This window comes from Manacus candei, unplaced genomic scaffold, assembly GCF_025592945.1.
Source record: "Manacus candei isolate 608988 ecotype Guabito, Panama unplaced genomic scaffold, ASM2559294v1 h1tg000057l, whole genome shotgun sequence".
Classification (NCBI taxonomy): Eukaryota; Metazoa; Chordata; class Aves; order Passeriformes; family Pipridae; genus Manacus; species Manacus candei.
This window is the reverse complement of record NW_026138105.1, coordinates 6,864,919-6,936,771: the sequence shown is the minus strand read 5'-3', so window position 1 is coordinate 6,936,771 and position 71,853 is coordinate 6,864,919. Positions and strand designations below refer to the sequence as shown.

Sequence of the window (71,853 nt, the reverse complement as noted above, 5' to 3'; positions counted from 1 at the left end):
GCTTTCTGAATTGTAAGTAGAAAGGACGAGCAGATTTCCCTGAATTTAGGAGCGTGGTCTGGAATTTCATAGGTGGAGAGAAAAGGCTGCCTGGCTTTGAAGTTTTCTGCTTTATATGCTAAACAGTGCTGTTGACTGATTTACTGCGATTTCACATTCAGGGGGTGGGGAAAAAGGAAAGCCATGACTTTTTGTTGAGTGCGATGAGGAATTATTGACAGATAGGGATACAAGTTCCACTTGCTTGCAAATTTGCTTTCAAACACAACAAGTTAACACAAGCAAGGGCTTGTAACAGTGCAATGCAACTTTTAGTAAAGACCTGCCACATCTGGCAAGCTGAAAACATTACCTGGTTTTCCATAGGGCTTAAGAGTGCCTGTGCCATTGAGGCAAATGCAGAGTTTGCAGGCAGCATAAACATATTTTTTATTTTGCTGCAAATGCTTAGTGTACCACAATCTTTCCCTGGTATTAGAAAAGCCCTTTTTACCCTGTCTTTCTCCTGAATGTTTCAGATTCCTGGAATATTTTGTCTCCACTAGAACATTTAACCAGCCTGATTATGCGTCAGTGGCAGGGACCCATCCTCAGCAATAAATTCATATTCATGGGGTGAAATGAACTGGAGCATATGTGGAGCTCCAAGACCAGAAAACCTTTGTAACAAAGAAATTCCTGCTAAGAAGTGACCTACTGAGTTGTGTTCTGAACACTTTGGTTAGAAATTATATCTTCCCATGATTCAGGAACAAATGCCAGTGAATGTGGCAATACCAAGGCACGTTGTACAGTCTCATGTCAGCATGTGCAGTTTTAAGAGTGGATTAAAAAAAAAAAAAGAAAAAGAAAAAAGCAGTGATATGGAGCCATGAGCAAAAAAAAATTCAATAGAGGTTTTGTTTTAGTGCCTCTGAAAGGAAACTGTCTCCTCTAGGAGAACACTTCTTCCTCGATAGCATATCATTAGTTACTTCTTTACATGCTCTGGAAAGATGTTTCTTTGAATCTTTATGTGTGGAAAGAGGCAGAAAAGGGTGGAGGATAAAAGAGGCTGCTAAATATAGCAGGAGCATCTGAATGCACAAACGCAGCACGTACTTGTCTGCAAAATGGGTAACAAAGGGAAACATGCCTTAGCACATCAAAATATTACTTTTTCGTTAGAGTGTATTTATGTTCTGTAATGACATTTCTATTGGGAAGGAAATTCTTCTCCTCTGGCAACAACCAATAGCACAAATTTCACTCACTTAATTCCCCAAAGTGGAATTTGCTCCCGTTCAGTCCCGTTTAACCCAACCCTTCTGTGCCTTCGTTTCCTGTCTGTCAATTATCCTCCTTGAATTCTCAGGCATATTATTAAGTCATTTATGTGTTTTTTAAAGCACTTGGATATCTCATAAAAATGATTGCATAAAAGTGCATTTATATTAGTACACCTTCATAAACCCAAATCATGCCAGGCACAATTAAACTCTTTTTTATGTCCCACCATGCAAATCTTCCTGTAGAGCTTGAAGTTTAACTTTCAAAGCTCAGCTGAGTTTATTCAACTGATTACTATCTAATCCACCCACCCATCATCCCACACTCTCTCAAAAAAATGTTAAAATCCTGCCCAGAGTGATATTTTTATTTTTAAACTTGAATGTCTAAGCATTCCTCACAGATGTGAGAAAACTTGAGGCTTAATCATTACAGCAAACCCATGCTGGCATTAGACAGGACACTGTCCTTCACAAAAAAAATCTAGATTTTCATGAATAATTGGCTGGTATCTCCCAGTACAAAGGCACATTTGAATACCTGGCAGTCCTACAGCAAATAGTGCACATTTTACTTGTTTATTACACCGGGAAACAGGAGTCACCATCCTCTCTTCCTGCTCCAGCTGCTGCAGCACGTTGGGTCATTTCCCAACTTCCCAAAATTGTTGCACCCGAAGGAGAGTTTGTTTGTCCATCAGCCTTTGCTTGGACAGTTGTTTGTGGATTAAAATAAATGGCAAAAGGGGGCTCTGTGATCTGGCCTGTGCTGAAGGAGGGGGCAGAGGCACAGGGGAGAGGTTGAGGGGGTACAAGGTGTTTGTGCCGTGTCTTGTTGGTTCTCCCTGACCCTCCTGGCACCTGCTCTTCCCTTCACTGCCTTCACCAGCTTCTGCCTCTCAGGGCAGCAACATTTGGCTCTCATTTGACTCATAATTGTCCAAACCCATGTCCAGTGCCTTTTGCTCGCTCACTGCTTAAAAGAGGATTCCTGACACAGAATAAATTTCTGGTTGGAACACCAGTCTTACCAAAAACCAGACTTTCTTGGCAGTGAGGGAAGGGCTGGCATATTCCTGCTAGAGGTCACACTAGAATCTGTTGGAGGCTTTGCTGTACAGTAGCAAAGCTGTTCTGTAGGAAATATTTTATTGCATTGAACTGTTTAATTCCCTGGGCTGGTGTAAACAAGTATAACTTGTTGGTACTCAGTGAGGCCATGAATATTTATTTCTGCAGAGTATCTCCTCCATTATTTTTTTAATCTAACTACATTAATAATTTTAATTAACCATCAGTACTTGATGCTCTATAGGAAATCTGACTGATTTTGCAAAGATACAGACTCAGTGTCTGTCAGACTGAGGTGCTGCACTGATATAAAGGCTGGTACTGATGTGGGAGGTTTTAGTAATCCCTGTGACATTTTGGGGAAAAACCAGAACCATGTTTGTTGCATTATCATGACAAGCCATGGGAGCTGATCAGGTCTGGCCAGAAGGAATCAGCAATTTGGTTTGTCTAGAAGATTTTAGAGCCTGCAAGGTGAACACAGAGAACTCTGGAGGCAGCTCAGGGCTCCCGAGCACCCCGACAGACACCTCTGGAGCTTTGTGGTGTGTGAGATCCAAAGAATCCTGTGGGGTTTTAGCACGAGGAAAGAATGATTCCCAAGCAAATCAGCCCAGGAGGAATTCTTTAGGGCAGTTTAGTGGAGAATCCTCCTGACAAAGCCCCTCCTGAGACAAAACACCCATTTTTATGCGTTGAGGCAGCTGTTGGGTCAGACTATCCATCTCTGGGTCCATAAAAGTCTGATCTATTTATATGAAAAGGGCTAACTTGCACAGGCTGGGGAGAGGGAAACCTCTTCCCAATGATCAATACTCTGTTATTTGTACCAGCATTGACTGGGTTATCATTAGGCTTCAGATACTGCATACATGGGTGTATCAGGAGATTAATCACATCTGATTATGGACAATTTTAGGATCAGTTCCAATAAACCCAATTACAGTGTTTCCTAACTAATAAGACCTCCTTGAACTCTCAGGATGCAGACTCACGTGGTGCTGAGCACCTCTGCCGAGAGAGGGAAGAGCCCCTGTTAAATCCTGAAATCTGGGAAAATCAGGCCTGCCAGGAGTTAATTATGGGGGATTAATGGCCCTATATGAAAAATAACAGATGTGACTGAACAGTAAGTTTGCAAGCAGCACTATGACCAATCAATATAAAGCTGTTTTTCAGAGAGATATTATGCACCAAACATGGCAGGAAGATTAAAAAAAGCAAAACTCTTCCTACTTGAAAACATGTTTGAAATGCTGGCAATATGCAAAACATGCAATTATGAACACAGCATGCTACAACTGCTGGGGGAACTTCTCACTCCACAAGGTGATTTTGTAAAAGGTTGGCTTATTTTCATAGTTTATTTTCGCTCCAGCTAGACCAAAGTGAAGCACAGGTAATAGAACTGCCTTAAATAGTTACTTAGTTGGCAAAGCATATTTTAAAGTCCATTTTAAATCTATATACTGGGGTGATTAATCTAAGCTGGAAAGGATGGGAAAAAATAAACATTATGATAAGCAGATATGATATCAGGAGCTGGCTGTGCTTGAAGTTTCTCTTGATTATTGCAGCTAATGCTCAAGACAGACAGGAACTGCAAATAAATAAATACGTTCTGTTAATATTTGCTGAAATTTTTGAACACATTCCCTTTGGCTCTGCCTGTATCCCTTCTCCCTTTTGCTTTCTGGGAACATATGTGTGACTGAGTTAGAGAACAAATGTTTGGAGAAGAAGTTCAAAGTTTCTAAAACTGGCACACATTAGTATTTGTGTCAGAGATTTGTGCACTTTAACCCCAGCTCTGAATTCCTGCTCAGGACAGCACTGGCACACCAGGTAAAACCCTGCCTGCACCATAGCCAAGGGGGAATTGGATGGGGACAAAACTTCTCCCATTGTCCTGATTTTTTGTGCATATTTGGTTTTAATCCTTTCCCAAAATCTAGAAAAAATCAGTGAAATCAGTCCCTTTGGATTTTAAAGGACTTTGGATGAAACTCCCAGTCAGCAAACAGCTTTTATGTGACTTTGTCCCAGTGCTGCAAACTCAGGGATTCAAAATTTTTGAGTCAGACCCTGCAGAATTGTATTTAAAATTACATTTAATTTATTATTAATTTATTTAAAATGGTATTTTAAATTATATTAGTTGTATTTAAAATTATATTTAAAATTACAAATTTTGAGTCTTTCAAGTTGCCTTTTTGTATCTTGAGCCTACACTGTTCATATTTTCCAGCTGCTCCGGTGATTTAGTGGCATAACTGCCAACTGTATTTCAAATATCAGATGCTGCAGATTATGATCATTTGGCAAAAATCTTAATTTTCTGATGCGAGTTTTCCAAAACACTTTAGTAAATCCTGACGAACCAGCAAATGAAAACACTGCAGGAAAACTTGACTCCAGATGGACATTTTGCCAACAAACAGGGAGTTTCATATGAATTTATGTTTATACTTGAGGATATTCTCTGTGCTGCAGCTGGGAGGTGTGATGTGAAACCTCCTAAAGAAGTGTCAATAAATACATGTAGCCTGGTAAATGCTCTGGATTTTATGCCACCTTAGCTCTGTTATTTACTTGAGGTACCTAATATATATATATATTTATATTTATATATATATATATATGCTACAGTCTCTGAGTTCTTATGGTGCCAGATCATAACACATTCTATTGTTGCAGGTTTGTTTCTAGAGTAGAATCATGGAATGTTTTGGGTTGGAAAGGACCTTAAAGACCATCCAGTTCCACCCTCTGCCATGGGCAGGGACACTTCCACTATCCCAGGCTGCTCCAAGCCCCGTCCAACCTGGCCTTGGACACTTCCAGGGATGGGGCAGCCACAGCTTCAAGTTCAGGCTGCCTGGAGTGTTTATCTGCTCCTGTGTTAGGGAATGACCACGGAAAGGCTGGAAAGCCTTGTGGTAGGGACTGGATTAGTGCAGCCCATCCCCAGGGGAAACCGGAGCAGATCCAGTGGGGATAGTTGGAATTTTGCATAGCCTTGAGCAGATCTTTGCTGATTCAGGAGAATCAATTACAAAACCCTTTCAGCCGAGTAGATGCCTCTTGCAGTCATTCAGAAGGTCATAAAGCTCCTGATTAAGCTGATTGCTGCTTATGATAAACCAGACACAGGTTTTAGGTGTGTTCCAAAAGGCCAAATTCTGGCTTGTGAGAATAAACCCTGTTGCTGCAAGGAGCTCCAATTCTGTGACTGAAAAACAACAGATCAGCCATTAAATCGCTCAGCTATTTGTTAAAAACATTAATTAAATGTTTTCCTCAGGAGCAGGAAAAAACAAAGCAAGCAAACAAAAACCACACCACAATTTCCCTGAGTTTCAGAGCTATTATGGCCTTTGATTCATGAGTTTTAGCAGGTTCTGGAACAATGTCAGAAGAAAAAGCTTGCTGTTACAATGTAAGAATACTAAAGTATCCTGAAGTTCTGTTTCAGAGGATTTGATATTTTATTTTGTGGCTTTACGACACCAATGGGCTGCATTATTTGCAATTCACAAACTCACAACACTGTAAAATATAGTGTGCTTACATTTTGGAATTAAAAACCATTTTCACAAATAAATCCGAGCAGATTGGAAATAATACAAAAATCTGTTCGTTTGACTGGAAGAATCTGAACAGAAACTGGGCAGGGTTTCAAAGCCAAAACAATGCAGAATATATTTGGGGTTGCAGTGCTGCAAAGATGGAACCAGTTGTCATTTGCTCACTGGTCATTAAATCAGAGCAGGTTGGTATTACTGAGGTGGCAGGATGGAATCAGCATTCCTCCTTTTTCTGTTTATTGTTCTTATCTTCTCTCCAAGTGGATAAGGGGAAAAATTAGAGCCAGAACATAAGTAATTACAAGGTCCAAGTGATCTCGTTTGCCAGTGTTAAACCAGGTCTGTTCTGCAAGGAAGGGGACACTGAATGAGAGAAAACTGAAATTTCTTCATCTGAATCATCCTGTCTAATTCCAGCAAAATTCCCATGGAAACTTCAGGACAATCCAGCACATCCCACAGTATTTACTGAAGGGAAATGTTGTGGTTTCAGATGTACCTTGGGTTCCTGTTCATGCATCCATGCTCTTTAGCAGGACAGTGACATTAACACAGTAAATCCTGTGGTCCACTACCTCAGGTGTGGAAAACAATCCAAAATATAGCATTTCTCCATGGAATGGCAGCTGGTTCCCTCCTGAAGGACAGCAGGGACAGTAGATAAAGAAGTTAAAGAGCTGCTAATAAAAGTATTGTGTGTAAAAACCCTGCTATGGTCAAACATTACTTCCTGGGTTCCCAGAACCCTGAAGAACCTGTAATTATTTTTTTAATTAGCAGCTATATATTGATTTGCATTTTTTCCCATTAAGTTTTAGCAAGATAAACGAGACATTTCACTGGTAGCCCTTTGCCAAGTAGGGCTGGCTTTCCTGCCACAGAGTTTGTTGGTTGGGTCAAGCATTTTGACTGATTTATATATAGTAGGGGAAAAAAAACAAAAGGGAAAAATAAAGAAAAAGAGAATGAAAAGGAAAAAAAAAAGATAAAATTAAAAAAAAAAAAAAAAGAAGAAGAAGAAAAAGAAGAAGAAGAGGAAAGTAAATAGGAAAAAAAGGCCTCCCAGACATTTTCTGACTAATTTTGTTTCTGTATCAGGGCGGTAATAAAAATGCAATTGAACTCTGAGCTACATGGAGATTAATACCAGTCACCAAGCAACTAACTTAGGAAAAAAGGATGAGTGTTAGTAGGAAAACAAGGATATTAGGAAAGCACAAGCTGAGTTCTGGTTGTTCCAAAAAAAAAAAAAAAATCAGTTCAAAACAAATTCCAAAACAAACAACACTTTTCACTTAAAAAATCCAAAACAACACATCAGCATTCTAGTAATTCCTGCCATTGACTGTTTACCTCTTAAACAGCACATATTTTAGGAGGAAATATCTGAGCAGTACAAAGAAAAACCATCCAAGAATCTTTGTTTTCCTCTGAAATGCAAGGCCAATAACTTATCTCTTATTAACAAGTTCATCTTTTGTTTCCCCAAGGTGCTTGTGTTTTTTTGCTTCTTCTTTTTTCTTTTTCTTTTTTTTTTATTTTGTTTTTTGTTTTGTTTTCCTCTGTGTGTGCTCTTGGCAAAATTGTTTGGAACACAAAGAAAGCAGCTTCCCCCTCCCGTTGTTTTGCTGTCTTTGCAAGCATTTATTTTCGTGGAGACAAAGCTGGGTTTCCTCTGTGGCGGGTGTTGTGCTGAGTGAAACGGCCCAACATTCCTATGAATGGAGGCTCTAAAGACGGGCTGGGCTGTTTTGAACTTGTTAGGACCAAAATAGCCAAAAAAAAAAAAAAAAAAGAAAAAATAAAAAAGGAGCCAGTTTGTCAAATTAGGAATTACATGAGGTCAGCAAATTTAAGAACAACCACAACTGGAGGAGAGAGAAAGAGAGAGACCTAATTACGACTTGGGGGAGGGAGAAAGGGTGGACCTTGCTGGAAACCCGGAGCTGCTTTTGATCTCCGAGCTCAGTGGGGCACTTGGGATGAGGCTCCACTAATTTTGGTGGCAAACGATCGCCCTTAATATGCCTAAAAATAGCATTCCTGCTGGCCAGCATTCCAGCCCTGCACACCACAGGTTATTTCTGCCAGATGCAGAAACCATTTGAACTGGGTTTAGCCCTAAAAATCCTGTGCCCTCTCCTGACTCACTTGGGTTTTTTGTCTAGTACCTGTCACCGTGACATCAAAAGTCAACTTCTGCAAAAGGACAGCTCTGAGACATCTCTGGAAAGGGAACTCAGCCCTTTTTGGAGAAGTCTGGCATCCCAGCACAATAATTTTACCACTTGGACCATTGTCTGGCCTCAGAGATCCTCGGGCACAGGATATTCCTTGGGCTCGGTGCAGGAATAACTGTAACACTCCCATCCAGAACTGAGGAATAAGTCCAGCAGCACTTGATTTGTGCCAGAGTCTGATATTTGTAGATGTAATTATAGAAAGCAGCGGTCTGGGACACTGCAGAGGGAGCAGGAAGCCCAAACTCCTGCATTCTGATCTTCACTCAGTGACTCACTTTGCTTATCTTGTACAGCCCAGATAACAATCGTGCTGACCAGCAGCAGCGCTGGCAGCGTCAGCAGCACCAGCTCCATCCTGGCAGGGCTGGGGAAGCTCAGGAGATGCTCTCCCTCCACCTGTCCACTTTGTAATGCTTGACAAATTCCTGCATTATCATTTTTTTTTTCAAGCCCTGTCCATCACAGTCCCGTAATTTACTGTAAAATGTTATGTTCCAAAAAAACCCCAAAATAAAATTCTCCATTTGTTATTTCATAGGCAAGTTGAATTCAAAATTAACATTTTCATGCAGCCAGAGAGCTTAAAAACAAAAGAATAATTGTATTTTCCAACAACATCATGATTCCTAGGCCAGCTGGGGTTGTGAGGGTGAAGGGTGTCCTGACTCCTGAACACTTGGGAATGGCATTCCCAGTTGTTTAGACTAATACAGCTCGAGCACAATAAACCATAAGGCAGGGGGTTGTTGAGCCCTCTGCCAGGGCTGCAGCACAGAGCAGTGCTGTTCTTGCTGCTTGCCTTTGCTCACATGCAGACACAGAGTCCAAATCACCAGCTAGAAGTTAACTATTTATTCAAATCGGATTCAACCAACTAATTGTTCCCAAGCTTTTCCCTCCACTCTCCATTATTTGGGACGTACAATCGGTCCCACAGGACCCAGGTCAGATGACACGGCTTTTTTGGGGGGGGGAAGAGGCTGGATAATTAGAGTGTAAAAGTATAATAAACAGTAAATAGCAAATTTACTTGGAAACAGCCACTTATAGACACAACCCCCCTCTCCCACCCTGATATCTCTGCTAATAAAACCTCATTCATGCCAGTGCTCACAAAGAGCAGATGAAATGGGGCACAACGCTGAGTGTAAAAAGCAAATGTGCTTTGCAAATGTTTGCAAATCCAACCCTGCATTATTCTGTGAGCAATAGCCAGGGACAGGGAGGTGATAGATCTCTCACCCTGTTTGCAGCAGGACGTAAGTCAGCTCTAATAAATGTGGCATCTTTGAAGTATTACGCCTGGAAGTGGCATATTTTCACCTAAATTTTCAACCCTGTGGTTAAAATCTATTCCAGCCTTTACACTGTCTGACTGAGGAGTTAAAAGTCCAACATTCTGATTTGTTAATTTTTAACCTGGGTATGTAAAAATGTTCTGGTTTTTTTTTTAAATAAAGATGTAAAATTAGCAAATCCACCCCTTCCCCATTTCTACACTTGAAAGTAAAAACACACAGTTAAGCACCACTTGAACAATCCATTAATAACTAAACTAGATAACCTATTTGGGTTTAATCCAGCCTGAATAAAGGCAGCAGTTCAAGTTGAAACTGAAAGCCAATATTTAATATACGAGCTGGTAAAAACAGCATTCGGTGTAACTTTAACAGAATCACCAAAGTTTAATAATTGTTGTGGGGAGGGTTGTGAATTTTAACCTTCTGTTTATTGCAACCAGAAAGGAAACATTTTCAAACAGCAGCTGAGGAAGCTTACAAATTAAATTACATGAATGTGCCTCATCTGGGAAGAAGGAAGTCCTGCCTCACATACATATGTTTTATGCAACAGAGCTGTTTACTTTATTTGTAAACCCTTCAAAACACTGTCCAAAGTTCAGTCTTTGTTCAAGGTAAGAATGTAATTGCACTGCCCTGAGATGCAATGTAAGTAATAAAGTTAGGATTCACTAGAGGAAGACAATCTGGAATTAAGAAAAAGCAACTTAAACAGTCTTAGTGCCTCTCCTCCCTCTCCTCCTTCTTAATGACTCTAGTCCCCTTAAGAAATCTTTGAAGAAGCCAAAAAGCACAAGCAAGTCTGTTTAAAGGTCATGTGTTTCACTGCTCTGCTTCCCTCAATGTGCCTTTGATAATCCCAGGAGAACACACTGTTGTTTTACATTTTCATCCAAGTTCCATTTTTAGGAAGACACAGCAATGTCCAAGCTTTATACACAACCTCTGAGATGTGTTTAATATTGTTAATTAGACTCTCGTTGGGACTTTCAAAAGCAAAGCCTCTCAGTGGAAGTTCAATGGAGATTTATTTGCAAGCACAGAGTGTACTTACAGAGAAATAAAATTAGGGAAATAGGAAGGCATATTGAATATAGGCACTTCTTCTGCAAAGATAAATGATTTAGTAATGAATAGATTCTTCAGGCCATAAAAAATCCATTTATTTTCTTTTGAATTTCAACTAGAGGTCTTGCACTTTCCCACTCAGTTATAATCAGCTAAAATTAGAATACAGAGCATGAAACCAGTGTACAGGCAGAGCAGGCAACAACCACAATGTATAATAATAAATAGAAGTTAAATTAGCAAACATTTTCAGAGAGGCAGCATTTCCACGGAAAGGTGCAGGTTTATTCAAGGTGGAAGGAAGATGTGATCTCAAACACACCCGCTTGTACAAATCATCTGCCTCGTAACAACAGGCTGCCAGACTTTAGTCAACTCATTAAAACCAAGGATCCACTTGACCTCTTCTGTAATTGTGGAAATGAACCAGAAATATGATTAGTCCAAGAACTCCAAGGGTTGCTCCATGTTAAGTTTGCCTTATCAAGGAACCTGATCCTGCAGGACCTGAACAAGCGCTGGTTCTGCTTCACTCGTGTCTCCCTGTGCTCTGTGTGCATGAGAAGGGCCAAGATGGCACAGTCCTGGCTGGGGAGCACCACAGCCTCCCTCATCCCTCTTTTCCAGAGGGGATGGGCACATCAGAGGGGCCTGCACAGCAGCCTGACCAGGCTGGAGCTGCAGGACGGGGATGTCTTGCCCCAGGAGCAGTGATGGCCACGTGGCCACTCAAAGCACAGTCCCAGTGCAGCTCCTTTGGGACAGTTCTGTGGCTCAAAAGCCAAACTCAGCCTGGGCAAGGCAAATAGCCTTGTTAGGGCTGAAACAGCACTGACCTGGTGGCTGGACTGAAAATCTGCTAAGCAGTGATCAGCTGCTGCTGTGGCACCATTTCCCCTTTCATTTCTGTGGTTCCCAGGGTCTGGCTGAACGAGACAACTGTATTTTCTTCTATTTAAATATGAACTGGAAGTAGGCTCAGTATTGCTACTCTTGGGTCCATGGGGACTTGTGCTATTGAAAAGGTCCCACTGAGGTCAATAGAGCCATTTGCATGATTAGGGGTTTAGTGAAACAAGAGAGATTGGAGTAATGTTTAATTTTTGTGTTACCCGTAGCCTTTGTATTATTTGGTGTATATTAATGTGTCAGGAGCTGGGTACACGTGTTGAAATCAGCTGGATGATTATATGAGATGGGAGCCAGTTCTGCAACAGCTCCATTCCCAACACTGCTGCTGTTTCCCCTTGACATGAACAGGTAAAAACACAATTGCCTCCAGGTTCAGTCAGACCCCAACACCCCCTGTCTGCTCCAATTGCTGGATTTGCACTGTTTTCATTAGAAAATAAGATTTTTCCTTAAAACCCTTTTCCAAACACCAGGTCTTTAAGGTCCCTTCCAACCCAAACCAGTCTGCAACTTCATTAATTCAGGAAAAAAGAGCTGGCATTTGATCACCAAAGTATATTCTGTCTTAATGCCTATAAAAGTTATGAACTGTACTGTGATGTTTTGAAATCATGCAGGTTTTAGCATTTTTGCCTGTGCAGGTTTATAACCGGGAAAGTCTGTTTCATCTTCCCTGAGACACTGAAATATCTGGATCCCATTTTTGTAATGATAATCTATATAATTTAGAAATTAGAAAAGAAACAGAAGGGAATAGAAATTATGTTGAATACGCATGAAGTAAAAACTTTTTTTTTAGTCCTGATTTTATCCCACTGTTGTTCTCTCTTTCCCTGTGCTGCTCCTCAGAGCTGCATCCCCACACAGACACGTTGGGCACATCTGGGAGCTGAGGCAGGAGCCATCCTGCCTGTTTATTCCATCTGTGCTTGGAAAACACGTTCGAGCCAAAAACATGGCTCAGGGTTTGATCCTTCCTTATTATCTATAATTTGAGCGGTGGAATTTCTGTGTATCCTGAAGCCCAGGAATTTTAATCTAACAGTTTACATGTTTAAAGACAGGAGCTTTTGGTTCCACACTGTAGCTGCTCAGTCCACGACTATAAATCTGAGTAAATTGCTAAAGACTGAAACTCCAGAAGGCAGGAGGAATGATGCAAACAGAAGGTCCTGTTCTGACTCAGTCACTTACCAACTTGTGCTACATTTTTATTGCAGGTCAAAAGTCGACAGAGTATGCAAATTATTAAAAAAAAAAGGATTCTTGTTTTGGAAAAATACACCATTTTAGTATTTATAATTACACACTAAGGGGCTTTTATGCTCAGCCTCATTTATCTTGGATTTTTGCATAATTTGAACTGTAAGTGGCAATATATGTAGAGCTCATTTATTCAAATTATACAGGGTTAGTGTTTTCCCTCTCTTGAACATGGTGTGCATTTTGGGATTAGTGCCAGATTCAAGGAAGGAGGAGGAGTATAAAAAGAAGAGACTGGAAAAAGACTGCAGAGATACTTGTTCCACTCTTAAAATGGCTTCCAAACCTCTCATGAAAAATTAGATGTGCAAGTTAAATCCTCTTCCCTTTCTAAGACAAATATATTCTCTGCAGATCCCAATAAATGCACCTGACATTTGCAGTATTACTCATGCCACTGAAGGTGTACAGAAAATTGCTGTTCTCACCTGTGTAATTTAATAGGAGGAGGATTTTCTGCGTCCTCAGACACCAAATCTTCCCTTTTCACTTGCCATTCTGCAAAATGACATATGTCAAATCTATTAACTTCAGAACTGACTTACCCTGGCTGTGTGCAGGGTGTTACAGGTTTTGCTGTGAGGATTACTCACTGGGCATCCTGTTGTAAATAATGCTGTGAATAGATATTATCAACCAGCCCAATCCAGGCAAAACATGTTTACAGTGTGGTTATCCAGTAAATGAAGTGTTTTGTATTCAGTTTTGCACTACACTAATGAACACTCAACATGTTGCAAATTAAAGGTATGAAATTCCTGCTGAACTGAAAATCCCCAGTGCAGAACAGGATAGTGTCAGTCCCTAAAGGGAAATGGCTTTAAGAGAATTAATTATTCCCCAGTGTAACAACTGGAGCTGGTGTTGAAGTTGTTCTGTCCCCTCATGTTCAAAATGGGACCTTCCCAACCTTCCTCCAGGTACCTGAGGGGGGCTTTTGCACAGGTGTGTCTGTGGAGCAAACTGAGATGAGAACTCATGATTTCCAGGAGTGCTCTGGGAGCTCCCAGCTCAGCCTGGAGCAGGTTCCTCACTCCCAAATGCAAACTGAATGCAGAACAACTTAATATTTACTTGGAGACCTTAATGATCTATCCTTAAAAGATTAATTTGCTGTATTCTCCACTGGTGTAAATCAACATTCACCCATTGGGTGAAGCACAATTTTATGCCAACATGGCAATCTCCTTTGAAAAAGGAGATCTCCACACACAAAAACTCATCCTGCCAGCTGAGGAAAGGACTTGTGCTTGTGGGATATAACACAGGTTTTATAAATGGAGTTGTTTTTGTGGGCCTGAACTTCCAAACTGTGCTTCTGTGAGCAGGGGCAGATGCAGCCCAGATGTGAGCTGGGCATTTGAGCATCATCCCTCCCTTCCTTGCCCCAAGTCACTGTGACTCCTGGTTGTTCTGGCCTGGACCAGCAGTGCCTGTGGGGGCAAAGGGTCTGCACTGGACCCTCTCCCAGCTGTCCCACCACCTTCCAGGCTTCTCTGGGAGCTCCTGACTCCCACTCCTTCCCAGAGACCCGGCCCTATTCCCAGTCCCGCTCCCATTCCCTGCTCGGAGCAGGTGACTGAATTCTCCTTGAAATACAAAGTGTAATTGTCACTACTGTGGTTTTTTTTATGCAAAGCAGTAGTTTCAAAGCTTTCAGCTCGTGATTCCTGTTCCTGGCTCTCCTGTGGCCATTTCCATCTGCACTTCCAGGTCGTGAACCCAGCGGGGTCACAAGCTCATCTTTGGGAACTGCTGATTTAACGTGTCCATGTAACTCCATTGCCAAGCTCCAGTGAAGTGCTGTGATTAGCAGGATTTATTTTGCTTTCCTAATAATACACTCGTTATGGGAAAAACTGAAGTTGAGCTTCCATTCCTCAGGAAACAAAGATCCAGTGTTCTTTTCGTAGGGAGATGGCCTCAAGGAGCAAGTAATAGTGGGGGGAAAAGAAAGTAAAAAAAAAAAAAGAAAAAAAAAGACATCCACTTTTTAAGACATCAAACACTAAATTGTGTTGTATAGGAAATCTTTTAACAGCCCTATTAATGCTATGCTTATTCCCCCTCCAAGATGGGCCGTGTTGTTGCCCCAAGGAAATCTGTGGAAAACTCCCATTGGAAAGTTGCTTTAGTGCTGCTGAAGGGCAAGTGCTGGATCCATACATGTTCTGTTTTGAACCATCCTCTCTCCATGGCTTGAAAAGGAGTGCCACTGCTTCCACATGTACAATATGAACTCCCAGTGATACTCTTCCCAAATGCTAATGCACAGCTGTGGAGTTTGGATATTCCAGAGCTGACTCATTCTGCAACACAGCAGATTCACAGAGACGAGGTGGAGGAGGGGCAGTGCAAAATAGCTCTTTCAGGAATTAAAAGAACTCCTAAACCCCAAAGTATTACTATTCCATTACAGTATTTCTTTCATTGAAAAGTTTGGGTTTTAATGACCCCTAATTGATTTTTTTTTTTGGCTTTGCTTTGTTTCAACATAAAATCTATGTCACTCTGGCACAGCCTGCCAGTCTTTTGTCTGATGTTACAAACAAATCCAGGCAAACATTAAGATTCATAAGGGGGATGGGGGGGAAGCACAGCTTCTTAAAGCCACATCAAGTATGTTAGAGACAAAACATTTAATTTAAATGGTAGAAACTAACACAAAACAGCTTCAAACTTAGTAAGCAGAGTCAGCTAAGTAGAAACACATGTTCTTTTGACATTTGTTTTCATGACAATTAGAAGCAACTAGTTTTCAGCTAACATTCTTGTTCATCCCTTTGAGGCTTTGGCTCGTACATGGATTCAGAATTACTGCAGAACAGGTGCCGATTGGAACATGCAACCTCAGAGGATGGAAGGCAAAGGAGCCAAGTCTGGCTCAGGCACGTCCATGACCGTGGATTCAATGAGTCAGGCAAATGAGAAACACAAAACGCTTTCATTTTTATGTCGCTTTGACCTCAGTGTGTGTTTTGTTCTAATGTGTTCTGCATGCTCTGATCACCCTGATCACATGCATGTGGCTCATTCACTTGCAGAGCATAGAGTTTCTTCCCTCCGTTTGAAGACAAAGCCCTGTGACAGCTTGCAGAGACAAGAACAGGTTTTTAAGTGTCATTAGCTCCTTGGGTTTGGTTGCAACAGTTTTCATGTCAGCCCAGAGCCACTGAGAGGATTAAATTGTCAATAGGCTCTTCCTACCTTTTTTTTTTAACTTAACCAAGAAGTGAATCCTCACTTTGTTGAAGTCAATGAAAGGTTTCAGGCTGATTTCAACAGGCACAAGGTTACAGATGCAGCCAGAGGGACAGCTGAGGTTTCAGGAGGGCAGATGGGTCTGAGGTGCCCTGCTGACAGCAGGGAGGTGATGGGGGGTGAGGAGGTGCATAACTGTCAGGCTTCTGTTCTGGGATGACTGTACAACTGAAAAAAGCCCACAAAATTGCCCCAAAGTTTTTCAGCAACATGGACTACCCTGACATTTCTTGTTCCAGGCATAAAGGACATGACGGGTTGGCCAAGGCTTCTTTCACAAATAAGGGTGGGACTGGGCTGAGGAGACAAGTGGGGAGTGCTGAATAATTTGGCTTTCAATTTCTGGGGGCCTAAAACAGGTAGGAATGACTTTGCCTGCAGAAACATCAACAGACACACAGACACACCCCAGTCCTTTTGGGCTGACCTACAACTGTTTTCCCTATTGACCATCCCATTCCTTTCCACTGCCTTTAACAACTCTCTGCCTTATCCATGCTGGTGTCACTCCTGAGAGGAATGACTTGGCAAGGGTCTGATGGAGAAAGGAATGAGCAGGTTGAGTCCCAGAGCACATGGAACAGGGAGATGTCACTGGGAACATTAATAGGAACTGTGTTAGCACCTCTGAATCATATTTTCAGAAGAGTTATGAGAAGTAGAAGCTCTCACTGCTGCTGCTATCAAGGGATTTGTCCTTGCAGGTGAGATTTTTAAGAAATCCAAGAGACCTATTATTGTTAGCCAATAAATAATTATTTTCTTTTTGTTTGTTTAAACTGGTTTACCAGGCTACTGAAAGACAGGAGTAATCTTAAAAGACTTGCTAATGAGTTAGGAAATGCAGAAACACCACACCCTGTGCCTGATTTCAGTCATACAATGGATCTGTATATGATGAAGAATGCAGATGGTGTCACATGACAAACCCTTTATGGATCTACCCTGCCTTAAGTAGATATAGATGTGACCTTGGCTTTCAGGAAAGATCAACAAAAGCTTAGCTTATTATTCCAAAATCTTAAACATATCATTTCAGCATCCATATAGGGCCTTGGCATATAACATCTGTAACTGCAGAGCTGGGTTTTCTCCCATATGGTAGAAAAATGTTCTAGAGGATGTCAGACTTCCCAGCCTTGCTGTATACAGGGCAGGGCTCCTGCCAGTGCAGCAGGAGGGTGAGGATCACATCCCTCTTCAGCTCCCACTGATGCCACTGCAAACCCACGTGCTGGGGTTGGACACTGCTGTGTCCCCATGTCAGAGAGGAGTATTTGCAGCGCTGTGCTTGAATTTTGATACTAGTACAGATTTCATACATCTGTGGTAATGAATTTCACTTCATGTAATAAAATAGGTAAAACTTTACCAGAAGGATAGGATTGAACCACAGTGTCATAAATTGATGACACTGCTGTGTAACAAGATGGAAAAGGACTTTTTACAAGAGCATGTAGTGACAGGACAATGGATTCAAACTGACAGAGAGTAGGGTTAGGTGGGATATTAGGAAAATATTCTTCCCTGTGAGGGTGGGGAGGCCCTGGCACAGGTTGCCCAGAGAAGCTGTGGCTGCCCCATCCCTGGAAGTGTCCAAGGCCAGGTTGGACGGGGCTTGGAGCAACCTGGGCTAGTGGAAGGTGTCCCTGCCCATGGCAGGGGGTGGAACTGGATGAGCTTTAAGGTCCCTTCCAACCCAAACCATTCTATCTGTAGTACAAGCTTGGTTTCAGGGGCAGTGAAGGTTCTCCTCCTCAGTCTCTATCAGGACTGCAGCAATCACTCACCCTCTGACCTGAGCCACCCCTGTTCTTAAAATGCTTTTAATTTTATTTTTCTTTCTTTATTCTCACTTCTCCACAATAATGCATAAACATTATATATATATCATATATTTAATATTTAAATATAGGGGTACTTTTTCACTTCTAAGAGAAGAAAAGAGCCTGGTAATACCCCAGGCTGAATCTGGTAATACCCCAGACAAGCTGTATCTCTCTGGGCAGGGGTTTGCCACTCTTACTGTCACAGCACAGTTCAAGGTAGGATATTTTGTCTGTACTACAGACTTGTCTGAGGTGTGGCAGGAAGCACAAGTAGTTCAGTGGGTGCCTCCCTACCAACTGCATGGAGCCAGCCCATGGTTCCTGGGGCCAAAATGCTGTATTTGCCATGGAACATAGAGGTGATCCTACCAAGTTTTGCCATAGCAGGGTGTTCACAGCAAAATCCAACTATTTTACTTTGATGACCTTTAATACCAATCAGATCTGACCTGGTTTAGTCTCACTTGGAGGAGCATTGATCAGACCAGCAGAGAAATGTCCCTTAATCCCATTTTGCTAAACCTGCAAAATGCTTCAAATCAGCTGAGTGAATGTGTATATAAATACTGTTATTATCATGCTGTTATCTAGTTTATCAACACTGAATGATACCCTCACAGCATCACTGTGCATCCTGTAAATAACTGAGATAATACAAAGGAAGCTTTTTAACAACTCTGTGCTTTTGAAGTTGTAATAAATCGTGTATCACAGGGCGCAAAAACACTACAGAAATGACTCTTCTCTGCCAATGCTTCCTCTTTGTGTGTATGATTTTCATTTAATATCACTTATTTCTGAAGTCTATTAAACCAATTGTCTTAATCTCGCTTATTATCAGTGTATTTGCTCCGTGCAGCAGCAGCATTAATAAAAATCCCTCTCTAAACACAGACCAGCTGGAGCAAGCACCACAGGAACTGGGAAGGGTGACCCAGATGTGCAGCATTACCCGTATTCTTTTTATGAGAGATAAACATTTTGTCTGGTCCCTCTCAGGAATGCCTTCTCCCGGTGTCCCACTCTCCCTGCCCAGCCAGCAGCTGCACTAAATCAGGCTCTTTGCATCGTTCTCCTCAGCCCACGAGGAAGGGGAAATTTCTCTTCCCCTCCCCTTTTTCTCTCTGTTCAGCCGGAGGTGATAATCCCCACGGAATGCAGCATTTAGCACTTGTCAGGTATATGGTAATTGCTACATTCCCAGGGGATTAAATCCCTGGAATCTAATTACAGTGGAGGGAAACCTCCCTATAAGAGAAGAGCTTTGCTGTATAAGAGAAGTGAAAGTCCATGGCAGGGTAACAGGGAACTGAGGGAAGGCAGGGCCTTTGCCCCTTTCCTACCCAACATCAGCACTATGTAGGTCCATCTGTCTGTCCATCCTTTTTGGAGAGCAGCCTATGGGGAAGGCACTGGGAAGCTCTGAGCCCTGGCTGCAGTTCCTGCAGGTCTGGATGTCCCTGGGCAGGGCAGATTCTCCTACTGAGGTGTTTCATGACTTGACTGTTATGGATGCAACCCCAACCCCAACTGGGGTTGTACAATTGACTTACAGGCCTTGATCAAACATGATTTTGTTAACTCAAACTGCAGTCTGCACCCACCAATACACCCCTATCCCTCACCTCCACAGGTCCATAAAAACTGCTATTATGGATAATCCAAACCAGCCTCCGTTGCTGCTGCTGTGTCACCTAAAAGCAATTTGAGTTCATTTTTGTTTGACGTCAGCAGAGCATATTGCAGAGGGGAAAAGAAAATACACTGCACAGGGGGGAAAGAATACTCAAAAGCACGTAATACGAACATGCTGATCTATAGATGATACCAGAAGAAAATGAAGGAGGCAGGAAGAGGTTTGTTTATGAGAGGAAAGATCTCTCACACACAAAGTGAAGTGTGTTATGTCAAGATATCGAGTGAGGTTCTTGCTCTGTTTTATTTAGATCACAAAAGAACAGATGCACTGCACACCCGCCTGTATGAGCTATTTTGTTGCATTCAGTTTTCCAGTGAATAATTATATTTGGAGAGTGAATATATATATATATATATATATAAAACACCTTGATATCTCAAATCAAAGCCCTCTGCAGTTGTGTGGCTGCCTGTTCTCAGGAAAGGGCTCTGTCTGATTACACAACCTAATCTTCTGAAAACATGAGTTTCGAGGAGATGAGTTTCTCCTCTCTTCAAACCTACACCTGCAGACTCTGTAACTGCCAAAACACATGTGGAAAGACTTTAAAATGTTGCTGCCTATCTGCATTATTTGTATCACACCACCAAGGCTCTGTTGCCAGACAACGGTGTTAGAAATAGTCACAGGACTGACTCTCCAAAGGAGGTTTTAAAAATACTGTCTCCAGTTTATTTGTTTGTTTTTGAGGCTTTATGTATTATCAGTTCTTATTTTCAGGCTTTTGTTTTCATTCAGAAAGAGTAAGAGAAATAAAGAACTAACTTCAAGAAAGTACTTGCAGTTCTCATGGAAACACATGAGAACATTTCTGCCTCCCAGAACTGAATCCTAAAAAAACCCCAATATTACAAGGCTTATTGACATTCCTGGAGTTGACACACTATGCAAAACATCACTTCTGTTGTCTTTGAATTATTATTTATAAAAGAAAGAGAGGTACAAACAGTTCTGCAATGAACATATATTTAAAATATCTGCACTAAATGTTTAAAATTTTATACAAGAAAACATGGGCTGAGAATTAGGAGCCCTGGCTCCATTCCCTGCTCAGCCTCTGGATTTCCAAAGGGGCTCTATGTCACCAGTCCTTTGCACCTTCAGTTCCTGCAACTATGAAGTTGACTTGTATCATTTAAGGAACGAATCCTTAAAAATATGCTCTGAAATTACTGTGTAGAGTATTAATCTGTATTATTAGTGCTATGACTAAGAAGCATGAATAATTAGAATTTGGAAGCATAACTGTATATGGTCTATTACAGATATTTCTCCAGCAGGAAAATTATTTCTAACTATGCCACTGGTTTATTATCTCATTTGGGTAAATTAGATCTGATGTTTGATAGTTTCCCCAAAAATAAATAAGGAATACTAATTCCTCCTATCCTTTCTGGAAATGCTTTTCTTTTGATTTGGGCAATGCTGAGTGTTTAAGTCTCAGTAATCACGGTTAAACATTAGAACCAAGAAAATATTCATATGAGATATGGGCAGACAAAATAATTCTTTATTCACTTATTCATAAATTACTGACCCTGGCACACCTATCCGCTAAACAGCACAAAAAGTTTCACATTGCCATTAAATTTGCAAATTTTCTTTGATTTTTCTTCATTTTGCCTGTGTATATTTAGAACAACATTTTGAGATGCAGTAGCGTCCTTTGGTGATTTCTTTTTTAATGTTTTATCTTTTGTATTTTCCTGTGGTCACCCTCTATTACAGAGAACAATAATTTTAGACAAGAGGATGCGTGGAAGAAAAAGATGCTCATTCAAACACAGGCAGAAAAGCAAGAGCATTTTACAGCCCCATCTCCATTAGTCCACAACTGACAAATTACATTGCAGTCACCCAGAATTTCCTCTGCTCTTGCACTAAATTTTTGCATGTTATTTATGAGCTGTTGCATTCGACTCCAGGAGTGGCTGCACTTCCCACAGTGAAAAATTCACTGTAAGAGTTTTGAAAAACTCATTAGGTTGGCTCACTTTTTAATTTAATCTTTGCTCGGTGTTTGACTGGGTGTAAAAAAACCAGTGAGGAGCTGAAGAGCTGGCCCAGCATCTGCAAAGTGTGAAGTGTGGTTTGTCAGGAGAGATGCCCCTGGAAACAGAGAAGAGGCTCTTTGTGATGTCAGTTAATATAAAATCTCTTGTCCTCAGAGCTGGCTGGGGGGGTGTTAAACGTGGTTGGCACAGGGGGGACGGACTGCAGGTGAGAAGGGTGATCTGATGGGCTGAATAAAGAGCCTGGGGGTGCTTCTGGATGGTGTTGCGCTGGCAGGAGACAGGGCAGCTCCTGCTCTGAGCCTGCAAAGGGGCTGGGAAGGCAGGAGGTGGGCAGTGCTGCCAGCAGGGAGCTGGGTGGAGGCATCACCAGAGGTTTTTTGAGAAGGTGGTGGCACGAAAAGGCCAAAGAGAAAGTGGTGCCACCTTCTCTCCACCAGCCTGAGTCTGTTCTGCAGGTCGAATCTCCCCTTGGTGCAGCATCAGCTTCCCCCTGGCTGGTTTATAGGCAGGTGCAGCTGTGTCTTGGTGCTCTGCCCCTTGCCCAGGGTGGTGCTGGTCAGTCCCCTGTCCCTGCCCAGGAGGGTCCTGGTGCTTCCTGCAGCTCTTCTGGTTTGTGGATCTGTTCCTTTGGTAGTTACTGACGTTTCTGCTTCCCAGGTCAGACATTCCCTGTTCTCAGCTCACACATAAAGCCCCTTATTTCATATTCCTCTTCCATCAGAAGCCATAGATTTTATACACTCATTTTGAGACCTTCAAAATACAGTAAATCCATTAAAAACTCCCAGTGTTCAGGCACTGAAAGCCCCTCTTAATACTGACATGGTGTTTAACCTGTGTCCTTCCCCCTGTGAGCCCTGCAAGGTCAAAGCAGAGCAGTGATAAGTTTTTTGTATGTCTCCATGAACCTGCACACTTTTTTCACTATTTCAAATGTTTTGTAAGGAAGACTATATCTTCACTCTTTATTTTTTTCAGTAGTTGCACAACTGTTAAAAGTAGTGGACACTAAAAAAAAAAAAAAAGGAAAAACACATTCTGAGAAATGATCAAATGACCTTTTCAGAAAACTGAACTTTTGTCCAAGCATCCTCTTTTCTTAGTTTTATTAACTACTAAGCTATTTGCTTTGTGTTTGATTTATATTTAATCTGAGTCATTATATTGATACAACAATAGCAGCAGAGCCTGCTAGGGAAAAATACTTGAGTGAGTCCAACCAAGATCAATTTTGAGTATAAATTGTCAACTCTTGATGAAATTGGTCTATTAATTTAGTGGTTGCAGGTGCAGGAGTCTCTACACCTGGAAGGCATCAGTGTGGCTGACAGTGTTGGCACCTGGTGAGTGAATCTCCAGGAGGTGACCCAGGAATACACTGGGATTCAGCCTTTCTGTTGTTTGCAGGTCAAAGCTGAGAGTATTCAGGGCATCTTAGGAGATATTTCCTACTTGCTCTATTTTTAGAGGAAGAAGAACTTTACTTCTTAGGGTTTTGATGTATTAATAAGTACTAGATTTCTTTTTTTTCCACTTTCTTCCCAGACGATGAGAGTTAACTCAAGCAGAAATCTAATATCTGATTACAGGTAGCTGGAAAGTGTGACCCAGAATTGTGAGCTTGACTGCCAGAGAGCTCTGGAGAAGCCCTACCTCACACGTACATTTTCTTCTTTCTCCATGAAGCACTGGGAATAGGGAGTGAATTTCTGATTAATATTGGAAACAGAGAGATGAAATTACTGACTGCCTACACACAACATAGTGAATTTACCACTCTGAAACGAGCAGTTTGCTATTGAGCTCGGGGTTGCTGTGAATTCAGAAGGTAAAATACAAACCTTGGTGTATTCCAACCCTCATTTACATTAAAAATATGCAGACACGTCCTGTGGGGAACCATCTTCAGAACTCGGCAGTTCAGGGCAAATTTGCAGTGCAAGATGTAATTTATCTTGGTGGGGCTGGGAGATGAGTGGTCATCACATATGTAAACCTTGGAGCTGTGCACTGACACCTTCCCATATTTCTTCTCCAGCATTTCCTCAGGAGTTTTTCATGCCCAGAAGAACACCTGGAGAAGCCCAGGGAAGGTCCCGTGGCCCTGCCTGTCCTTTGGCAAACCCTGCACTGCCAGTGGTGCTGGGGGGTTGTTCCAGCAGGGCTGCACTGGGCAGGTTAAAAAAATACCCAGATCTCCCCTCAGAGACACAAATGCAGGTAATGGGAGCTCTCTGGATGCATGGGATTGTCTGGCTTTTAAAGGGAAAAGAACACTTGATGAGCAAGAAATTATTCCAGGTGCTTGATGACCTTTGCTGGTGGTGGGACCAGTGACTGTAATGGAGATTGGTGCTGTTATTTTTAGAAGCACCAAATTGATGTCTCCCTGACACTGCATTTATGGGGTTTATGCTGCCTTCCTGAAGAGCTCACCAGTTTCTTCATGTCATCAGGACAAACTCTCACAATCATCTAGAAAATGAGAACAAAGGACACATCCTTCTCAGCTATTGCCAAATCATTACACACTCTTGCCAAACCGTGGGACTTCTATTTTTTTTATTGTTTGAAACTGTACTCAAAAATAGTTTTCAATTTAAATTGAGTGGAGGAAACAGGAGGCAAGAGGGAAGGATTATTTTCTTTGTCAAAACAACTGACAGTGTTCCATGTAGTGAAAAAGAACAACACGTTGCTGGACACTGGTTATAAACCCCATATTTCAGTGGATTAATTTGCAGCCATATAACTGTTGTCAGGTGAAAAAAAATTATTTAAAGCATTTTTTTCCCCTAATAAAACTCCCAGCCAGCTATTTTTCCATTCTTTCTAATCACTCTGTATAAGTGCTTTGCTAGGAATACATTATCTCTGTTTGCAGACTGCAAACTTGTATTTCTGATGTTAATCTGCTGAGACATTGGCTCAGTTCTGAGCACAAATCATGGGGAGCTGGACGATATTTCATGTACTGCTTTATAACTAAATTCAGACAATATGACCCTTATGTTCCTAATGCTGAAAACATTTCACAAATGTTCAGATTGTACCTGAAATGAAGTTCATAGAAACGGTAGGAAAACCCTGAAGCTACAAAGAGAGGCAAAAAAACATGTGTACACTTCATTTTGGGTACATATTGAGGCTACACTTTTTTTTTAAACAGTATCTTAATGACATTCGAATTTAATGTCATCAGTAAATATATATATATATATATATATATATATATTTAACTTCTTTGTTCACTTCTGAATGCAGTAATATTCTCCCAACAATAATCAGGCAGAGCACTGAGTATTCACAGCTGGAATTGTCCTCGATGAGGTGTCCCAAGCATCCCCGAGCAGGTACAGCAGTTAATTAGTCCCCCAGTGTGAAGTTTGCAATCAGGTGTCGAAGCAGTTTCAGTTACAGTGTTGTGGTGAATCATTTCCTTCTGATGCTTGTGGTGATCAATCATGTGGGGCCCTCTTCTAGATTTTCACACCAGCTTTAAGACAAAAGACATTCACAAAGAAAAACAAAATATTATCCATCTGGGTACCCAGCGTGTATCTCGCCTCGCTTTGATTATTTTCAAACTATGAGGTTACACAAACATTCTACTTTTTAAAATTCACATATTAATCCCAAACAGGCTTCATAAGGAAATATATCAGAGTCTAAAATATAAAAACTGTATATATTTCTGAAACACTGGTTTGTTTTGTTGTTGGTTTTTTGATATTTTTTTTTTAATCGCTTTTATATCTAACCAACATAACACTCAGGAAAATATCCTGCTCTTCCAGAGGCAGCTTTTAAACTGCATAACACATAAAAAAAACCCAAAATGCTTTCTTTTTTTTTTCTGAAATAAACAGCACTACAGGCCTGTGCTTGTATGACCAGGCACATTTCACTGAAAGCACGTATGAAGAATTTTCACCTGCAGCTATTTGGATGGATTGATTTGGATTCAGGAATGCACCCCTGCTTGAGCCCACACTTAAGCATGTGGGTAAAACACACAGAGGGTAATACTTCAAGCTGGTCACACACTTCAGTGTGGTCTTGAGGAGGGTGGGATCAGAGCACGAGGGAAAGTGATTTCTTGACTCGTGGCCTTTGTCATTGGAACATAAAAACATGTACAAAGAACGTGGCCACACATGGCAATTACATGCAGAGCTCCTGTCCTCAGCCGTGGTTTAATATAGAGAATAATTGTGTGATGATGAAGACCTTGGGCTCTCACAGGTTTCGGTGGGAATTAAGGATCGGTGGAGGTGGCGAAACTAACAGTATTTGCATAAAAATGCTCATGGGAAAACAAGAACATCAGCTAGATAATAATATTCCAAACCTATTTTCAGTGTGTTCTCTACCCTTACAGCTCACTGCAGGATGGGTTTGGCTGGAAATGTAAATGAACACGCTTTTCCAAAGATACATTTTTTTCCCTTACCCGATGGTAATGGATTAGGGGAAACAATTTTGAACTTTTCCCCATTGTTTCCTCCATTTTCCTGATCTGTACCCTGGGGTCTGGGAAGATTATTAACTGTGAGGATATGAGGATTGCTTGCTTTCCATCGCTACTTATAATTATCAAACGGTTAAATGAATAAAGAATAAGGAACGTGACCTTGTCACCCTGACTCATGAGTGATTGTCAAGTGAGGGATCCCAGTAGGTCAAACGCTGAAGTCTTCATTTATTTTTTTCATTTCACCATGAACTAAAAATGGAAATGCTGTTCTCCCAAAGATCTTCTGCACATTCATGCTTTTAGGCATCAGACAGCAAAGTTTATGCCTTAAATACACGTGTTACAGAAGGAAGACCTCAGGAAGTCTGGAGTCACCCCCGTTGACTTCAATAGAGGTTTTCCCATGAAGGATTGCAGGATTCCTGGGTGATACAAAGGAAGTTTACAGCAAGTGCTGGGGGTGGGGGAGCTGTTAGTGGAGATATAATTAAAGTTGCAGCCGTGGTTACAGATGATCACTTCTGATGACAAACTCTACCCCAAGTAAACGTGAAGGTCTCTGCTCTCCTCTTTTTTTTTTTTTTTTTAATTTCCAGCAATAAGGATCCTTCCCAAAAGCCAGAAGAGGGCAGGGCTGGGGGATGGGTGCATTTGCATTTTGGTGAGAGATGGGGGATATCACTCAGAATAGTGATTATGTGGAGACACTCGAGATGTTATTGCCCCTGCTACAGTATTTGGGAGAGCTGGATCAATATAACATTGGCTGTCCTTGCAAAACACAACAGGTCAATAAATAAATTTGTCAGCATTTTTCTGGCTGGGAAATAATACAGGTTACTAAAGAATTGCCACCTTTGATTTATAAAGCTAATTAAATATAGGTGGGTTGATTTCTTGCGAATCATTTAACAAATGAAAAGATACAGGGGAAGAAAATTCTAAAAGTGAGGCAGAGATACACACAGCACATCTGAATTCTTCTCAGCTTCTGGAGACATCTGCCCTCAATTCCTGCAACCACTTTTAACTCCAGGCTTTAGTGTTGCTCACCCCTTGTCTATTGACAAAATATGATATGCAAAATAAATCTGCAATGAAGCAGTTTTAACTTAGCATTCAAGATTCTAGAAAATCATTACAACTAAAGTCTTGGGGCAACAGATACTTTCCCTACTGATTTCTTGTTTTTTTCTGCACTTTTTTCTATTGCTTTGCATGATGTTACATTCACAATACTCGAGTTTATTCATTTCATAGGCATTCATTTCATGTACAAACGGCCTTAGGTCTTGTACTAACAAACATTTCAGTTCAAGCCACCATCCTCAGAGCAGGCTTTGGAAATATTACACACTGTTGTGTCCTGTTGTGTTGTAAATCAGCAGCTCCTGCAAACTTAAGGAGCAGTTTCAGGGATTTTTCTTTTTTTTTTTTTTTTAAATCATGGACTTTTCCTGGTCAACTTTGGCTTGCAAACAATGAGAGTCATAGATGAGGGTCTAATACTCCATTTAATTAGGTTTCCTTTGTTACATTTTTATAAATAACTTGGGTTAAGGATTGTCTGCATCTGACTGCCATGGCCCAAATTGTGCTCTCAGCCTTTCCCAAGGAAAACAGCCTGGCTGGTACTTCCTGAATATTGTGGGATGAAGATTCAGTTTGAAGAAACCCAGACAATGAATGGGGGGAAATGAAGCCGAGTGGTTAATGGAAATTTCTCATATTTCCCCCTGGGATTTTGCATTGGGATGACAGGTATTGTGTCCAAAGCCATGAGTCAATATATTCCTCCCAGCTCCATAATCCACTCAGCCCTTGCTTGGCTGTGAACAGCTAATCTGGGGCCCATACATTTCTGTCTGGGATTTCCTGGACAGAAACAGGGGCACATGTGCTGGGCAGTGGCATGTGGAATAAACTGGAGAATAAAGCTGATGTACCCAGGATGCATCAAACTTACTGTAAGTGTGTGAATCAACCATGCACCATGTGCTCCATGAATCCAAGATTTGTGAGAAAGTGCTACAGCATCTCCAAATCCATTGCACAGATCTGGGAATTTGGGATGTAAATTTTAATTGCTCTGCCCTTATAGACAGAAATCTCAGATAAAGGGCCAATCCAGCCCTTGGATTTTTCTTGAACAAGGAAGTAAAGGACAAAAAAATTATTTTCTCTGTGTTGGTGAAAAGAAAAAGGATATTTGCCTGCAAATACCTAAGCCCAGAGTAGCCCTTGCTAATCCCAGGGTATTGCATCTTCCCATTCTCTTTCTTGCTTGGCTAATGAGTGCCAGGTCCATGGATTTGGCTCATTGGATGTCACATGGCTGTTGTATGGTATCTTTAAAGGTTTGATACACTTGGTTCAGTGGCTGTGTCCCATACTCAGATCTTGGGGAAAATACTCAAGCCTCAGTTTCTCCCTCTATAAAATGGGTTTGGTGATGACTTCTACTGTTTGTAAAGTGCTTGTACCACTACACATCAGTGGTTCTCTTGTTCCTGTGGCCATCTATGACTTTTAATTAAATTGTGGGTGATTCAATACTGGTGCTACCTCCGCAGCCTGTGCCTCTGTAAGACACTCAACTCCTACACAAGGCATGTTCTAAAAGCCCCACAAAACTCACATTACCTTTGACCTATTCCTGTGACAGACATGAAAGTCCAGGACATTAACATAGTGCACGACCTTCTCTGAGCCAGCTTCAAAAATGTGACACAGTCAGAGCTACCTTCAAAAAGTCTTTTTTCTCCCCCGAAACATGAGCAAGTGGAAACAAAGGCCGTTCAGATGATAAATATTTCTTACTGAGAATAATTTAAATCTATGAAAATATTTATAAGCCTAAGTAGTAGGTGAGTTTAGTGAGTCTGCTGACTCATTATATAACTGGTTATTATATTAAATACAAGGCATCCTGTTACTACAAATCCATTATCATTCACCGTGAGGCTCCTCGTTCCAAGCAGTTAATGCAGTTATGAACCTGTAAAAAGGATTGGTGACTTTACTGCCCTAGAATAGAATTCTTTCCCCTTTATTTTCCAAACTGTGATTTTATTTCCAAAGCTGAAACAAAGGGAAGGCTGTGCTCCCGCAAGGAGATGCACTGCTCCAGGCTGACAGCTGGAGTAGTGGATATAGGATGGCAGTTCTTGATTTGTCAGCATGTTGCCAGGGGTAGGGAAACTGAGAGCAGAGGAAAATGCTACTGAGATATTCTGGTGTCTCCTGGTGCACTTGCTCTACCCCTCTCTGTCTATATTCCAAAAGGGAAAAGAAATCCTCCTGGCGAACCCAGAAAGACACATCCTGCCTTTCCTTTCTTCTCTTTGCCTTTGTGCACGGGGCTAAAAAGTACCCAAACTGAGTGTACAGAGCATCTCAATGGAGCTGAAAAGCTCCTGGGGGGCAGCAGGATGAGGAAGGGGGGTCAGCAAACTGGCATGGGTTGGGGCACTGAAAACTGCAGGATCTCATTCCTTCAAAAGCAGTTCTGTATGGGATCCATAGCAGGACATAAGAACCTTAGATCTGCCTGGGGTTGCTGCAGGTAGAAAATGCAGAGGGCATTTAATTCACAGTGAGCTCTTGCCATCCCTCCCGAGTGTCTGTGCAGGTAAAAGCAAATTAAAATGTGCTCAATTAGCTGCTTCCATGTACAATTACCTGGTTTCCATACCCAAATTAAAATAATTGCATGCCTAAAGCAGCCATCCAGCTTCACACACATTTGCAACATTTATCGAGTTCCTAATTTCTCTTGAAAATCCACCTTTTACAACCAACAGAACAGATTATGGAGCTTTTCTGCACAAAGCAATGACATTCACTGTAACCTTTCAAAGTCTACTGAAGGTATTTATCTAAATCCACACACATTCAACACCAGAGGACACAGCACTACCAGCTTACACACTTTTCCAGCCCCGTGTGTTAAAGGCTTTAATTCACCTCTCAGCCTGACAAAAACCCCACCACGGAGCGAAGTCCTCTGTGCTGCTCCTGTGGCAGCCGCAGGAAGCAGCAGCAGCAGGAAGCGTTTTTTTCACGCTCCGGGTTTGTAGTGTCACCAGGAGTCCCTGATGAAGCTCTGGTTTCATCTGTTGGGCACGGATTTTGTCGGCACCAAAAACGTGTTTTAGGAGACCTGGGAGAGGAGTCGACCATCTCACAGCCACCTACTGCACGTGGCACGGTCTGTACCAAATATCCTGCTTCCTTCCTCACAGGAACGAGCTGTCTTCTCCCCAGCTGTTAAGAGAAACTTCACTGCTGTAAAACTATAACATCCCATTACTCTGGAAGAACACTCCCAGGTTAAAAATGCCCCATATAACAATTTTCTCCTATTTAACCTGTGGTGACACCACCTCAGATGAATAAACTGTAAAGGGTTTACATTTCAATTCTGCTTGTTATTTCATGTCCGATGGTTTAATTTCTGCATTTGCTTCCACAGAACAAGTCACCTTCCTCTTTGCCTCATAAGTAGTTTAAGCTTAAAGTGCCCTCAGTTGTGTGTGTCACTGTCTTGTTTGAAAACAGGCTTTATAACTGTACAAAAAATTCCAGTTATGGTGTTTTTTTTTAAAAATCCTCTCAAAAACTTCAATATGAAATAAGAGCTAATTTATTTTGAGGGGAAAAAAAATGTTATACAGGAAATAATGTAACAATGGCAAAAAAAAGAAGCAAAATCTGATGATTTACTTTGAATAATATCCTGGCACGAACAGCCTGCAGGAAGATATTACTGTGTCCAATAGACAATACTTCCATTGTAGCGAAACACCAACGTCACATTTTGAATTTCCACACGTGAGTGGAACTCTGGTTTGTTGAAGGGCAGATTTTGAGGGGGCTGCCACGTCCCTGCAGCCCCCTGCCCATCACCCCAGCACTGGGCCACGCAGAAATAGTGGGTTTAGAATCAAAACTCCCCTTAAGCACTTTAAAATGCTGTGGTGAAGTCTCAGCTGCTGGAAATTATTGTGGCTCCATTAAAGGCAGGACTGTGATATTGATATGCACCAGCTGAAGTCTTGCTCTGGTCCCAGCCTTCACCTTCCATCCTCATCCTCCTGCAGCCCAGCAGCGAGTGAAGAGTGGGGAAAAGGCACTGGGTAAGCAGGAGCTCAGCATTTTGTTACATTTATGGTAATCTGGCAGGTTTTGCTGATGGTGGCTGCCTGTGAGAGTTGCCTGTGTGTGAGTATTGGCAAAACTTCCCTGGTGGGATTGTTTGGGAAACTTTTGGCCCAAGTCAGCAGGGCAGGAGTGGTGCAGAGACTGCGCTTTGGGCTTGGTTTCCAAAGGTACTTGAAAGCTTCTTAGCTCTGGGAAGTTTGGGTTTGCTGTTCCCCCTCCCCTTTCCCCCAGAACAGAGGTGGCAAACGTTCATCACCTGTCTGCCCCCGCACCCACCTTGTCCTCCCGCACTTGTAAGAACCTGACTGCAAGGAGAGGGAAGCAGAAAAATATAAATCAAATAAACACAAGAAATGCAAAGACGGGGGTCAGGTTACTTGCCAGTGGTGAAAGAGGAAAAGGCAGAATGTGTTTGGAAGTAAATGATATCTTCTTATGGTGTTGGAACAGTAATTCTCAATTCTCTGTGTGTGACTGTGCCAGTGTCACTGTCCCCCAGGTCAAGGGATACTTGTTCCCATTAAATGGCACTGGAAACCAGGGACCACTGGCACGTGGCTTTGCCAAGTGTCATGCTAATTCCTGGTTTTAAACAATTCCTTGGCTCTTTTAGCACTTTTCAAATGCACATTTGTGACATACCAGCTCTACTGCATTCAGAACTCAGAAGCCTCGGGTTTTTCTTCCTGCATGTCTCATACAAGGAGGAAGTGCTGCTGAAAGTACAATAGGAAGAAACAAATAATGACAACAAAGAGCCAAGCTCGGGGAATTCTTTGTTATAAGATTAGGAGGAAGTAAAAAAAAACAAAAACAAAACCAACCCGTTGCAACCCTCCAAGAATGGTAATTCCACGTCAGGATTGATCAATATTAGGTTTCTATTTATAGAACACCTTTCATTCTGAGGCTGTGTGGTGTTTATAAATTAGTAAACACGTGTGCAAGAATCCCATCATCCATTATTAATGCATCAGCACTTTCAGTTTATGAGAGATAATTATTATTTTTAACGCCATGAAAGTTGGGAAAGGAAACAAAAAGTCATTTTATGAATCCTCTTCTCTCTGCTCTGCAGTTTGGGGGATTAAATGCTGTAGTAGCATTACAGCCCAATGTGAGGACACACTCTAAGGTAAATACTTGTGCAAAAGTATGGCTCAAAAAATTAACTGAACTGGTCATATTGTTCTAGGTATTACACCTAGGTAATTTTACATAATGAATGTATTCAATTTTACCAAATGAATACTTCCTTAACTCTGAATTAATGTGCACAGATGCATCCAGTCTCTCTGCTATCTTAAGGCAGATAATTTTGTTTCCTTGCTCATGGGACAGTTCTTAAGGATCTGCCTCCACATCACAATTACAAGGAGCAGTAACTGCCACCCTTAAAGGCAGTTTTGGAATATGCCATAGGAAGTAAAGAAATTAACTTTCTTCAGTCTGGAAATATTTTGTGAGACTTTGAGAACCTACTTCCATTATTTTGATGACAGACCCTGTTGCAAATGTTATGGGCGTACCTGCAATTTCAATTTCATTTAAGATCAAGACAAAGAGGAGTCAAACTTCTATAGCTGAAAGTAAAATAAAAAATTACCCCAAAAGGAGAAGTGGGAAAAAGGTGACATTTGAATTACACCTACAGCACAAGTGTCAGAACTGAAATGTGGCTGTAAAACTCTGGTTTATCTGCTCCAAACATCCAAGATCTTACAGAGCTCACGAATCTGTAAAGTCAGAGTTTTTTCAACTTATTTTGTAACAAGCATGCACTGAGCTCAGTAATAGAGTGAGGAAAGTTGTATTAACAAATACAGAACTTAAGCATGCCATCCTATCAAAACAATAGGTTTCAATTTTAGAACCAGTTCAGAGCACACCTACCTTTGCATGTGAATAGTCAGCACAGGGTTGGGCTTTTAATATTAGACTTGCTTTTCATTGAAGAATGGTGTCAGGTGCTAATTAGCATGAGTGAATGTACTTTTATTTTGCCCTATCCAAGCAATAGAAAGAAGCAGTTTACAAACCCAGAGTAAGAAGACTGGAAGCTCAAACTAATCAAGGGAGAGAGAGGATTAACAGCCAGCCTCTAGATCCAACTCTTGATATTCAGAGTAAAAGCCATGTGATGCTGGGCAGGACAATTTGGAAAGTTACAACAAGAGTTTAAGGCCTATGGTGCTGATAACTGAGCCATTCTGGGCACAGGGTATGACTTCATCATCCTCACTCTGTTTATCTGCCCAAGAAGCCCTTTTTGTATAATTTGTATCTCACCAATACATTTCTCTGCACTCCCTGCACAGATGCATGTGAGGCTTGTTTCTGTTTTCAGCCCTGAGGAAGGGCTTGTGTGCCTGAGAGCTCTTCTCTCTCCTCCGGCCACATCTAATAAAAGATTTTACTTCTCCATGCAAATCTTCATTCTCTTTCTATCACTGCAGCAGCAACGATGCTGCTGTTACTGCTGTTGTGATAGACCCTATCAGACAGCTACCATGTGCTCGAATAAATAACAGTGGGATCCCGGGGATCTCTCACCCCACAAAAAGAGAACATTCACACTGTGCTGTGCCATCATCTCAAAAAGGATCCATTTGCGGGACAAAGTACAGGAACAAAACTGCAGGCTGAGCAAAAAATCTGATGTGTTTTCTTTGAGAAATCTATGTGCTGTTGAAGAGGCTTCTGTTTACATGTATTTTCCTATGCCGTGTGCACTGCAATGAGTAAAAAGAAAAGGCACGTCATGCTTCAAGTCTGTTAAAGTTCATACACGGCAAAAACAAAAAATCAAGGTCAAACAGAAAATCTTTAATAGCTGCACTGTCAACGTGCCTCGCAGGACTTGAAATCTATGAGTTTACACAGACAGGATGTACAAAACAGCGAAAGAAAACCCCTGCGACTTCTTTATCACTATAAAAATAAACTGTCGTGCGTTAAATGCGCTGCTCAGAAAGTAGCTGAGCATCGAAATACCTCCGAATAGCATCAAAGTACCTACAGTGCATGTATAAAGAATGCAGCCCTTTGGTGTAGAATGCAAAGGGGGTGTTGACGAGGGAGCTGTAAGTGAATATGGGTGAGGAGATAGTCACTAATGCAGGAGCCAGGCGCATTCTTGGGGGGGGGGGAGGGCAGCGCCTGCTGGTTTCTGCGCAGCCCTCCGTGGATTATCTGATGTCGCAAGAACCCGATTGCTCGCAGCTTTCTCATCGCCGTCTCATCCGTGTCTTCATTTAGTCAATGTGATCATGTGAGTTAGTCAAATCTGAGCCCGGGTCTAACGAGCACAGGCGTTTCCTGTAAACACGCACCAGCAGCCCGATCCCCGGCACGGCGGGATCGGCTCGATTCGCTCAAATAATGCTGAAAGAAGTAATTTGTGCGAAGGGGGGAAACGCAGAGGAAAAAAAAAAAAAAAAGAAGCCACAGAACACTGATAAAGCTTCTCATAAATGATACCGTTTTCTAGTCTCGGTCTCATCTGAATGTTGCACAAACAGTTTGTGAACTGTTTTGTAAGCAGAAAGGCAGCGTGATCCTGATTTTGCCAATAGATATTGTTGCGCAGAAATGAAGAGTGTAGAATTTTTATATTCCACCTCGTGGCCCAGGCACTCAAAACAGCTTCCAAAAGGACTTCTAAAATGCGTTCTCCAACTTTGAGCTATTAGGCTGCACTCTGATTGTGGTTTCGAGCTTATCTCCTTAAAAGCCTAAACACGGTGTATTTACTTTATTTATCTGTTCATGCCAGCAAACGGAGAATTTAATGTAATGCCTTGAACTGCCAGAGCAGGGGCTTGAAAAAAAACCCCAAACTGCCCCATTTTGTGAGCCCTGGGAGAAGACTTGCCCAAGATCACGCAGGAAGTCTGTGGCAGAGTTGGGACTGAGCCCAGCTCCCCTAAATCCCGTTTGTGCCTTAACCACACGACGGGCCAGATTTAATAGCTGCCTAAATATGAATCTAAAATGAGAGAGTCCCTGTGCAAAAGAACGAAACTTGGCTGATCTCCTGCTGCCAGGGATAGACCAGGGGTGTTTTGCTACTCAGGTCAGTTGTTTGAGACAAACACCCACAGAAACCCTTGAAAGATTTTAAATTTAGGTGAAGGCTTCCTGCTGCCTGCTCAGCTCTGTTTTCATTCTCCCTGACAGCGAGGGCTTTCCCCTGTGTGCTGTGAGAAGAGCAGGACTTGAGCCAGATCACCAAACTTCCAGCATGGATTTTTATATAATGTAATTGTGCATAATGTAATTTAAAAGTACTTATACGTTTAAGTGCATTAGGAGTTTGGGGACTGAAACAAAACTTTTCGGCTTTCAGCAATGTTATTTTATTTCTTTCTGTTGTTATGGAGGAGATTATCACAATTTTGGGCAGGCTGCCTGGTTCCAAAGTCTAGTTTGGGGCTAGGTTTAATATTGTAAGACTGTGTAGTAACATATAGTGCAGAACAGTAAACACAGGTCTGTCAGTGCGTTTGTTGTGGAAGTTTTTGCTTCATACATAAAACATCGATTGGGGAAGCTCTCCAGAAAGGCAGCAAATGTCCTCAACGTAAGGAAAAATGGTAGGAGGAGAAAATCTAGGATTTATTTTTCCAGGTTGGCCCTTGCCTCATATCAAACATTTCCAGTGCCATGAGCATAAATCACAGAGGTCACCGTGGCTAATCTGTAAAAATAAATGGGATGTTTTCATTTCAGCCATGTAATGTGATATTATACGACGCTCTTTGAGGAAAAAGAAGAAAAGTTTTATGATATTCTGAGTCTCATTTTTTCCTGAAACAGTCTTTTTATTTCCTTATATTTTCCACAGAGGTACCACATCTCAGTGGATAAAACCCACACGGCTTCTGTGTTCTCTGCTAAATCATGTTTACAGTCATCCAGAGCCCTGACTCAAGTGAAGTGCCCCTTGTGATCCAGAAGGTCAGTAGATTTCACCTGAAAAAGTAAAATCATTAAAAAGGGGTAAAAAATGAAAGGAGGAGGGGGAAACTAATGGGTTTTGCTGTGTCATGAGAACAAGAAATATTGCAACACCTGACTCAGGGAGTCTTTTAGGAAACACATTTAAGAGCAAAAGTGCAGGTTTAATATTTTTAAAAATTTGTGGGCCCTGAAGTTGTTTTTAACTCTTCAATGTAAGGTCTTTCAAAATGCTAAAATCAGAAAATAAAGACTAAATTTGTTAAAAGAGTCATTTGGTGTGATAAAACTGGTCACTCCCACACCCATTTCCAGCAAAATTCCACTTTGTTCTCCTTGCCAACCTACCATTTATAGATAATCAATATTTAACTGGCCTAGTCCTGTGCTTAAACTTGGGAGTGTTTGTGGGATCAGGTTTGGCCACATAGTACAAAGTGCTGTGCAGCAACTTCCAAAGAAATGCAAAGATCTTGCAAGACAATGGAATATTTTGCATGCACGGATAAACACCTGGCTTGGACACATCCTACTGCAAAAGAATCACACTCAAGCCAACTGGAACTGCTCAAGGTGCAATAAGCCATTCAAAACTCCATTCAGAGCAGTGGCAAGACCAAGATCTGATGCTTAAATATCTATATTTTCAACTTTTGGCCTTATCAGGTTTGACCTTCTCTTCATGAAAATAAATGTGCTTTGAATTACTTTGAGGCAACATTCAAATTTGCCAATAAAGATATTTCATCTCCCAGAATTACCTGGTTAGTAAGTATATTACTATATTACCTTGTGTGCATTACACATCCTGTAATGGTTTTGATTATTCTTTATTTGCCATATAAGTGACCTAAATTTCAGCCTGGGTAGCTTTGCTCATTTTACACTGGGAGAACATTTTGGGAAAACTTAAAAAAAAAAAAAATAAAAAAACCCACCCCCACATAATTTTAGCTGCAATTATTTTAGAAATGTCCTCCATTCGGGCAGGATGATTTTTATATTGAGGGAAACAAGCCCCTGGGTGTGATCTGAACCTACTGATGTAAACTAAACTGACTTTAGCAGGTCTCCGTGTGTCTTTGGGGGAAAAACGAGAGCCCACATGGAAACTCACCTCCTTCTTATCCCATTTCCTTGCAGAAGGTGCTAACCTCAGAGTCTAGCAGAGATTAAGCACTTTGCTAACAGCATTACAGATTGCATTTAACTCCTAAAAACCTCCTCAGTGCCAAGTGGCATACTTGAAAATATATTTTGTCTTTGTCTACTGCATTGAATTCCTCTGTAGCGTCCACACCTCTAGAGCAGAGGTACCCGGAGAGCAGCTGGTGCTTTGGTGTCAAAGGGAATGAAAACCAGATGAATCCTTGGCCTGTTTCGGGTGATGTCCACAGCAAATCTCTGTGTTCTGGGTGTTCCCCTCCTCAGGCAGCACTGACAGGCGCCAGGCCCTCACTGAGCTCTGCCAGCAGTCGGGGGGCAGTGGGTTCCAGGGACACCACAGGAGGGACTGGTGGCACTCGAGGGTCATTGGGGCTCTTATGGCACCACAGGAGGGGCAGGTTGGGGCTGTCGTGGCAGAAAGGGCTGGTGCCATCACTGCAGGAGGGGCAGGTTGGGGCCGTGTCACCCTCAGTGACCCACCCGAGGACATCGATGGCCAACAGCTACAAGGTCCATTGACATGGGCTCTACGGCCCTGCCCTCGGTTTGTTACCCAGGCGATGCCCATCGCCCAAATCCTGCATCACAAAGTGCCCAGCGTGGCTGGCACCTCACACCCCAACGGGACAGAGGAACAGCCACCAAGAAATCCCAGAATATTGGTGTTGGAAGGGCCCTCTGGAGATCACCCAGTCCAACCCCCTGCCCAGGCAGGGTCACCTGGGGTAGGTGACACAGGGACACGCCCAGGTGGGTTTCGGATGTCTCCACAGAGGGAGACTCCACGCCCGCCCTGTGCGGCCATTCCAGTGCTCTGCCACCTCCACGGGAAGAAGTTCTTCCTCCTGTGGGAACCTGAGGTCCGCACGTGAGGTGGAACTTGTTGTGTTTCATTTATGGCCATTGCTCCTCGTCCTAAAAGGGGCTGAGGCGGCAGGGGCGTGGTCGGAGGGGCGTGTCCAGAAGGGCACGACCGAGGTGGGGGGCGTGGCCAACAGAGGTGAGGCCAATCAGAGAGCGAATCGGGCAAGGGGTGTGGCCACAATGGGGCGTGGCCAACAACGGGGATGTCCAGGTTCGGGGGCGTGTCCACGGGAGGGGGCGTGTCCCCAGCCCGGTGGGCGTGTCCCCAGCGGCGGGGGCATGTCCTCGCGCTCCCCGAGCAACAGCCGCGGCGGGGCCGTTTACAAACATTGCCCGCGCTCCGGCCCCGCTCGGCCCCCCCGCTCCGCCGGGCGGGCACCGCCGCAGGTGAGGCCGCGCCGGGGGCACCTGCGGGGGGCCCCTCATCACCCCCCACCCACACACCCCCTCAGGGGCACCCGGGCGAGCCGCAGCCCCGTCCCGCGGGCGGCCCCTGCCGTGAGGGGCCGGCGGTGCGAGGCAGCGCGGCGGGGGGGGCCGCTGCCGGCCGGGTGCGTGAGGGGGTTTGGGGCGCACAGCCTGTGAGGAACCGGGGGCTCGGGGCGCCCCTGAGCCGGCGCCGGGGGTCGGAGCGGGAGCAGGAGGAGGCGCAGGGCAGGTGCGGGGCTCGGGGCACGGCGGCTCCGTGCCCAGGTGTGCCCGGCGCTGGCCCCGCCCGGCCGCAGGTACCGGCCCCTCCCGCCGCCCCCTCCCCGGCCGGGCGGGCGGGGCGGCCCCGGCCCGGCCCCCGCTCCCTCCCGCCCCAGCCCCGCTGTCCCTCGGCCGGTGCCGCCGCTGGCCCCCGCCCCGCACCCCCGAGCAGCTCCCGCCCCACACCTGGGGGGTCGCCCGGGCCCCCCCCGAGCCCCGCCGGGTCTGGGGGGGATTTTCCGCCGGGGTCGGGGGTGTGCGGAGCGAGGAGAGACTTTATTTCTTTGTGAGTCAAAGATGTTCCTGGAAGAAGGATTTGTAGTAAGTGGCTCATGGGGCGGAGGAGGAGGAGGGGGGGGGTTGTTAATGAAAAGTTTATTGATCCGTTTTGCCAGTTTTTGTTTCATTTACCTTTGTCTTCTGAAGACCGAACCCTTCCCGATCATTTCTTCTCGTGATCGTTTCTTTAGCATCGTGTTTCTCTCTTTCTTCTTCTTTTTTTTTTTTTTTTTTTTTAAAGAGGAATAGGAAGTTTAGAAAATAAATAAATAAGCCTCAACTGACTTCTTGAACAACAAAAGAGGTTGCCAGGCGAGGACAATAAAATTCTAGAATATCCAGAGATTGGATTTCATTCCTGTTCCGTGATACCCCCTGGACTTTGTGTTTTGGGGTGTGAGGATTTTTTTTTGTTTGTTTGTTTGTTCCTCACACAGAAAACCTGCAGCCAAGTAAGGTCTGTATGTTCTCTAATGAACCATCCCATAAAATGTGCTGTGTGACTCCCTGTAAGTATTTGAATTGAAGTGTAATAGTTTTGAAGTGGAGGGGAACAAAAATCTTTATGTTGGGTTATTGATCTGCTGATGAAAGGCGTTTGAATGTGAAAAGGGTTTAGTTTGGGGGGTTTGCGTGTTTAAAGGTTTTTTTTTTATGGCAACATTTTTTTTTTTTGATTTTTGAAATGACCTTGAGAGCTTTAAAACTACATCAGTTTCTACCAGTGGGTTTGAGGGGGAGGCAGGAGCAGAAGAATCTAGTGAAAATCGAAAATAGAAATGGGAACTGAAGTGTAGCTGCAGTGAAATATTTTCTTATAGAAGTATGTGAAAAGGGAAGTTTTTGTAAGAATATGTGAGAAAGAAGAGAGGGAAATAACGCAGTTTCAGATGCAGAGGGGGGAGAGAGGGAGCATATCATTCTTCACATTTTATTAGGCCGTGAAATGCAGGAGTGATATGATCTGGAAGACACAGAAATAAAACGCCTAACTACAAGTTGAATAGCAGGCATTGACTTGCTGACCAGTGCTCACAGGCTTGGTTGGGGGCTGGTTCTGTGTCTGCAAAGGTATAAGAGCACAGGGCTATGACAATGGCTTGCAAATGCTTTAACGCCATGTTTTATTGCTCTTAGGAGCTCTTATTAACTGTAGGTTTGGGAATACGACTAAGACTTTAATTTGTGATGTCCACACTGAGGTTTCAGCGTTTCCTTGGATAATAGAAAAGGACAGTTGCAAATAAGTAGGATAAACTGCATTCTTTGGCAGAGGGGGAGGGAAGAGGGAGAGGGTGGAGGAGGGTTTTTTTTTTTTCTTCCCCTTTACTAGTTCTGTAACTGAGTCAATATTTTAAGATCTGTAGCAGGAATGTGGCTTTGTGATCACTGATCTTTCTGCAACATGTTTTTTTAATGAGCAATATTGTAATGCTGTGCAAAATACTTGGGTTATAGATCTCGCAGCTCGTTCTTGAAATCAGTGTCTGAGTTTTCAAGTTTTGCCTTTTAAGTTTGCTGGGATGATGAATATGAAAAACAAATAACTTTAGAACCGCGGCTATTACAGTGATTATTGATTGGCTTGGCCTCCAGCCAAGCAACTCTTCTGCATGCACCAGAGTTGCTGATGTAAATTCTATGGATTCTTTTTCATATGTTTGCTTTTTTTTCTTTCTTTCTTTGAAATCTCTCAACGGCATATATGGCTATTTAGGAACAGTAGATCAGTTTTTAGTTAAGGTTGTTCAATTATGTCTTCATCGCTTTGGAGTTGGTTGAATGACTTGACATGAGATTAAGCACAACAAAAGAAAAGGCAGGGGAACAACAGCTGCCTTCCAGTACCAGAGCTCCAGATTCTGAGCAGTTCAGCATTTTACCTTTTTAGCATTACGTGGTGTCAGGTTTAAATGCGAATATTTCCAGTCGCCTTCCCAAGAACCTCAGGCTGATAACACATCAACCAGTCAACACTGGATGTTCGCGCTGGGGGCTTGTTTGTCTCTTCGCATTTTGAAGAAAATGATCTGACGGTCTGATACTGAGCAGTGAATTGATCTCATTAACTTTTAAGACAAAAGTAGCAAACAGTCACCACTAGTTTGTACTTGTTTAGTTACTGTGTGGTAAGAACTTTAAGGTGTGTCCTTAATGGCAACTGACGATTCTTGCTGCGAACCTTGTTTATTTTAGGTAGATGTTTTATACAGAATTTCCAGTGGGACAAATTACTCCGCTGACTGCACTTATTCTTTCTGAAGGCTGACTGTGAGCATAAGAGAATGATTTTGCCATGCTGCAATCAGTATATATTTAAAAATTGAAGCCATTAAGTTTTGCTGTGTATTTTAAGGCTTTTCCTACTTCCTTTGTTTAAACATTCTCAAACAGTGCATATCATAGATGAGTTTAAAACATTCATATGGCACTGTTGGGGCCGAATTTAAAATTAAAATGAATACCTACGTCCTTGTTGATCTAAATAGAAAAAGCATTTCTTTAAATAAGTGGATGTTTTCTGGTTTTGAGTGTGGTAAGGAGGCTATATTTGTATCTTGTAAACAAAGTTTCACATTAAGTAGTCTTTAGAGAATGGCTTCCAGGCTTTGCATTAGAGGATTTCTTTTTTTGTCTTTAAGTGAATAATGTTTTTTTGGGTTTGCTTTCTTTTGGTGTAGGGGTGGGGAGAGCAAGATTTAGGGTGGGGGGTAGAAAGAGGAAAATAATAAACTTTAGCACCTTTTTATCAGACTGTCTTACACAAAAGGTTACTTGATTCTAGTTTCCCCTTTCATTAGATCACACTCAAAAACATTCCTTTTTTGAGCACTTTTTTCTAATCTTCAGAAATATCTTCTCTTATGTTTTCATTTAGAACTATGTTGATAGATTGATAGCATATTTTATACAAAGTGCTAAGTAATTACTGCGATCAGGGGAAAATAATTTTAAAAGGGAACTGTGGGTTTCACTTAGACTTTCAAAAGAGTGATTACAGTAAACTTTTAGTTACAAAAAATCCGAGAGTTTGCAATTAAGAAGCTCTGGGGGAAACGTTAAGTACATTTTAACTTCCCTTTGTTCTTGGGGACTTTTTGTTGTCCCAGCTCTTTTCTAACCTGAACCTTGATTTGGAATCCATTGTCCTGGTAAAGGATTCCATACAGTGGGTATGTAAATGCACTCCCTCTTTCCTGTGTTATGAAATGCTGGCATATGGAAGGAGCAGCCCCCCCTTCCCCAAGGTAAAATGGGCTGAGCTTTCTTTTCTTTGCAAGAAGCTGAAAGAAGAGTTTGACCTTTGAACTCCCCCTCACACTTCCACGCTGCTTTCAGGATGATTAAATAACCGAGGATATTTGCCTGTGTCTTATGCTTATTTATCTCACTTAAAACGCTGTAATACTTAACCGTTGAGGTATTGTCTTTAAATATAGCCGGCCGGTGCCTTTGGGTTGCAGCGGGGCTGCCATGTGCCAGCTCAGCCTCTTGTTTGTGGGGCTGTGCCTTTGGAGCCTCAGCGTTCCAGGCAGATCCTCTTTCCACATCTCATAACTTGCGCTCCTTTCCAACCGCTCTTTGGGGCGTTTCTGCTGACCCGTGACACCTTCCCCCCCTCCCTTCTTAAGGTGACTTTAGGAACAAAAAAGTTTTTCTTCCTGGTGCCTGAGCGTGCTCAGGGGATTCTGCTGACTACTGTATGTGTGCTGTGAGGGAGATGTGACTCATACCACGAGAGATTTGCAGCTGAACACAAAAGTAAGGAAAAGGATATGACCAACTACGTGAGAGTCTCAATACAATGTTGCATTAGAGGATTAAAAAACCCCAAGCACACTTTCTCAGCCTAGCCTTCCCTAGGTTTTTGTGCACCTCTAGAGAGAAAGCTGCTCTCTCAAAATAATTTGCTTTTAGCGATCAACTTTTGGTTTTTTTTCAGTGAAATTGCCAAATAATCGCCTTTTGTTGCTGATGAAACTTGTTTATGCCAAACGTGGGCGTACGTCACTGGGGAAAATATATTCAAACTTCTACTGTTATAACCACATGACTTTGGTCAGAGCATAGTTTATAGCTTATCATAAATCTAGCTTTTGATTCTTCCTCATTTTTTTTTTATAAGGGGGGCAGCAAGTTAAGTGGCGTGATAAGAGCAGACTTTCAATTTCAAAGTAAAAGAACTTATGTACTGGGAAAAAATGAGTTTGAAATCAAAAATATAGGTGCCACACTTGTTTGGAAAGACAATGCCTTCAGTTTATTGCAGGGGATGGAACTGGTTATCAGGCTGCCTTGAGGATTTCAAAAGAAAGTACAAGAGGAAATGTGGTCAGAATATGCTGGGAAATCTATGTAGATCAGTGTGACTTCAAGATTTGAGCAGAACACCATCCAAGTAGAAGTGAATAATTGACTGGGTAGTGATTTTCTATGTGCTGAAGATTTTATGTAACTAAAAGTATCAAAGTCTGAGTTTGTTTATGTGCAATAGGTACGGGGGCATTTCTCGGTGGAGTAAAGGCAGTACAGTTTGCCTCTGACATGAGCTACAGGAGGGATCTTGTATTGTTTTTATACTTTATTGTGATAGTTGAGAACTGGTGGGGTGAAACCTTGGGGGTTCTGTCAGCCTCTTCTCTCTTTTGCCACTCGGGAGGAAGAAAATTCAATGTACACCAAAGGCTGATGTTGAGTACATTGTAAGGAAAATGGGTGTAAAGTGGTCCAGAGAAGCCCAAATCACAGTTTAATTTTCCTGTTCCTTTCTAACCTTTTCTTATGCTTAAAGAATTGGTACATGACTCTGCCTGTTGAGGTCAGTTTGTTGTGGGTGCTGCCTCTCCTTTCTTTGGCCCTGTGAAGCCCAGGATGCTGGATACATGATCTCATACATCCCTGCAGCCCTCTGGGGTGAGAGACTGCAGGGCTGGGTAATTAGAGAGGTTTATTTGTGGGTCTCTGGGAGATCTCCCACCTGCATGGGAGAAAGGAGGCAGCTGTTGGAAGTGTCTGTTTCTATCACTTTTATATTTTAGTACCTTCAGATGCTAGTCCAGGATGACTGGAGTACAAGTGAATGCCTTTTCCCTGGGTCGGGTACCTTTTTCCATCTTCCAAGAGTGACTTTTGCAAATCCCTAATTGTGGATGTGTTTGAAAGTGGCCACTTCCAAGTGCTCTGCAGAGAAGAGGAACCAGACATTGCTGCTTCTCCTGCCACTGTGCAGTGGTTTGAGTGTGTTGGGTGAGAGTTGGATTCAGAGCTGAAACCAGGTGAGAGCAGTGGGGCAGATTTATGACCTTAACAAAGGGAACTCTTTGGAAGTGACCACTTGTCTCAAATACAGGAATAGTAAAACAATCTCTTTTCCTGTTATTTCACCTCTGCTGCCCAAAGGGATGCAACTTGTCCATAATTGCTCTGGAGGAACTCCTGGCTCTTGAGCAATAAGGAATTAAGTCTAATTTGGTAAACTGAATTTACCACTTCTTTGGAGTTGTGGCTACTGGAGAGACCTTACATCCTTCTACCAAGAAGTAAAAAAGTCCAATTTCCTTTTAAGGTCTCTGAAAATATCTCCTTTTAAATGAAAACCAAGACTAAACACATGAGGCTGTCTAGGTAAGGTGAGACTGACTCAACAATAAAAATGTATCACTCATTCCACAGAGAGCCTTTACCTGCTGTGGAGAGAACAGTAAACTGTTTTGTAAGGTAAGGGGTCACTGCCAGTTTAAGTGCATGTAACTTCTTGATTTAATGAAGTTGCATCATCCTGTAGCAGTGGTGAAATGTGGCCCAGACTTATTTCAAATAGGATCACTCCTGTGTCTTTCAGCCTTTCTACAACAGGTATTGGCCACTTCACCTTGTCTAAAGTACACTTTGGTTCTGTGGCTCCTGAGAAATTCTCTCCTAATCCCAGGGAAAAAAAAGGAAAAAAATCTGGCAGTTAGAGCAGTCCTTCTGAACTTTAAAAGTCAATACTTATTTGTAGCACTTCCTCCTTTAATGCCAAGAATTAGTCTCTTTTATATTTGCTCTTGCTCAGTGGAGGAAAAACATGTGCAAAATGATGCAAGCTTATATGTTCCCTGCTTTAAAAGGACTAATTACATCTTTTGATAGAAGAGGCTTTCAGTTCACTGAGGAGACACATTGAGCTCATCCATCCTCTGCCAAAACACTGGTAGACATATAGCCTTAAAGAAAAAGGGACTCCACAGGAAAAGGTTTCTCAGAGAGAGGATATCCTTTGTTTTTATTAGTATAGATGTCTGAGATGGGGGGAGGGAGTTTTCCTAATATTGTTCATTATTAACTACTAGTTATTTTCCACTGGTGATTAAAATCCTGTTTGCTGGACTCGCATGTGTGTCTCTTTTATCTGACTGTAAAAGAGCTTTCCACCCAAAATCTTTCTGAAGTGCGTGTGCAGAAATGCCTGGATAATAACATTCTTGAATTCTGGATGTGTGTCTGGTTTTGTGAATTGTCTTGGTGTCACTGTGTTGGGAATCTCTGTAGTGTTGTTAGAAGGGACTGTAACTGAGCTGCTCTCTTAGAGAGGATAAAAACGATAAGCCATGAAAACCCCCCCTAAGAGTTTAAGTTTAGGATAACTTTGAAATCTTCAAGCCTGAAGGATGAAGACTAACGAGGGGGACTTAAATTTGCAGATTTAGGGAGTGGAAATTCCAATTTAGGGTCATCTTTTATGTTCTCTTTTCAACCTGAACATCTTCATTTTGATCTTTCCTGCAACTGAAACAAACAACTCTCTTCCTCCCCTTCCTCCCCCTAGATCTCCATTTCCTTTACAAGTGTTGGTTCTTTATCAGGCTGAACTGGTAAAGTATTTAAAAACAGTTCTGTACTTGAGCAGTTGGTGTAAAAGCCTCGGTGAGGATGAGAAGCAGCTAAAGGTGTTTTACTCACGTGCTCCTCCATTAGCAGAGAACACACTAGGAAGTTGTGTGAAATGATCCCCTGTTAAAAGGTGGAAGGGGATAGCTCTTCCCCTCCCTAGAAAGCAGTGGAACAGCCAGTGATGAGGAGTTATTGGTTCTGTGCTGCTCTGCAAAATCGGGTTTTATCTGGGCAGGCTTTTACAACTTCCCAGTGTTGTCATTTCAGTCGTGTACTTTGTCAGAAATAAGGTCACATCCTATGTAGCAAATACTGCATCATCTTCCCTGGCTTTAGGGACTGTCCTTCCCTTAAACTGGGGGAGAAAAGGCATTTCTGTCTCACAAGGGAAAACACCTGATGGCCCGAGGTGTGACATCCACACTGTTCTTCTGAAACGCAGAGAGGAAGTTCAGTGGTTGCCATGAACCCCTGGTGCCTGGAGAGACAAACCTGGAATTCCTCCCTGTGGATTTTGGAAATCTGACTCGTGTGTTGGAGCAAGTGGTAAATCAGAAACTCCCAATAACACTTGGCTTCACTTTGTAAGTGTGGGAGCTTGTGGACAGGGCTGGTGTCACTGGTGGGTTCTGCAAACACAGCCCAGGGCACTGGAGGTGCCATCCCAAAAGTTTGGAGCTCTTGGATGTTCCTATCAACTGTTTAGGGATGGTATTTTCTGCTGATGTCTTTGTGTGTGCCAGGTGTGGTGCAACTTAGCTTAATGCAGTGATATAAATGTATATTAAAAAGAAATGCTCTCAATAAATTCAGTCTCAGCTCAGGTTTTATTTGAGGATTTATTTATGTATTTAGTTATGCATGAGCTCCTCTGCCTGTGATCAGTGTTATACCTCAATACAGCTGTGCCCAGACAATACAGATAATATTCAGAAGGTAGCTTTTATTTGTGGTCTCAATGACGAAAAGGTCATGTTAAATAAAACAAATTTGTTGTGTTCCGCAGGTAGAACTGGAACAACTATTCTGAAAAGGCAAAACTTGTAGATTGAAACGAGAAAAAAAAAAAGGTGTTTAACTTGTAATTTCCATTAAGCAATCAGCAGTGTAAAATCCATTTACCAGCAACATGTTCTGGGCTATAAACATACCAAGAGAAAAGAACATTTTGTGTAAAATGACTCTTAATATCCTGAAACTTCTTGAAACGTGAGGAAAGCTGAAGGGTTTTTTTTGTTGTTGTTTTGTTTTTGGTTTTGTTTGTTTTTTTAAGTTGAGTTGAGAGTTACATGAAAGTTTCTCAAGTCTGATAGACACAGTGAAAATTAAGGTGGTTGATCTGCAGCAGCTGAAAGAAACTGGTCATCTGTTGAACAATATCTTTGCTGCTGGCCTTGAATTTGAGAATCTCCGAGTTTGTGAGGTGGTTGTGTCTGAGGCTGTGTCTGCCAGTGCAGAGCAGTAACCAAGTGTCCTGAATTTGGCTGTAACTCGAGTAGTTTTCTCACTTCTGTTTCTCAGAAAGTGTTGCAGCAATGACTTTAACTTCTGTAATTGTTCCCCATTGCTTTTTACAGTTTAACAATAGTTTTGCCAGCACAGGAGTAGCAAGGAATAGATATTTTTCCTGAGACTTGGAATGCAACTTTCGTTCCCAGTGCTCTGTAATGTTTAAAATGGGAAATTCAATGGTTAGACTTTGCTATTCTCTGAAAGGTGTGTCGAGAGTTTTTATTACATATTCATGGAAATTTTGAAATGCAGGAAGTAGAAATGCAATAAAATTACTCCTGATAGGTCATTTCCCAAAGAAATCTTTGAGATTGTAATATGTTGTCTTTGGTTGTGTAACTTAATAAAAAGAAATGAAATTTCTCTACAGGCACTTAATTAAAATTTTCTCTGTTTTAATAATCCATTTATATGCAGCAGGTTTTTGGTGTGGTTCTTGGGTTGTGTGGCAAGTGCAGTGAAAACAAGATGTTCTCATCTGTCCAGTGGAGTCTTTATTTATACACATTTTGTGGTGTTTATAAATGCAATGGGCATCACTGTGAACCTGCTGAAATACTTGGCTAAAGGCCCTATAGCCAAATATGACTCAGGTTGAACTGAAGTTTGCTGAATGCTCAGGCTCTGCACTGTTGGAATGGCGAAGTACAATAAGTGGCATCCTGGAACTCAGAGGAATTTGTCACTTCTGGATGGACCACGCCAGGAAAAGTCCTGGCAGGTTCTTCCTGCCCCGCTCAAAGTGTTGGAGCAGCCCCTGGAGCCTGTGGGCCTTGGATTGGGCTGTGAGGTCCATGGTGACATTTATAGGGCAGGGAAGGCAGAACTCAAGTTTTCTAGTGAGGAGGGACAAGTCATTCTTTATTTTTAACCTTGAGTTCATCTGGAGCAAAGTTACGGCTTTTCAGCTGTTGGAAGGAAGGATTTCCTGTTTTGTTCTGCTCCTTTCCTCCTCATATCTCTGATTCTGGTGGGTGTCTGTTCTTTGGTCTTCTGAAAGTGAAAGATGACAGCAGAAACCCAGGTACTGTGTGTTTTTTGTGGAGCTCATGCACAGACCTCCAGCCACAGACAGTGTTGGTCAAACCCACACGTTGTCCACTTTCCCAAGGAAGCAACAATTGAGGCAACTCTGGACAGTTTTCCGGCTGCCTACAGGGTTTTGAATAACAGGAATGTGATTAATCAGCATTTTTGGTCCTCAAATCCAAGGCACATTATCTTCAGCAGGAAGAAAGGTTTGTTACTAATGGATAAAATCCTGGTGTAGATATTTGGGTTGCAGTTCCAGCGTGTGTTGGCTTGTCTAAACAACAAGAGCCTAAAATCCTGCCTGCTTGTAAAAGCCATGTACCTAATCAGAGTGAGATGTGTAATCACCAGATACAAGAGTAAGACTACAGCTTTCTAACTCACCTCCTGACTCCAGTAGTTTTGTTCTCTTTTCCTCTCAGTTTAAATATAATTCTGTCTAGTTGCATCTGCAGTTTCCTTCAGAAATGCTACCTGCAGTCTTTTTCCCCCTCTATGGGTACTGTCTCCTGTATATCCAAGAGCAATGGTTGCCTGAACTGCACATAGGCATTTGAGATTCCAAAAACAGGAATATCTTGCTCTGCTTTGCAGTGCTGCCTAGAGGATGAGCTGTGGCTGGTTCTTCAGAAGTGTTCAGAGCCTCTATTAAAAGCTTGGAAAGCACTGAGCAACCAACACAGCTTGGTGGAGGGGCTGCAAAGTGCTGTGACCATGGAAGAAGTCTCCAAGGGGCTTGTTCAAACCTGTTGATGCCCAATGAAACGGGACCCAGACTCCTGTGGAACTCCTCTCATGGCCCATGTTCATTGTACACTCTGAGGACAGGTTTAATTTTTTACAGCTGAGGTTGAAACAGACCCATTTTTAAAGGACTTACCAGAGAAAACATTATTGATTGAGGTGTGTTTTTCACACACCAGTGACCAACCTGGGGCCTTCCCTAGATGTGATCTGTACCTGCCCCTTAAGTTCTAATAAATCTTGAAGGACGTGGCTCTCGGTGTTTGTATCATCCCAGGCTGGGTTTGAGTAGAGCTGGGTGTGGTGGTCCCTGTTAGAGGGAGCTCTGTTCTCCCTCACCTCATCCCAGAATACTGTGGAGAACAAGGCACTAAGTGTGGATTTTGCTGCTTTTGAAATCTGTTTCCTCTCTGCAGTGACTTAATTCTCGTTTCTCTGTTGTGTGGATATTGTAGTGTAGCAAAGTGGGAGCGTAATCAACCCTAATTGGCTTTTTCTGTGTTTGTAGACAGTTTTAAGGAAGTAGTGGATGACAAATTCCAGCAATTCTATTTGGGACATTAGGCACTGGCCTTTGGATCTGCCCTCATGCTCCAGAAATGCCTCTTGTAGGCATTTTTGTGGGATGATTCTTACAGCTATTCTTGCAGAGCGCTTCCCTGTGGCTTGGAAAGAAAATGCAGTTGACTCTAAGCTTGTTCCATTTTTTTTTATCTTGCCTGGATTTTTTTTTCTTTTTTTCTTTTTTTGGTTTGAAACAAAATTATTTTCAGGCAGATAGTCACTGAGCTTTGCTGCAGCATGTTATCCTGTTGGGTAAAAAAAATACCTCTTAAAACTACAGTAGAAATAGAACAAAAAGGCAAGTTGAAACTTGAAGTAAAACATGCTAACCAGCACCCTTTGATATGTTTTTTCCTTCTGTTTTACAAAAGGGAAAGCTTTTTGAATACTTCAGCTTCAAACTTTGGTTATAGTTTCTCCAGCTGCCTATAAGGGAGAGAATGAAAGTCAGAAGTGAGTAGGGAAGGGACAAAGGCAAAGGCTGCAGTAGAAGTGTCACCCTACAGCCTGAACCTGCCTGTTACAGGAGATTTTTGAGTCATGATGCAAGGAGGAGGTGTTAATCATGGCAGTGATAAACCTGAAAATGGGGAGAAAGGGTGTAGTTAGAAAAGAAAATCCAGGTTCTGTTGGCACCAGCCTGTCAGGGGCTTGTTCCCTCTTAGGGGAATGTGCTCATTGTTTAAACCTGAGTTGGAGGACTGGGCAGGAAAGACACTTGTAAGCTCTGGAGATACAGAAAAATAGAAGACAAGCAACTGGCAACAATAATTTCCTCCTGTTTTGGGGCATATTAATTCAAGTCATGTGATCACTGGCTCTTAGGAGATACTTTTGAAAGTTTGAGTCAGATTTTGAATTCATTCTTTTCATTAGATATTCATTTATCTGGAAATGTGTCTTGTCTCTGAGTGATTCTTCTTCAATTTGTATTAGTCTTGTATTAGTTTGCTAGACTTTTCCTTCATCCAGAAATTTGATCAAGTGGAGTCCTGAACTCCAAACAACTATAATTTGTCAGCCCAGAGTGGTGAGTTGCTGGTAGCAGACATTATAACTTTAGTAGACTTGGAGATTTAAATTGGAGTTGTGATTAACTACATTATAACCCTTTTTAGTCTTGTGGAATCTTTCCCTTGTGAGGAAAATGAATTAAGCACCTTTTTTGTTGTGTGCAATTTGAAAGTAGAGGAGTTTTCTTTTAAAAACGTAGTAGTTGGCTTCTTGTGTGATTTAAATATTAATATACTGTTCAAGAAATTGTATCAGTTTATATCAGACTTTGAGATGTTCCAGTTGTACCAGCCCCAAACTGACACTGTAAATTTGTGGGTGATAGGAAAAGCTCTGAGAGTGGTACTAGTGAATAGTCCTTAATACAAAGATTTGTGCTGACACTTCCTGTGTTCCAGAACTGTAAAAGCTGATTCCAAGCTGTCTGGTCTTAAAAAAAAAAAAAAAAAAAAAAGTCCTTTGCTCAACAGCCTTTAAAGAACAAACAAGCGAAGTTTTACGGTGGTTTCACCAGTTCAAGGAAAGGTTACTTGGACTTGCTATGTTTGCTTGTTGTGAATTCAGGAGTGTATTGAAATATGGTTTCAGCAGCTTTATATAACTGGGTTGGAACAGGTTTAGAAGAGACAAAGTATTGCTGTTCTGTAGCAGTTGTGACGCAAAAACCCCGCTCATGGAACAGAGGGATGGTCAAGTGTGGAAGGTAGAAAAGTGACCATAGTGCCTTTTAGCTGTCCCTCTTTGACTCTTAAAAATATGCCTCCTGTGTTCAAAAGCACTTGGTAGTTCTCAGCCCTCTTGTTTTCATTATTTGGGACACAATCCTTCTCCTTGGAAAAGTCTGACTGACTCTTTTCTCTCTTTTCAGGTGCTGGAGTTCTTTGTGGCACTGAACTTGGCCTTGAGTGTCTTTTGCCCAATGCAACTATTTGAAATGTTTGTGCAACAAAACTAAGTGCAACTGACTGTATCTGTAAACTTGAAAAATCTGAAGAAGCAACTCAATAAAAAAACCTCATTCCATCACTGAATGACCCCACGGATGCACTTGCAGTGATGTGTGAAAGCACATAAAGCTGAAAGAGAATAATTTTTTGCTCGTGGAAAAAAACACACCTTTTCCTGGCGGAGGTTTTCCAGCTCAGCAGACTTGTAAGCACATGTTGGAGAACTCTACAAGTGTCCTTATAGTGATCAGTGAGCACTCCCAAAGAACTGCAGCCTTCCAGTGAGACATGTAAGAGGGCAGAGAAGGGAGGAATCATGCCCACCCAGCCCCTCCTGGCATACATGGAAGGGCCGGATGGAATAGCCAGTACCGTGGGGGCACAGATGGACAACAGCGACGCCTCCATGACAATAAAAGGGACAAACACCATTTCCTACAAAAGCTTGCAGGAGAAGTTCCTCATGCAGGCTGAGGGCTGCATGCCCCTGGACTGCATGTTCTGTGATGAGACCTTCAAACACCCTGAGGAGCTCGGGAAGCACGTTTTAACCCAGCACAGGCCCACGCTGTGTGAGCCGGCTGTCCTGAGGATTGAGGCAGAGTATCTCAGTCCTCTGGATAAGTGTCAGGTAAGAACCAACCTGCCTTCACCAAACAATGAGCAGGACAGCGAAGAACTCAGCTGTAAGGTTTGTGGGCAGACGTTTGACAAAGCTTTTGACATTGAGGCACACATGAAAAAGCATAAAGACTCTTTCACGTACTGGTGTAACGTTTGTGGACGAAGATTCAAAGAGCCCTGGTTCCTCAAAAATCACATGAGGACGCACACTGGAAAGCCTGGCTCAAGGAACAAACACCAACAAGGTTCTGAAGGCCCCGTAACAATAAATGAGGTGGTGCAGGAGCATGTAACTGAAAATGTAACGTCACCTTACAAAATTTGTATGGTTTGTGGTTTCCTATTTCACAATAAAGAGACTCTAATTGAGCACAGCAAAGTGCACACCAAAGAATCAGTAGCCAACGGTGAAAGCCCCCAAGTGACTGCTGAAGTGAATGCAGAAGAAACATCTCAACACCAGGAATTTTTCCAGTTCTTGAACTTGAGACCAAATTCAGTTCCAGATAAGGACAAACTGCAGAAACCTGCCAAATGGATTGCTGAGCTGGATCCTTTCACCACGTACCAAGCGTGGCAGCTGGCTACCAAAGGGAAAATTGCAGTTGGCCACGGCCAAGTGAAAGAACCGGGGCAAGAAGGAAGTACAGACAATGATGAGTCATCTTCTGATAAAGAAGAACTCTGTGAAATTTGGAATGCAAATAAAGGTAGCCAGGCTGAAACTACAGGGAAGTCAAAAGTAAATAAAAACAGTTACGCAGGGAATGGTAACTTAACCCAAGACAAACTGAAACATCCAGGTGGTGAAGTGCCTTCTATGGAGATGGATTCTAAATCATCCCAGAACAAAGAGAAACCAACACACTGCTCCGAGTGTGGGAAAGCCTTCAGAACATACCACCAGCTAGTCCTTCATTCCAGGGTGCACAAGAGGGACAGGAGGGCTGAGGGAGAGACTTCAGCTGCTTCCAGGACGTTCTGTGCTGATATAATTGCAAACCTGGAGGAAAACGGAGCAGGAGAGCGAATGGAAGGAGGCTCCGAAGATGGATCTGAAGACGGGCTCTCAGAAACAATTCATCTAGGTGAGGAGAGTTTGGAGCACTTGAGTCTGAAGTAGCTGATGTTGAATTGTTTAGCAGCTCCTCAGAGCCAAAGAATGCATTGTGTCTTTGTTATCTGGTCAGAACTTGGTAGGAAATGTTAAAAAACCAGATGAGAAATGTTATGGTGGGGGGAAAGGGAAAAGAGAAAAATGACAGGGAAAGGAAAGGTTTGGATGCTGCCATTTTTGAGGTCTTCAAAGTTTTGTTGGGCTTTCCTCCAGTTATGAGTTACTGGAATCACTGAAATAGCCTTGATAACAATCAGTGTAGGAAAAGTCTAATCTGTTTAATCACCCCTTCTCTCTCTCTTTACTGGAGTGTTGCATATCCCTTCTTTACCCAGAGTATTTCTGAAGAAATTATTGCAATTCCTTTTTTTTTCCCCCTGCATCTCGTAAGGGCAGAAAATGTTCAGTGCTCGATTCCAGCAGGTTTTAAGACCCCGAGAAGCAAAGAATAATTTAAAACTTTTTCTGTCAAACTGCAAGTTCTGCGTTTGTTTTGAACAGAAGTAGCTTTAAAGCCTTAATGTCAGAGCCAGCAAGTTTAAATCCATTGTGCAAGGACGTGCAGGCTGTTAATATGTGGACATGTGTGTAAGGTATATATTTAAGTCCTCCTCCTTGAAGGGTTGCTGACAGAGTGGATAGGCTCCATCTGTACATTACCCAGGATTAATTCTGCATGTCACAGTGTCTTGGAAAAGCACGTGATACTGAATGATTCCTTAATTGAAAAAGATTGCCTGTCTGGGGACAGAAAGGGATAGCAAAGATTGCAGCTAATCTCACATTCCTGTGTGTGACATGCTCCGAGTCGGCATTTAAAGAACAGACACTTGCATAATCTCAAGGAAAGACACGACGTACAGAATGTCCTGGCACACACACAGGGCTGACTTTTCCATTTCTGGTAATGTGCAACCCTTTATTTTGCCTCCAGTAACAAAGGAATGGAATTATTACCTAATGCTAACGTGCTTGTTTTGTTTCTCGGCGTCTTATCCTAAAGCACAGCAGATTTCGGTGTGAGGGTGCTGAGTCACAGCTATTGAGACATGATGTGTTTGTTTAACTCAGCTACAGCTCGGCTTAGCCACAGCTGAGCCAAATAAAGGAGCATTTCCACTAGAGAACCTTTCCAACACTTAGGAACCTCAAAGAACTGTTTTAACCTCGATCTGTTAAGCGGCTGCAGTCTTAGTCAAGCCAAAGGTCTCCTTCCTTCTCCTGGTTTCCGGTTGGACTTGGGTGTTTAGCTGAAGTTGTCTCTGTTTTTACTGAACCTGCCAGCAGAGTCTCGTTGCTCAGTGGTGTTGGGAGAGCTCTTCTCTCCCATTTCCCTGTCCCTGCCGCCCTCCAGTGGCACCTGCTGCAGCTGCACTCGAGTGGAACCACCTGGCCATCCCTGGATTTGTTCCTGGAATACACGTGTCCACCCGGGCCACTGCCCTGTCTATATTTCTCCAAGCTTTAGCATTAATGTTTCTAGGGAAAGATTGCTCATCAAATCTAAAGATGCTATTATAGAGATACACCGCTGATTAGCACAGAAATAATATTACTATTAGATTTAATACAAAATTACATCTATTTCTTTGCCCCCCTTCCCCGAAACACCTCCTTGTGTTTGGCCATTGTGCACAGAGCACATTTTTATTCAGAATCGTGATTCTCACACTAATTCAAGCACACCTTTTAGTAAAGTGGTGCAGTTTATAACCTGTGTGAGTTTTTGAGATGGGCCATTCTCCATCAAGTTCCTGTAGGTCAGTAAAGGGAACTTTTTTTTCTTCTTTGAGCCACAGTTTTGCATCTTGTTCTCTGGGCTCCTTCAGTTCAGTCACAAGCCACAGCTCCTGGACACAAACAGAACTTTTAAACTTTTAACATTTTAACTCTTGTGCTTTGAGATGAGAACAAAAGATACTTGTAGACCATAGGATTTGACAGCAGTTCATAATTCTGTGGTCTTTTTCTTAAAAAAGCCAGTTAAAATAGTTATTGTTTTAAACAAGACTGCATTTGCTCTTAATAATATACCTATGTTTTTTCCCAAAGATAAAAATGAAGATAGTTTGGAAAGAACAAAAGTTAAAACCCTTGGAACCTCCAGAGAATGCAGCTACTGTGGAAAGTATTTTCGCTCTAATTATTACCTCAACATTCATCTCAGAACTCATACAGGTAATGGGGGCTTCTCCTTGGTGGGAGGGGAAGGAAGCCTGCTGAATCCACTTTTTTTAAAATGAAAAACAGAAGTTAGCTTTAAAATTATTGATATTAAAAACGAGGTCTTCTCCAACGCTAAAAAAATATTATAATTGCAATAAAATGTCTTAGAATTAATTGCTTACCTAAGTATAAATGTTTTTGAATAGAACTCGTTGCATCAGGTATTGTTAAAAACACAATACGTTTTAAAACTTAAATTTTTTTCTGCTTTTAGCAGTGTAGCAACAAGTTTTGGGTTTGGTTTTAATTTTTTAAAAGAACCTATTTCCCAGGTATTCAGTTGTTTGTCTGCCAGCTGCTGCTACCTGTGAAAAGCTGAGCCTGCTTTTCAACACCTTATTTTCTCTGGCCAGGCAAACTCTTTTACTTCTGCCTGTCCCTGTTTCTGGGGAAGCAGCTCTATTTATAGGTGAGCTGTGGCACTGGTGTTGTTGAATAGCACACTTGTGGTATGATCAAGGGCTACAAGTTGTTGGAGTTGACCCACAGTTACACTTCTTGCTTATCTCTGCCAAACATGTCAGCTCCCATCTCCATCCGTGGCCAACTGTGTGGGAAACATCTCTCCACTGCAGCCAGAAGATGTCACTGTAGTTAGTCAGAGCAAAAAGATGTTGTTTAAGTTATTTAAATGGGTTTGGGGCTGCAGAAGGGGAGAGAAAAATCTGGTTTACTGTTTTAGGGTCTCCGTTATTCCCGTGTGTTTTATTGTGTTCAAATCACGTCACATTTATTTACTGATAAAACTGTGTTTCAGGTGAAAAACCATACAAATGTGAATTCTGTGAGTATGCAGCAGCACAGAAAACTTCACTGAGGTATCACTTAGAGAGACATCACAAGGACAGGCACGGTGACAGTGCAGCAGACGTGAAAAGTGACAGCAAAGTTTCATTACGGAATCAGGAGACGGTGCTTTCGCTGGCTGCTGATGGTGCTCAAGAAACCAAAAACCTGAAGAGGCTTTTTGATGGTGCCAAAGATGCTGAGAGCTGCCCACCTGCCAAGCAGCAAAAGGAAGTTCTGTCCTTGAGCAATGCAATAGGCAGCACAGTCTTTTTAAAAATCAAAAACAATTCCAGGGAATCGAACAAAGGTTCTCTTTGTAACAATTCCAATCAAATACCCGAGAACGTGCCCACTGCTTATGTGGAAAAACTAAAGGCTGAGAAGGAAACAAAGGAAGCTCAGCTTAATGTTCCTCATAAAAGAGAGAGAAAGGTTTCTGTGGCATCAGAGGAAGATGATGTCCAGTATATCTGTGCTTTTATTGGTGGAAAAAATGTGGATGATGTGCAGGAGTGCACCAAGAGCTACAAACACAAACCTGTCGCGAACTGTCACGAGCAGCCCTTGGACTTATCCAGCAAAACTTCACAAGAATGTTCAGTGGTTGCAACTAAAGGCCTGATAGCACCCAGTACCTGCCCCTTCTGTACTTACAGGACTTTTTACCCCGAAGTCCTAATGATGCACCAGAGGCTGATGCACAAGTACAACCCCGACACCGTTAACAAGAACGGCTACAGAACGAAGGCCGTGGCCAAGGCCCGGCGCACGGGGTGTCCCCCAGCTCTGCTGGGCAAAGATGTGCTTCCTCTGTCTCCTCCTTCCAATAAAAATAAGAATTCCCCATCTACACAGCAGAAACCATTGCAAACAGGGAAAGCTAAACAATGTCCCCCTGCACAGAACAAAGCCCCTCTCTTCTCAGCGACCGAGTCGAGCAGCACAGCCCCCAATAACCTCAAGTTTCATAAACAGCCAAGTAATATTGGAGCTCAGGCAAATAACTACAGACAACCTCAGCAAGAAGTGCACTCCAGTCCCAGCATCTCTCCAGTGCTGGACAGAGTAAAAAGGTCTGAATCTAAGATAAAAGCTCTGGGTGCCCCAGTGACTCAGTCTGGTCTGATAAGCAGCAGCATGAATGGGGTTCTTGACTCTCACCTAAATGAACCCGCCTGGGCTTGTCATCGAGGAAGGGACTATCTTTGTAGTAAATCTGGGAGCAATGTGAACCTAGACTATGGTGAACCCTCTTCCAAACGAGTGAAACCCACCCTGGTGGCTGTTGACCACGTGGACTCTCCCATGGCCAATTACATGAGATACGAAATGAGCAGATTTCGTGTTGCAAACAGATATGCAAATCTGCTACCTCAGGAATACCCTCGCACCAAACCTGCACCCTCTGCTTTGCCAACCAAACAAGGGCTTCTGAATTCAGATGATGCTGATCCTCCCAGTGCATTGACTGCTCTCAAACCTTACGAGCCATATGGCTCTGGGGCACTGTACAGTTCCTGTGGATCCAGCAATGGCCAAGTGACCAGCTCTACAGGAGAAGGTACGGTGTCCCCTTCCTCCTTAAATGTCCTGCACTGGTACAGAGGGAGGGGAGTGGAATGTAAATGTGTTGTACCCACCTTGAAGCACAGAAAATAAAGCTGTACTCACTGTTCCACTAAGTCCAGTCAGTGCTCGGACTTGAAATTTAAAATCCAGGTTCAGCAAACTCCTGGCTTGGGGAATTAGGCAAGGAAGGGATGAATTTTAAAGAGGGATTTGAAGTTCCTCAGGTTCCCTCCTCCCCCCTGCCATGGGGCTCTGATAGCAAACATGTATTGTTTGCTCATCAGAGTGCTCCAGACATGTCGACTAATCCAGGATATGGAATGAGCCTTTCTGCTTAATGTACCAGAAGTCTTGAACCATCTGGAATATTAATAAAACTTCTTACAAAAAAAGAAAAAAAAAAAAAGAGAAAGCTGTCATGGACAATTGTTCCCTTCAATAGCAGAAAAGGATGTATTGCAGATCATAAAACTATGATTTAAATCTTATACTTCTGTTCTTCAGTGATGTTTTTTAATGTTTAGTTTTTAGCAGGAACAGAATACTTTGTTAAATCAGGACAACAGGTTTCTGCTGTTGTAATTATGGTGTAGTAATGCTCTGTGGAAAATCCTGGGCCTAGCAGAGATAAATGATTTGTGATGTATTGGGAAAACTTTGGTACTTCTATGAAATACATGCTTTTTGTGTTTTGTTCTCGGTCAGCATTTTCAAAACTTAGCAGGAGGCCAAGATTAAAAGGTGCTGGGTGATATTTAAGCAGTTGTCTGACTATTTCTAGAAGGTGGTATTTATGACTTGGAGCTGAGGTCAGCATGGACTTAGCTACAAATACAGGACTTTGAATTTTGAAATGAAGATCCTACTATAAAAATGAATAGTGTGTGTGTGTGTGCTGTGTAGTCTTAAAGTCTGTTCCTGAACTCTGAATACTCCCATTCTCTGGAAGCAGTAAAGTTACTCTTCTGAAGTAGTCTGAGCTCGTAACAAGCCAGGGGTGTGTTACTTGAGGTCAGAGCAAACTGCAAAATACTAAATCTACATTTAGTTATGGGGCAAAAAAATATATGTGCTAACTCTGTTCTGGTTTTTGTTTGCTTGTTTTAAGGTTGAGGGCTTCAAAAATATATCAGATTTATATATAAATATCCAGGCTTGCCCAGTGGGTTCTGGAAGGATGAGGGAAAGTGTCCCAGTTGTGTTTCCAGGCTGGGTGGGGAGTGGATGAGGGAAAGCCAACACCCCAGCTGGCTCACTGAGGAAGCTGTGGAGTTAAGGGCTGATTTTGTGAAGAGCATTGTCTGTGTGCCCTGAGCTGGACCAGCAGCTGCTGTGGGGGTGTAAACTGGGCTCTGGGTTTGCACAGAATGCCCAGGGATGGCAGGAGGACAAATGGTGCTGCTGTGCTTTGGTTGCTGGTGATGAGAGAGGATGAAACAGAGGGGGCCAGCAGCGTGTGTGGGGATGGGAGATGCTCCTGTTGTGTCAGCAGGCCCAGCCAGGCCAGGCTGCTGAAGCAGCAGTTCATGCAACACTATTTTTAAACAATGACTTCACTGGAATCCACCTTGTTCTCCTTTTGGAAGCTCCACCTGTCTGCCAGAGAAACCTCCATGGCTTTTCTGCCTCCTCTTTAGTGCAAGCCTGGAGAACTACCCTGGAGTCAAGAACTATTCCTTGTTACTTAAAGCTCTCAAAACTGTGCCTGCAACTAATTTGACAAAGGTTGTTGTCATGGAAAGAAAGATTTCATTGTTGGTTACAGGGAGGAAGGAAAGCAACTTTTTTTGGCTGTTACCTACATTTGAAAGACTTGCAAAGCAAGCCCCCCCTCTATGGGGTTTCTTAGCAACTTCAATAAAAAGCCCTATCCAATAAGATGTAAATAAATATAAATAAAATATAAACAATAAAAATATAAATAATGAAAACAGAGAAAAAAAGTGTAGGTTTGTGAGGTTAATGTCTTAGTTTTCCAACCATTCTGCCTAGAAGAACCCAACCTAAACCTTGACAGTTGTTGAGAGGGTACAGGGGACCAGCCAGCAAACCTCTCAGTGTTAGAGTTTTATTGTGGGTGAAGACTGATGATAAAAGTTCCTGCAAATTCTCTTTATTTTTGGTTCAAAAGCCAAAGTACAACTGTTTGTCAAGAGTTTCAGCTCCTCAGAGCTGTGTTCTGTGAGACACCACATGCAAAGCACTGCAGGTGCAGACCTGCAGCTTTCTGCACTCTTTTTATTGAACTCTGGTGATGTTATAGAACACGATGTCAAACCCCTTTTCTAAGGGCCCCTGTGCCTCATGGCAACATTCTTTAGGTCCCGTGAACACGTTATGTCGCATGTTAAATGCTGGATCAAGTTGTCATGAGAATATGTTCCACTTGGCAAACTTGATTAAGGCACGATGCCTTCCCTTATTGCTTGTAAGCTCTGCCATCCCGTGTTGCCCTGAAGAGACAGGAACATTCTGAAACCACTCACTTTGTGTTATTTTCAAATTAGTTGCCTTTGCAATGGCAACATGTTATCAGGGATAACCTGTTGGCTGATTGATTTGGCAGAGGCTGCAAATTAAATGACAATTGCTCGTGACACACTCCAATGGCTTCCTAGATTCTGTTGAAATATTAATTTAGCTTTGCCATTTTAATTTAATTAAAGCTTGCTGGCTTTTTTTTTCCCAATGCTGCATTTAAAGCTTCCATGGAATATGGATGGCAGTTGGGCTTTTTGTATCCTGTGGGAGTAATGATTCTGGACTTTTTTCCTTAGTTTTATGAAGTGTTTTTGACTGCTTGCTTGAGGTAGTAAGACTTAATATGGAACAGGCATTGATTTCACATCTATAAATCTGAATTAATGGTCTCAGATAAACATGAAACTACCTGTATACTGGACTGAAAATTGCTTAACAAAGGGCTTCAAGAAAATGTATATTAACACTCTTTAAAGTGTCACAAGTGCCATATAATCTGTGATGGCAACAATGAAGTATCCTCAGTTTTCCTCTCAAATACTCATTCAAAAATTGAGTTTTCAAACCAATACAGGCACGGGATCTGTAGCCATCAAGGTACAAGAATGTCCTGCAGCACTCACACCTCCTTAGGTGAGGCCTCTGCTGTGATGAGTTAAGCAAAACAATGTCTTTCTTGCAAATAAAATGAATGAAATCTGGAGATGGACATTATGTTTATAAAGCTTAGCACAAAGTTGTTAAATTAATACTTTTCATTCTCCTTGTATTTGTTCTGGACAGTGAATTTCACATAATCATTAATCAGGACTGGGAATATCTATGTCTTGAGGCCTGGTGATGAGATGATTTGTTGAGGCATCTGTGGTATTTTGGGAACCTGGATGCTGATGTAGACCTGACATTTTAGCAGGAAATAATTCTAATTCCTCTAAATTATTTTTTTCCAGGGAAGAGATCAGTGTCTTACCAACACTTACCCAGCAGCCTCCTGCAGAGGAGGAGTTACGAGCCCTTCGTGGGGAACTCACACTTCAGGCCCAGTGACAAGAAGAATTAAATCCTTCAAGAAAAGGTAAACAAACCTTCTGAACTAATTGTTGCTCAAATCTTGCTTTGTGTTCTTGTGGCATCAAAGGTGCTGCACAGCTTGATGAGAGGTTGTGAAAGTCTGAACCACAGCAGCTGAAAAGACACAAACTCCCTTGTTCTTATAAATTCAACCAAGTGCTGGTGTAGCAGCAGGAGTTGTTTTGAATAGTAGTGATGGTGTGTGTAATAAGGAGGTAGATGCTCCTTTTTGGAAAGAAATGGGAGGGCTAAAACAAGATAAACGTATTAATTAGGTACAATACCAGTGGGAAGTGTTCAAAGTTAAGTCAAAGTTTAGTCAGAAAGTCAAAATTAAGTCAGTCCTGGAGGGTGGGAGAACATGTTGTGGAGAACTAGAAATGAGAGGAAGTGCCTGTGATCACAGTTGCTGAGTCCTGTGGGAGGTTATGGGTTGGTCCTTCCTGAGAATGGAGGTGAATCCTTCCTGAGAATGCAGACACTGCTCATTTTACCCCTGCTGGGGCCTGAGCCCTGCCCCAAACACAACCTCATGGGGGATTGCTCCATGGAGAGGTGAGGGTGTCCTGACAGCTCCTGCACAGTTTCTCTTTGTACTGGAGGGGTTATTCCAAGTAGTTTTCCCTCTGTTTGACATAGGGGTGGGTGTAGCCTCTGGGGGAAAGAGGTCAATGAGAAGCTTTATCCTGGTGCTGGGAATTCCTGTGCTCCAACTCCTCAGTGCTGTGCCTGTCTGAGAACTCACCAACCCCCTCCACTGCTCAGGAGACAAGTGCTCTGTAAGAGTATAAATAAATAAATGTATCTGTGGGCCTTTTTCAAACCTAGAGCTACAGATAATTTTCCTCATTCAAATTTAAGGAGCTGTGTCTGGAATGCTGTAGCACCTGGACCAGCACACACTATTTTATGGAAAGATTTTACATGTCTGCACAGAGCTATCTGACATCTAGTTGACAGTTTTTAAAGTACTTTGCTTTATTTCTTGATATTCTTCTAATCTCACTGCATTTATTGTCCCTACTAAGCACATTTGTGTCCAGTTGTGATGTTTTAAGTTAACTCAATTTCATGCCTGTAGCTCTACTTGGGGCTGAGTATCTTCCAAAGTAGACTTGATTGCCAGCTTTTATTTGGAAAATTAAATATGCAGACCTTATATGGCAATACCAATTCCTAAATACACTGAGCAAGAATGTGGAAGAAATTCTCTTTATGTTTTAAAGCTGCTCCTTGAGAAAATGTGCTGTACTATTTTATAATTATGTGCCACAAACTTATTTTTTTTTGCCCTCTTTTTCCCCCAGGCCTAAGGACACAAATGCATGTTTTATGGAGTTATACCTGCAGTTCATCCCCTGAGGAAGAGAAAATGGTGAAAGCTACTGAACTAAGCTGTGATTGTACTGTATATAGAAACACTACAGTTTTATAATATCGGTTCTTTTAACATTTTGTACCAAATAGCCATAAAAAGTAGTCTAAACAATTGGGTTATGAAGGTGTGTGGAGAATGTATATCTTGACATTGACTTCTTGAGTATTTTTCATTAGAATGAATTGACCAAATATTAGGTAGGAACTATATTTTTACATACTTGAGCGCTGCTGAAGAGTTTTTCTTTGAAAGAATATATACTGTTGCACCTCAGGTAACCTGTAAATAGTGAAGATGAAATCCTGTTGGCTTAATGCTCCTTTTTGATAAAAGTGAAAGTTTCTCATCTGGGTTTTTTTTTTTCCCTGTTGAACTATGTTAGTTTTTTTGTTTTGTTTTGTTTCCTTTTTTTTAACAACAACTTCCAAATAAACTGTCTGAAACTGTCCAGTTTATAAATGTTGTGAACACGAAAGCAACGGTGCTGACATTGTGCTGATCTGCCTTATGTGTGAGAGGACCACGACGTGCTGGAGGGCTCTGGTCCTCTGGGCTTGTTTCCAGCATGTTTTTAAATGCAAGGATGAGGCAATACTTGACATTTGGATTTCCTGAAGTGTGGTTGGATTATTCTCTTGGCATTGGCTGCTGTTCTTCAGAGAAGCCTCTCAAACGTCTCTCCCAAAACTTTGCAGCAGAAAATCCCTGGGACTGGCTTGAGAAACATACTGCTCTGAGTGTTGCAGAGGTTTAGTTCTGTACTAAGCTCCACACACAGTTTTAGAGAAAAAAACTACTTTGCACCTTTGTCCAAGCTGTAAAGTCACAAACAGGACTTGCAATATGAATATGGGATCTCCAGACTTCAAAAGGGATGTGGCTCTGGTGGAGCCTTATTAACTGTGCTTGGAAGCTTCTTGATGTCAAGTTTTAGCATCTGCTGGGTGTTTAAAATGAGTGAGAAATAACCTGTAAATGGGAGAATATCTCCTTTTATTTTTTTGTGAAGACAACAAGAGTTTTTTCTAATGCACATGCAGTTTAAATTTTGTAAAGGGAAGATGGCCAGTTACCAGCCAGTAAAGCAGAACTGTTGCATATTTTGACTTGCTTTCCTAGTTTCTCCTCATGAAACCTGTAGTTAAGAGTTAACTCCTTCTGGACCTGGCTTTGACTTCCATATATTTTAGTAAAACAAAACAAAAAAAAAAATATTTTGCACTGTTCGTTTTGCTCTCTTCCCTCATACAGCAAATGTAAAATAGCAAAAATGTAGAAGCCTTATGCAACTTGAGATGTTCCAGTTGTCTGTCTTAGTTCCTGGATATGGGACCTATTTTTGCTGTCTCTGTGAACTGGCAATGGAATGAAGTGCTGTGTATCAGGAAATTGTACACTATTGACCTGTTTTCCTGTTCATAAGCTGAGCCATATGTACATAATCTAGATTTTTGTTTTCCTAGTTTTGCACTTTTATAGCCTATTTTTTGAAGATGAATTCACTTGGAAAATGGTTGATCTATTTTTTTTGCCTGATCTCTCCATGAGTTTATAGAATCCGTGGCTGTCCCTGTCCTGCCTGTGCCAGGGGGTCTGAGGTTGTTCCTCTGTGCAGGGCTGGGTTTTAACGTGTTTCAGCAAACAGACCTAAGGCTTGTTTGTTTTTAATCTCCCTTCATACTGGTACAGTTTTTCAAGGCTTTTTTTTAAATCTTGGTATCTCTGGGGTTGGAATGGAAAAACAGACCTGAAGACTCTATTCCACAGCAGCACCACCCTGTGCTTCAGAACACACTTTGCCCATCAGTATTAACTATTGGGATACTACTGGTTTTGTATGTCTTTGGAAATAACAGTGCATATATAGAGGTACAAATTGTTGATTTTTTTTTTAAAATGTATTTATTTCATTCCATTTTGTTCTATTTTAATTGTTGGAACCGGAAGTTGTCAAGCAGTAGGCGCGCAATACTCATTTAATTTATGATGTATTTCACTTTAGTTGAGTATATTATTACATGTGGATGTAAATATAGACTTGGTGTTTTGCAAAACTGGTTTCTGTGTCTTGCTTTTAAAGCTGGAAAGGAATTGCCTGGAACTGCATATTCACTTGACCTTTTGTCATACTCGCTCTGGTGGGGGGGAGAGGGAGAAGCTGCCAATAACCCAAACCAAATTCATGCCATGTTCAGTTGTTACATGAAAATACTGAACCACTCCACAGAAAAATCCATCTGTGAGGTAAACTTTAAATAATGAAGAAACCTTTGGTTTCTTCTCTTTCAGTTATTTTCCTTCAGAAAGGAAATTGAGTTATTGGATGCATTTTTTTGTGGTAATAACATTATCAGGGGACCGTGTGTGTGTGTGTGTATATACATATATATATATATATATATATATATATATATATATATATATATATGTATTTTTTTTGGTGACACTTCAGAATTGTATTAAATTATCAATTGTTTTTGAAACCAAGTATGTTTCAAAAAAAATTTCTAGGTCTGTCGTGTCCCTGGAACTCTCCTGAGGTGTCAGACCTTCCCAACACCTCTGGCCACATCTCAAAACCCACTTCTGAGCTCTGAAGGCAGCTGGGAAAGACTTGTCGAAGGCAACTCATCTAGGGGAGAAAGGGAACTCCCCAGCTGAAGCCCCAGTGGGAATCAACCCCATTTCAGTGGGAATCAGCCCCATTTCAGTGGGACTCAGCCCCATTTCAGTGGGTATCAGCCCCATTTCAGTGGGTGAGCGCAGCCTTGTTAAGCCACGGGCTCAGCTGGGCTGGCTCTGGTGAGGTTTGGAGGAGTAGGGTGGCCCAGGTTCTTGGCTTAAGTGCTTCTGTAAAAGCAGTGCTACTGGGGAGCATGAAACCTTCCAGCTGTTGGGGCTGGAGGGCAGCAGGATGTACCAGGGAAATTGTGGTGCCTGTGTGGTGCTGGGTGACAACAGGGTTGGGGGGGGGTACAAGGGGTAAATGTGAGCTTTGCAGTCTGCTGTAAGGCACGGCTTTGGTGCCTCTCAGGGGCCATGTGATGAGTTTCTGATGAGCCACACAGACCTGGAGACAAAGGATGCTTATTGCAGTGACTGTAGGTCATCATTTGCTGGACCAATGTGTGAGTTCTGCAGGTGAATTAAAGAGCAGCTCTCACTGCCTGACTGAGAAGGAGGTGCTGAAGATAAGGACCAGTACAGGGATATTTGTCTGCAGGTTGAAAAGGCACTTGGAGTGTCTTGCATCTCCAAACCCCGTGGGATGTTGGAGGTGTGCTTTTATTTTATGTTAGTTTTGTCAGAGATGTGGTCTCTGGTTGCTACAGGTGAAACTTTTTTTGCCCCCATTCCTTTGAGATAAATATTATTCCCAGCCTAAGCTGGGTTAATGGGAAGGTTGAGACTCTCCCTGGGGAAAGGCCAAAACTAGAAATAAATTGTGGCAGTGAATAAAATGAGGGTGTCTCGTCACTGCTGGTGTTGGTGGAGCTGCTGTAGGGGAGGGTGTGAGATGGCTCCGGGGCTGCTCTGGTTTCTGCCCCCTCATCCAGGCTGAGGAGCTGGGGCTGTGCAGCCTCAAGGGAAGACACTGAGAGGGGACCCCATCCATGTGTGTCAGGGCCTGCAGGGAGGGGGCAGAGCATGGACCAGGCTCTGCTCGGGGGGCCCAGCAATGGGACACGAGGGACGGGCAGGAACTGATGCCCAGGAAGTTCCACCTGGACATGAGGAAGAATTTCTTCCCTGTGCAGTGACCGAGCACTGAACAGAGACCAGAGAGGGTGCGGAGTCTCTTCACTGGAGATGTTCCAGAACCATCTGGACACAATCCTGTGCCACGTGCTCTGGGATGGCCCTGCTGGAGCAGGAGGTGGGACCAGGTGACCCCTGTGGGCCCTTCCAGCCTGACCCAGTGGTTCTGTTTCCTTGATAACCTGCAGTGCAGGTTCTGTTTGGTGCCTCCATACACAGAGTCAGAGGGCTTGGAGCACTGTCTGAGATGAGGGAGGGTAAAACAAACAGTGTTTCTCTGTGGATGTTCAGACCAGCATCACAAACACTTCTCTGAGGGCTCTTCCTCCTCTGCTTTTAGCTAATTACTGGTTCAGATTCATCCTCAGACTGCTGGATGTCCTGAAATTGCAAAGAAGCAACGCTCATTTTCACTTACGAGGGAGATCTAATATTAAATCGCAAAACTGTTTCTTCTTCCCCTTTGTGGAAGTGGAAAATCTGCAAGTGCTTTCCCGAGCAGATTTCTCCCTTCATTTGCACACACTTGAGAAAAGTGCATTTAATTAGGATTAGCAAGTCTCTAAATTGCAGATGGTTCTCAGGGGAAAAAAATAGTTATGAGTGCATTCATGACATTAAAATCAGTACATTTAATTCAATTTCATCTTTACGAATTAATATTAATTCGTAACATCTAAAGTAGTAGTTCCTACAGCAGATATTTATATGATTTAGGATTACTGGGGAAAATGAGATGTAGCAGTTCCAAACATGCTACAGCATGATTCCCATGTGTAATTATGCAGATTGAGTAATCACATGCTAATTGCAAGAATGCCCATTTTGACATGTGTTGTTATGTGTAACAAGGGTCCGTTGTATGCTGAGTGGTTTTATTTAGTTTGGAGTTCGTTATTGAGAGGTACAGAGTCCAGTATTGGGTCAGATGTGAAATATTGCAAAAATCAGGAGCTATGGTTGCTGTTGGAGCAGAATTCCAGAGAGGAGGCTGCTGGGCTGAGCATGGCACTGCAAAGCACAAGATGCTCTGGTTTAACACTTCCCAGCCCGCCACAGACTCAGTGGGGTGAAGACAAACGTGAAGGTGTGGTGTCTGCCCAGGTCACCCCTTCACTGTGGTGCTGGATCTGAGCTCTTTGGGCAGACACAGCAGCTTTTTATCTTCCTCCTGTGTATTTGTGTGGAATGAAGTCACTTTGCTCCCGACCTTTCTGCAGGACTGGGGGGCTCTGGGTTTTGATAATAATATTCCCTATAACAAGAACATTCCCTCCCCAGAATTGCTCTCCCTTCGCTTCCCCTGAGGCTATCCCTACTCCCAGCACTCAGAATTCCATCCCGCAGCCTCCGGGAGCTCATCTCTGCTGTCCAGCACTTCCCAAATGTCTCTGTGAGCTGGGGAGAGGTTCTTCCCCCCGCTCCGCGTGTGCTACACCCCCAAAGAGCCACATCGCCCCGCTGCTGGGGCACCTCCGGCTGGGCACAAGGGGGGTCCAGCCGGGCGGGAAGGGCGCTGGGAGCATCATTCCAGGTATTTGGAGCTCCAGCGGAGCGGGATGTGCCGGCATTAGGTGGCGGTGTTGGCCAAGCCGAGGAGCGGGACCCGCCCGCGGGGCTGGAGCTGCCGCGTGTTCCCGGCACAAGTTTGCTTTAGACACCAGAATTAATTAGCAATCGCATAAAAGTACCTAATAAATGCAGAGCTGCCCCCGAACGGCCCAAACGGGTTGTTTAATAATGCGAGCAACAATCACGGCATCACCGGGAAACTTCCCCGACAAGGGAGATGGACCAGAGAAAATCTGGAGATACAGAAACGTTATCCTCGATTTTCTCTTCTCACCCGATCAATATTTCCTGAAATGTGTTGCTAGCGAGCAGATTTAGCTGCTGGCAAACATTATTTTTGACTGGTTGGGTTTTTGCTATTAATTAAATGATGTGTTTTATAACGTGGGACGGTCACTGTGGACGTTCCTCTGTGTGGATCTTGGGGACAAAACTATTTGCATGAGCAAGTTCAGTCTAATAAATAGTTATGGAACACTTTGGCATTTAAAACTCATTTTACATATATAAAATGTTTTTATTAATCCTCTCTGAAAATCATGACCTAATTACTGATATTTTTTTTTTTTTTTTTGGTCTTGTGGAATAATTACTTGCAAAGAACCTTCCTGTGATTTCATCCCTCAGTCTTTGGTGCAGTTTAGTGGAACAAGAGGTAGATAAAGAACAGGCAGAGTCTGCATTACCCACGTGAGCTGAGGAAACCACAGGCTTCACAGTTTTCTGATAATGCTGGAAAATCAGGAAGTAGCTCTCACTTAAAGCAAAAAAAATAAATTCACATTTTGTAATGAAATGTTATTTCATTTTCGGGCAGTTCTGAATTTTTAATATGTGTGTGTATATATATATATATATGTATGTTCTCGAAAATCTAATTAAACATTGCTAAATAAAGTAGTTCTGAGCAAACCGAATGAAATTTTAATGTCAAAGTTGAGCATAAATAGTTTGGGAAAAAAGATCAGAACCGAGTGAAATGATAATTAACGCCGAAATACATTTTGCACCAAACTTGAATTTTTTGCCTTCTGTGTTTTTCCAAATCCCTCTCACCAAAACCTCCCAAAACTTCCCAGCAGCAGGCCCAGGTATTTCCGACCTCTGGGGCAGGTTCCTGTTCTCAGCTGGAGGAGGAGCAGTGGCTCTGCACTTCAGCTCTCTTGATTATCCAGGGAATGTATTTTCCAGGTCAGTTTTTGGGTAAAAAAAAACCCTTAAATGAAGCACCTGCCCCTGCCCTTCTCTGTGTTGGTGTTGTATGTTCACAAAGGGAGGTGAGGATGAGACACTCTTAATTTCTCTTTCCTTTTGGTTCCCCTTCACTGTTGAGTTTGGGGTCGTATTTCTGGTCTCCCTCCAGCTGTTACTTGAGGTTAAGAGGTAATTGAACCCAGCATTTCTGTTCAAATTGTGTCTTGTTAAAGTCTCTTTTTAGCAGAACCTAAATCTGGGCCTCTGACATTTTGACAGAATCTGTTTTCAGGTTGAAAAATTTATTTCCCGATAAGAATTTTGGTTGTTTTCCTGTTTGACTCCAAAAGCCTGAGCTGATCATCTTTAAAGCATTAGCACAATTGCTTACAGATGGACTTTTCATATAAAATATGTGATTTCCCCCTTCTCCAACCAGCACTATTGCTGTTTGCCTGAGCTCAAGGGCTCCTCACTTTGTTAATTTAACCTAAATATTTTCTGGGATGAGTTTATCCAGAGCAGTCAATATTTTATTATTTCGGAAAAACAAGCAAACAAAATTCTTAAACACTTGTAACATTGTTTTTGTCAATTTAAAGGTAATATCGAACATCCTGGTTCAAGAAATGCTTTGGATTTGGTTTTGGTTCCAGATTTTGGGTTTTTTTTTAACTTGTTAGCAATTTTTGGCTCTGGATTTGCAGAGCCCAGTCTTGGGACACCTTAATCCCACCTGAGTTGCACCACAGCACTGAGCTGCACGCTCAGGCAGCCAGATGCAGTGAATTTGGTTGAGAATGCTTTAAAAATAAAGATCAGTGATAGTTTGACAGCAAAAAGGACTTTTTGGTGGAGAGCCAGGGCTGGTAACCGAGAAACCAGAGCTGTACTTGCATGGTTATAGATTATATTAATGTAAAGCTGGCATCCATTTCTGAAAAAAATAAAAAAAAGACGAAACGTGTTCAAGGTATATTTCCCTGGGAAATCTGTCTTTTAAGTAATTTAATGTTTCCTGAAATGCCCAGTGTGTGCAGCCCTGCTCTGTCTGGTCACTGCAGGAACATCCAGTGGGCCCAAGGCTGGTTCATCACCACATCTACAGAGTCCCTAAAGACATCGCAGCCATGAAAGCACCACTTCACCAGCAAAACTATGTCTTTCCTGTGTTAAAAATGTTGTAAATGCCTTTCAAGTGTCAGTACCACTGCAATAACTATTTTCAGTGTGCAAACAGTCTTTGTTTCCCAAATGCTCTTGTTAGTGTTGAGGTTTATCTGATCTCTTCAGGAATTCTCTTCTTCCCTCACCATGGCTTTCAGACAAGCAACACACTTAATATTTTAGGGGCTCAGGCGTATTTTGTAGGACAGCCTGAGGAGGTATCAGAGGGCTTAGCCTGGATTACCATTTGGGCTGCAGAAAACTCTGCCAAAGTAGAAAATTTTACACAATTGAGCAGTCTGGACCTCGCTCCACAAGACTGACGTGGCCTGATGTGCTGAGAAAAAATAAAGGCAGGATTTGAAGGGTGTTTCCCCAAAGCACAGCTTGGTTAAGAACTGCTTTGGGGCAGCTGAGAACTGCTGAGGTGGTGTTTAAGGTACTGGGGCCACGGGGAGCTGGGGACCCACTGGGAGCTCTGTGTCCTCCTGTTGAGGGGATCCCATAGGAACACATCCCTTTCCATTACTCATTTGTGATGCCAGTCACTGCTGGTCACCAGCACCAGGGGACATGGGCAGACATGCTCAGTCCTCGTGTGCATGTAGCCAAAATCTTGGATGTCTCTATGTGTCTGTTTGTCCTGCTGTGACAGACACCTGCCCTGCCCCTCCTGCTCCCCTGGGATGGGGTGGAGGAGGAGGATGAGGCCCCAGCCCCATGCCCTGGGTGGCAGTTGTGGTGTCTGTGTGTGCTGAGTCCCGGGAGGATCCCAATCATCATCATCCTCAGGACTCGGCTCCTTCCCCCGAGCAAAGATCTTCCCAGTAGTGGGCAGCAACTTGACACAGCCTGATGTTTTCTGCTGCATTTTGGATTGTTTTTCCTGTGATATTTGCTCCTGCCTTTTCCCTGCAGGCAGCCTGGAGCCCAGTTAACAGCTTGGTTTGCTCCGGAGCTGCCTCTGAGCCGCGGCTGAGGCGTCAGTGTGAGCTGGGAACAGATGCTGAGGGGATGTGGGGTTGCCTTTTGTTCCTCTAAACATTTGTCTTCCCGACCATAAATCTTCCCAATAAACTGCCCTGAGTGACACAACCCCCTGCA

General features: G+C 42.5%; 1 protein-coding gene across 2 annotated transcripts; it reads left to right on the top strand.

The window, feature by feature from the left end:
• The first annotated feature begins 38,348 nt into the window (after positions 1-38,348).
• Positions 38,349-65,114, top strand: ZNF217 (zinc finger protein 217). 2 transcript variants are annotated; one of them, XM_051803331.1, is made up of 6 exons: positions 38,349-38,534; positions 51,724-53,514; positions 55,596-55,721; positions 56,527-58,119; positions 61,559-61,683; positions 62,987-65,114. In XM_051803331.1, the coding sequence occupies exons 2-5, from the start codon at positions 52,119-52,121 to the stop codon at positions 61,666-61,668; spliced, it is 3,225 nt and encodes a 1,074-aa protein (XP_051659291.1). In that variant the 5' UTR covers positions 38,349-38,534; positions 51,724-52,118; the 3' UTR covers positions 61,669-61,683; positions 62,987-65,114. The 2 variants fall into 2 exon arrangements, with proteins under 2 accessions (XP_051659291.1, XP_051659290.1); XM_051803330.1 differs by lacking the exon at positions 38,349-38,534 and adding an exon at positions 38,941-39,158.
• The last annotated feature ends 6,739 nt before the right edge of the window (positions 65,115-71,853 follow it).

Excerpts from the sequence above, each read along its gene's own strand:
- ZNF217 (XM_051803331.1), top strand. The coding sequence starts at position 52,119 with ATGCCCACCCAGCCCCTCCTGGCATACATGGAAGGGCCGGATGGAATA. Across the intron at positions 53,515-55,595 it reads CTCAGAAACAATTCATCTAG|ATAAAAATGAAGATAGTTTG; the intron begins GTGAGGAGAGTT and ends TTTTTCCCAAAG. Across the intron at positions 55,722-56,526 it reads TCATCTCAGAACTCATACAG|GTGAAAAACCATACAAATGT; the intron begins GTAATGGGGGCT and ends ACTGTGTTTCAG.